Source organism: Panicum virgatum, chromosome 8K (assembly GCF_016808335.1).
Source record: "Panicum virgatum strain AP13 chromosome 8K, P.virgatum_v5, whole genome shotgun sequence".
In the NCBI taxonomy this organism is placed as follows: domain Eukaryota; kingdom Viridiplantae; phylum Streptophyta; class Magnoliopsida; order Poales; family Poaceae; genus Panicum; species Panicum virgatum.
In genome coordinates this window covers 2,709,172-2,761,013 of record NC_053143.1, presented here as the reverse complement: position 1 = coordinate 2,761,013, position 51,842 = coordinate 2,709,172, and the positions used below count along the sequence as shown (strand labels likewise).

At 48.0% G+C, this 51,842-nt stretch overlaps 3 protein-coding genes, 2 long non-coding RNA genes and 2 pseudogenes across 8 annotated transcripts; 2 read left to right on the top strand and 5 right to left on the bottom strand.

Annotated features, from left to right (window-relative positions):
* Positions 1-7,449: 7,449 nt before the first annotated feature.
* Positions 7,450-7,800, bottom strand: LOC120646494 (E3 ubiquitin-protein ligase RDUF1-like). The gene has a single exon (XM_039923051.1). The coding sequence runs from the start codon at positions 7,798-7,800 to the stop codon at positions 7,450-7,452; it is 351 nt and encodes a 116-aa protein (XP_039778985.1).
* Positions 7,801-11,136: 3,336 nt separating this feature from the next.
* On the top strand, positions 11,137-13,991 carry LOC120646492 (annotated as a pseudogene).
* Positions 13,992-20,491: 6,500 nt separating this feature from the next.
* On the bottom strand, positions 20,492-23,433 carry LOC120643524. Of its 3 annotated transcripts, none has more exons than XR_005663029.1 (3): positions 22,874-23,433; positions 22,221-22,502; positions 20,492-21,484 (listed from the first exon to the last, which is right to left on the bottom strand). It is a non-coding gene; the product is annotated as an uncharacterized LOC120643524 (long non-coding RNA). The 3 variants fall into 3 exon arrangements; XR_005663030.1 differs by lacking the exon at positions 22,874-23,433 and adding an exon at positions 22,731-22,863; XR_005663031.1 differs by lacking the exon at positions 22,874-23,433 and adding an exon at positions 22,590-22,716.
* Positions 23,434-26,657: 3,224 nt separating this feature from the next.
* On the bottom strand, positions 26,658-27,041 carry LOC120646491 (E3 ubiquitin-protein ligase RDUF1-like). Its single transcript, XM_039923050.1, has one exon. The coding sequence runs from the start codon at positions 27,039-27,041 to the stop codon at positions 26,658-26,660; it is 384 nt and encodes a 127-aa protein (XP_039778984.1).
* Positions 27,042-27,294: 253 nt separating this feature from the next.
* Positions 27,295-33,770, bottom strand: LOC120643520 (annotated as a pseudogene). Its single transcript, XR_005663027.1, has 12 exons — positions 32,951-33,770; positions 32,227-32,440; positions 32,054-32,134; positions 31,825-31,922; positions 31,639-31,725; positions 31,221-31,321; positions 29,418-29,451; positions 29,246-29,320; positions 28,375-28,458; positions 28,155-28,289; positions 27,827-27,972; positions 27,295-27,744 (listed from the first exon to the last, which is right to left on the bottom strand). The product of XR_005663027.1 is annotated as a 2-isopropylmalate synthase A-like (transcript).
* Positions 33,771-35,366: 1,596 nt separating this feature from the next.
* LOC120643523 lies at positions 35,367-36,278 on the top strand. Its single transcript, XR_005663028.1, has 2 exons — positions 35,367-35,854; positions 35,939-36,278. It is a non-coding gene; the product is annotated as an uncharacterized LOC120643523 (long non-coding RNA).
* Positions 36,279-39,315: 3,037 nt separating this feature from the next.
* Positions 39,316-43,430, bottom strand: LOC120643521 (protein STRICTOSIDINE SYNTHASE-LIKE 10-like). Its single transcript, XM_039919903.1, has 3 exons — positions 42,691-43,430; positions 40,157-40,429; positions 39,316-40,019 (listed from the first exon to the last, which is right to left on the bottom strand). The coding sequence occupies exons 1-3, from the start codon at positions 42,960-42,962 to the stop codon at positions 39,443-39,445; spliced, it is 1,122 nt and encodes a 373-aa protein (XP_039775837.1). The 5' UTR covers positions 42,963-43,430; the 3' UTR covers positions 39,316-39,442.
* Between the last annotated feature and the right edge of the window lie 8,412 nt (positions 43,431-51,842).

Genomic DNA, 51,842 nt, shown 5'->3' with positions numbered 1-51,842 from the left:
CCAAATCTCTTGTCGAATACACCATTTGTCGCCTTCCATTGCAGCAACTCCAAGGTGGTGCCAAGTTTCTTAAATCCATTTTGACAATCTGGGTACAACAACTTATGGTGGTCCTCTAACAACTTCTGGAACTTCAACCTCTCCGTTTCACTCTCACAGTCTGCCTGCACATTGTGCAATGCCTGCCCCAGATTGTCGCTGGGATCATTTTCTGCTACATCTACTTCGGGCTCTTCCATGGGAATATCGTAATTGAATGCACCGATTCCAGCATTCCCGGGAAAGTGGTCGTCAAAATCTTCTTCTTCATTGTCTTCCATAGTAACCCCCTGTTCTCCGTGCTTCGTCCAACAAACATACTTCTTCATGAAACCATTTGCGAAAATGTGGCTGTGTAGGATTCTTGAAGATGAGTAATCCTTGTTATTGTTGCAATGAACACACGGGCAGCACATAAAACCATTCTGCTTGTTTGCCTCAGCCACAGACAAAAAATAATGCAGGCCATCAATGAATTTTTTCGAACGTCGGTCAGCATTGTACATCCATTGCCGGTCCATCTGCATTTTAAATAAATCGATTTGAATTCTTTACACGTATCGAATAAATAAAATATATCAAACCTAAATTAAACTAAATGTAACATAACATGAATAATTAAAAGATATGCAATATCCATCATACATCTTGATTAATTAAAAGGAGTACTTAATCCATTACAGAACTTAACAAAGGAGTACTATACATGAAATTTAAAAATTCGGTCAACAACACATAGGTTTTCAACCGTCCTTGCGTTGGAACGCAGAATGCTCTAACGTATTTCTTGCTGGCGCAGAAGAAGATGGCGGAGCTGAAACATCCGAGTTTGGTGGTGACGAACCGTAACGCCGCAATAAATCCTCAAGATCAAACGGAGGTTCCTCGCCCCTTGCCATGCATTCTCTATATTCTTTTTCCAAATAACGGAGCGCTGCCCTATGAAAAGCATTCTCTATATTCTTTTTCCAAATTATTTACTATTACAATTACAATGATCAGATTAATAACTCTTGTAAATAACAATGAAATCATATAAAAAAGACGAAATGTATCATTAATCCTCAAGAAATCTCTAATTAATTGAAAGAATTCTCTATAACTTCTAATTACTTTGACACCCTTCAGTTCCAGGAGTACACTCTTTTCAATATCCAGAAACCCTTTAGAAGAAAAATAAACCTTTATTTCTGAAAATGTATATGTTAGTAACCTCAACCCTGCGGTGATGACACAGCCTTTCGGGGGGACACGGTGCGGTACAAGGATGTCACCAATCGGCCAGTCGCAGCACCAACATTTACGATTAATAGGCACAACACTTGGCACAGGCAGCATGCTTGTTGATATGCTCTCAGTACAACAACGGCAATGCTGACTGCGTCAAATGCTGTCTTCTTATCAATCGGAAGTGCTGGTGATGCGACCAACCGATTTGCGACGTCCTTATAGCGCATCGTGTATCCCTGAAAGGTAGTGCCATCACCGTTGGATGGAGATTAACGACGTATACTTGTTTCGAAATAAAGATTTTTTTAGTTTCTAGATGGTTTCAATGTGAGCCTGATTAAATACATCACTAGAGTGTCAAAATAATCCATTCATAATACAAAAAATTCTATAATATACTCATTTCATTAATTCATTCATGAATAAAAAAATCAACTATCCACAATATGGTCATATATACAAGTACATCACATGAAGTGTCTACACTCATTCAAAAAATTTCTACTATCCACATACTCATCTAAATCTAAAAGAAAATCACACCTACATATGCAATCTAGCTAGCTAAATGTCCAAGAAATGAGCTAGCTACACATTTTCTCCATTTCTAAAGCATGAAATGAGCTATACAAGCCAAGGAAGAAGAGAAAAACAAGCCCCAAACCTTTAGCGCCGATGAATGGACGGGGAATCAAAGATCTTCACAAATGTGGTGAAGAAATGAGCAAGAACTCCTCTATCCCGAGCCAAGAACAGCAAGAAAACAAGTGAGCTGAATGGCTCGGGCGGGGGGCAGAGGGAAGGGGATAAGGGGCCCAAGGCCTTTTGTCCCGGTTGGAGACACCAATCGGGACAAAATGGGGGCCTTTTGTCCCGGTTGGTGGTTCCAACCGGGACAAAAGGCCCCCATTTTGTCCCGGTTGGTGTCTCCAACCGGGACAAAAGGCCCATGTCCCCCCTGCTGGCCCGGCTAGCCGTTGGACCCGGGACAAAAGCCACCTATTGTCCAGGGCCCAAAGGCTGCCGGGACAAATGGTCTGGAACAAAGCCCTGTTCTGTAGTAGTGACTCAAATTTTGATATCCCTTAGTGCCATTCCATTACTTCCGTCTACGGGCAGTTAACTCAGATGGGAGATGATGACTGTACTTCCAAGGTAGCCAACTCTTAGTTACGTTCCTTTCTCTCCCCCCACCGCAATGCCCCGCGCCGCCTGCGCTATGGCCGGTGCTGAAACATATCAAGCAAGACACTCATTTGAGGAATAATGTACTCATTAAACCCAACACTCCTAGAAATAGAGGAATCTATTATCTTATTGGAAAAATTTAAGGCGTGTACGGTCGCGCCCTCGTGCGACCGCACGATCACGGTGGTCTGTTAGACTGACTCCAATAAGACTGAGAGGCAAAGAGATGGATGCCTCTCGTGAACAGTGTAGAAGAGGTAAGGCATTTGGTGCTGTCTCCAACATATATTGCATTTCTATTGCCGCCGCCCGGAGCTGTCGCCGCCCCGTGCCGCCCGAAGCTGCCACCGACCCCATGCCGCTACTGGAGAGGAGCCCGGACCTGCCGCCGCCCCTGTGCCGCCTGGAGCTGCCGCCGCCCCCGTGCCGCCCGGAGCGTGTGCAGCTCGCACGGGTCGGCCACGACAGTCCATGGCGCCGGCGCCGGCCGAATCCCGGCAGCCCTCCTCCCTCCCCTTCCCGCACCGTGCCGACCCTCCTCCTTGCAGCTCCGACGCTCGCTGCCGCCTCCATGCTCCGCCGCTTGCCCGCTTGGCTCCGCCTCTGCCCAGCCACGCGCCGCTGCAGCTCCTCTGCGCTGCCGCGAGGGCCGCCGTACGGATTTGCCTAGCAGGAGAGAGGGAATCCATTTTTACCTCACCACTCTCCTCGCGATGGAAAATGCTTGCTTGTTTGTCTCATCCGTTGGAGACGGATTATATTTCGTCATGCACAGTATAAATAGAGATGCAAAAATAGCTTTGCATCTCATTGTTGGAGTCAGTCTTACGGCCTGCAAGTGGGTGGTGAGCTGCTGCTACGGCATGCAAAAAAGTACGCTGCACATTTTTCTTTCGATCACATCTGTCAGCTTGCTATACACACGTTTTAGAGCATCTTCAAGAGCTCTTATATCTATGAATAGCTAAATTCCTGATATAGCTATTATGTAAAATAAAATAGCTAGCGAAAAAGGGATGAAATTCAACAGTTTCTCCAAAATCCAAAAAAGGAATGGCTAGCGCTCAACGCTAAGAAAAGATGTATAGTGGCACCTCTAGATAGAAAACGAGGATAGAAGACGAGATAGATAGAGTTTCTGTTGGATAGGAGCGTTTTGTTTTTCTATTTTTTTTTAGAAAACTCACCCAAGATACAAGAGCTCCTGAAGATGCTCTTACATCTCCTTGCTATCTCCGCCGTGTCTCTCTCTCTCCCCCTTTTTGCCTGTCTTTCCTTTTGAATCAAGTTTGTCCATAAAAGCTCCGTTTTAAATACCGATCGCACCATTGTGTTTTACGTAATAAGACGAATAAAACTAGATCTCACTTGCATATATTTTGAAGATATTTTACACGGTAGCAACTTATGTGTAAATTTGAGCTTCAATATTATTGAAGAAGTTGCTACGATATACATATATATAAGTTGTTACCCGTATAATAGATTATATTTTTGGGGCAACTTTTATTTTACATGCTATGCACGTAAATTGATACTTACGTACTGACAACTTATCTGTGTATATTGTAGCAACTACTTCAATAATATTAAACCTAATTTACACATAAGGTGCTACTAGTGTAAGTTAATATACAAATTATCCTAAAAATAAAGTTTTCAAAGTTGCCACAAAAATAAAATCTATTAAACACATGAGTTGCCACACATATAAGATATAAGTTAATGCAAACAAAATCAATCATACACTCATACGCATAAGTTGAACAAAAATAAAAGTTGTTGTACATATAAGTTGCCACCACAGTAAGTTGATATACACATAAATTGCTGCTGAAAAAGAGCATACCCTCATGTAGGTTACTAGTTCAAAAATATAAATAATATGCAACACAGTTGACCATAAGTTACTATTATACTTTAACATAAATTGACAGTCGTAAAATACATCTTCAAAACATACTCAATGTGGGTCTTGTTTTATAGATGTCTTTCCAAAGAATACAACGGTGAAAACGGATTTAAAAATAGATGCTCAATGAGAGAATAATGTTTATTTGAAGAAAATGCACTGATTTCCACTATACAGGTAAGTGATGATGTCATTTGTAAAGCGAGCCGCACACCATAGTATCTTTTGCTTCTTCAGTTTGGTTACAGACCATGTTGCCCCGGAGGAAGGGGGCTGCGCGTTCTGCATGCGTGCGATTAGTCGCGCGATAACACGATCCTATCTTATTATTTGATCAACAAACGGAGCCTCCATGTTCACTCTCAAGGTCTAGAAATTTCCACATTAATCGGAGAAAAATAAAAATTACCCACTACTGCTATTACAATAAAAATTAGCCTAAAATACCCTTATGCCTAATTAAAAATCACCCACCAATGCCATTATGAAAAATTAAACATAAAATACCATTTAGCTATGTATCAGTTACAAATATATACTATTAATAAAAACTAAATCTAACAATAATCAATCAAAATAAAATAATTTATTATTTGGCCAACAAACGGAGCCTCCACGTTCGCTCTCAAGGTCTAGAAATTTCCATATTAATCGGAGAAAAATAGAAAAATAAAAATTACCCACCACTGCCATTACGATAAAAATTAGCCTAAAATACCCATATGCCTAATTAAAAATCACCCACCAATGTCATTATGAAAAATTAAATATAAAATATCATTTAGCTATGTATCAGTTACAAATATATACTATTAATAAAAACTAAAGCTAACAACAATCAATCAAAATAAAATGATTTATTATTTGGCCAACAAACGGAGCCTCCACGTTCTCAAGGCCTAGAAATTTCCACATTAATCGGAGAAAAATAGAAACATAAAAATTACCCACCACTGCCATTACGATAAAAATTAGACTAAAATACCTCTATGCCTAATTAAAAATCACCCACCAATGCCATTATAAAAAATTAAATATAAAATACCATTTAGCTATGTATCAGTTACAAATATATACTATTAATAAAAACTAAAGCTAACAACAATCAATCAAAATAAAATGATTTATTATTTGGCCAACAAACGGAGCCTCCACGTTCGCTCTCAAGGCCTAGAAATTTCCACATTAATCGGAGAAAAATAGAAAAATAAAAATTACCCACCACTGACATTACAATAAAAATTAGCCTAAAATACCCCTATGCCTAATTAAAAATCACCCACCAATGCCATTATGAAAAATTAAATATAAAATACCATTTAGCTATGTATCAGTTAAAAATATATACTATTAATAAAAACTAAAGCTAACAACAATCAATCAAAATAAAATGAAAATAAGAATAATTATCTGCATGATATTATTAAAGCTCAACAAATCAAATTGTTATTATAGGTAGGTCATAGTTGAATTGTTTTAATCAACAATAAGACATAATTTACGATAATGAACAAGATGATATATGGTAAAAAAATAGTATAACCTTTAAGTAAGAATATAACGACATGCAATTTTTTAAATTTTCAATACTAGCCGCGCAAATGCGCGGGCTATACGCCTAGTTAGGCTAGAAACTAAAAAGGCTATCTGCTTTTGGCCGAACACGCTGGAAAGCTGCGTATCAAAAGGCTAATTGTTTTACTAATTGATGCAGCTGCAGTATTACTACTAGCTCACATTTTCTCTATACATGATTATATAAATCAAAATATAATGCACCGTGCCCTGATGCACGTGACTATGATTGCACCATCAAAATAGACCAGAGCAAACAAAAGTCAAAAGTGCTATCTGGAATCCAGTTCAGCGTACCAAGGGAGTAATAAGGATAGCTGAATAATATAGAGCAGCAATATTGCTCCAATAATTTCCCATAGAAATAATTGCCGAGGGAGTAATAAGGAACCCGTATCCTTTGAGCAAGCATCTTGGATTGGATTCTTGGCAGCGAGAAGTGATCCAGTCCAGAGCTCATGTTTCTCCTCAACGATTCGCAGTAGCCGCCGTTCAGTCGGCGTCTGACAGCAGATTCTTCATTTTGCCAGGCCATGCATTCCGGCCAGTTCCTTCTTCAGTCTCCACCGCTCACATCCATGCTTGGCTGAATTTATCCTGATTCCTGAGGTACCGTACAACAAGCTAACCACACAAGCATTATTAGATGAATGAAGGAACCACGCAAGCATGGACTAAGCCCTGCATGACATGACTGACAGAGTTATACGCTAAAGACCCGGAAGAGCATGTCGCAGCGCCGCAACGGCATGCCGTTGAACCAAGTAAAACTACTCTGAGAATGAATGTTGTGAGCTCCGTATAGTGCTTCAGATTGATCTGCTCATTGTCTACCAATTCCTACCTGCTACTAGTTACTTCTGCTCGTTGCATTGCATGATGCAGATAGAGGTAGATGTTATATGCCAATGATTGTCCTCTTCCCTTTTACCCCAAGTGACAAACCAGAACTTAATTCTGCCCTACCCATCCATGTTCTCCTTGATCACCACCAACTCCCTGCTAGCTCCAGGGGTAAGGATACTCATTGCAGTTGCTTGGTCAACAATATGACAGTTTAATCACGTCGTCAGAAGTGCAAGACAATATCTGAACATCTATCTCAAAAAAAAAAGACTATCTGAACTTGGCTGGCAATCGAAGCCTGAATGATCAAAATAATAGGTACGCAAACAGCACAAAGCCGGCCGCACACAGCATCTCATGATAAAACCACTTCACCCACTTTCACTCAACGAGAAAAATAGTACTCAACAAATGGGCGACAAAAGGAGGGATGCAGCTTGATACAATATGAAATCTGTAGTACCACTCAACAAGAAATTTGAAGCTGTTCTGCTTCCAAGATAAGCTACAACTTTCAACTGGAAGCATCAGCACCGCCGTAAGCGCGCGGTCGAATGAACAAGCAAGGAATCAAATCAACGCACTTTTGCATCAACTAAGCCATCTAGTAGTAGTCTTGCAAAAAATCACGCGTGCACGTCACAGATACTAGTCATCATCTATCCCAGCTGGCTTGCCGGCTGTTGGTGTTGGGCGGCGACGGCGTCCTCCTCCGCCTGGGTGGGCAGCTTGAAGCGGCAGAGCGGGCAGAAGCTGCTGACCGAGAGCCACTGCACGATGCACTCCCCGTGGAACGCGTGCGCGCACGGCATCGTCCTCAGCGCGTCGCCGGCCGCGTACCCCTCCAGGCACACCGCGCTGCAGGTCTCCTCGCCGTCGCCGCCCGTGGACACCGTCGTCTCCGGCAGGCCCGCCACGGCGCTGGCCGCGGCCGGCATGCCGCCGAACCGGCTGCTTGCCAACCACGCGGTGAAAGAAGCGGGCGCCGAGCCGTCGTCGTCGACGTCCATGTCGTGCCGCCGTAGAACTCGTGGGGCGCGGTGCGCATGATGCGGGTGCGGCGGGGTCCAGATCCTCCTCCTGTCGCCGCCGCAGGCCGCCTCTCGTGGTACATGTTATGCGGCATCAGGAAACCTCCCGGCGCACGCGCCACCTCCATCTGCACTGGCAGCGCGTACGTGCACGGTGCGCGCCCCTGCTCGTGCTCCGACGGGTGGACAAGGATTCGAGCCGCGAGGTGGAGGAGGAGTGCGCACGCTGCGGCGGCGAGCTCAGGCACGGAAGGCCGGAGGCGCCGCTCTCCTGCGTTTCAGATGCATCGTTGTTCAGCTGAACTGTGTGCGCCGCGCTCTCTCCTCCATGAACAGAGACGGCGACGGCGACGGCGGTGCCCTCGGACACAGCAAGGACGGCCCGACGCAGCCATGAGCAGGCGCTGCCGTGCAGAGGACTCGCGGCTGCTCCGTCGAGCAGCCCGTTCTGTGGATGCGCGCCATCTCGAGCCTCGCACCGGCGGCGCACCGGGCTCGCCGTCGCCGGCGCGACGCGTGGCCGTCTCGTCGCGGGGAGCCGGGGATGGCGAGGGAAGGGGAAAGGAGGTAAAATAGAGAGCGATTTTCGAATTATCTCAGCCGCACAATCCTGATCAAACGGACAGCAGGAACCAGGGGTGGACGGTATTTGAAATACCGTCCACCCGGCGGACGGTATTTGAGGTATCGTCCGCGGCGTCCGCCCCCTGGGTCGCCTTCTGCAGCTTGCCGGAGCGCCGCCGCGTCTCGGTCGTCCACTTGGGCCTCCTTGGGAGCTCCCCGCCGCTGCTACAGCATGCGTCCGCCATGGTCTCCGTTCCCTTGGCTCTGCTGGTCCGCCACCGTACCCCTGGCCGCGGCGCGCCTGCCGACGGGCGTTCGCGTGTCGCGCTCAGTGCCGTCGCGGGGTCGGCGTCGTTCTCCGTCCAGGCGGCGCGTGAGGAGGCCTTGGCCTCTGCCGCTTAATTCGCACTGTGGCTCGCCGCCGATCTCCTTGCCGTAGACGATCTCGTGCTCCAAGCATGACCTTGGAATTGTACTGCTATCTTCCATCACTTGTATTATCTTTGGTTCTTGGTGACTTGCTAGTACTAGTAAGTAGATACAAGGCGTTGCTCCAACTCGTTCTTCGTCGTCACAAATGTATGGTAATATGTGTGCAGTGATGCAGTTTATTTGTCTGGAAAGTGAAAACCCGGATCATTGCCGGCACCCATTGATGGCTCACTGCCAGTCATCCATAGCACGGCTTCGACGCTTCGTCATGTAGTTCGCCCATCAGCCGTTGGGCCGGACTCCCTCTGACTGATCCCTGAAGACTCTATTTTTTTCACGCTAAACAATTCGGACTGCTTGGATTGTTAGGAATTGGTATCCTTTGCTGTTGGAATTGACTTGCTCCGTCAGAGATAGGAACCAGGCCTGAAGAAAGAATTCATTGAGCCATCATCCTCTTCTTCGATGCGGATGTTTCTTTTACAGGTTTGTTCTGCTGCGTGCCTTTTATTGACAAATGTTACACTCAGCTTAAAGAAATTGACAAGTTTTTCTTGAAGAAACACAAAGACCCGGTTGTCAAGAGCCATGATTTACGCAAAAAAAAAAGAAAGCACAAAGGAAAGAGAGACTACGCTCTTGGCGGAATTCTAAAGAGAATGGGATGGCGACCAAAGTTTTGACCAGTTTTTAATTTTGCTTTCAACGTTCTTGTATTTCAGTTTTGCAATAGCTCGAGGCAACACACGTAGGAAGAAAATATACAGCAAGTGACTTGCAATTACTTGTTTGTTGTTTTAACTCTGGGTTCAGGAGACATGAATTAGTCTAAGATGCTGGTTCAAACATTGCGATATTCAGAGTTTTCAGTAAATAGGAATATTCAGAAATTTGTACCTGAAATTGTTTACTACTGAACTTCAAGTAATCGAAACAAGACAGGTAAAAAAATGGAACGCCAAAGATATTCAGAGTGCAATCAGGAAAAAGTTAGAACCTCCATTGTTCTAAAATATTCAGTCTGTTCACATGAACTGAACTCTGAAACCTCTCTTTAAAGTACATGGTTCATCAGATTTCAATGCCTTTATCTCCAGTGAGACATTACATTTCACATAGCGTAGATCTGAATATGTAATGATGGAAAGGTTAACTCCACCAAATCTTCAGTTCAGAGTAGACTGCATGTTGTCGCACTTTTCTGATGCTGATGTTGTCGCATTGGTAGTCCAAAGAGAACTCTAACTGTCATTGGTTTAGATCTGATGAGGAGGAGGATAGCAACACAAATTCAGAAATTCTTCAGTTCAGACTACTTGCTGTCGTATTTGTAGTCCAAAGACAACTTTAACGAGCATTGGTGCTACAGGTATACAACTCAAAATGTAGTGTTTGCACCGTTTCATTTTGTCCTGTATGAAGAACAAAACAACTAGTACAAGCAAACCTGAAAAATTGCTGTGTATTAGTAGCTTTAATTCACAGTCGTATTATTGTTTGTTGCGCACATATTTCTTGCCTGATTTATTTTTGGTCTGGATCCAACAAAAAAGACAAACAAGCAATGGGAAGGTCAGTTGCTGTGTCCTGAACTCCAGCTATTGCAAAACTGAAATCTCAGAACGATCAAAACGCGAAGAACTGAATCAGTTCGTGTCTCTGCTGAGGCCTAGATGCTCGAACTTGGCGTCCATCCTGAGCGCCGCCTCCAGCGGCCATCAAGCGGCACCGTTCTTCGGCGGCGTCAACTGGGCGCCGCGCCGGCGCCGCAGTACATGCCACATCAATGGCGGCGAACGCTCGCACAACCCCTGACCCCAGCAGAACCAGTTCCCTCTCGCTGCTCCTGCGCGCCAGAACAGCGGCGCCAAACGACGGCCGGCCGGTTGGCCCGCCGCTCCGCCCGGATCATCAGCAAACAAATCATCATCTTTCAAAAGAAATCAGCAAAGAAGAAAACAACACAAATCCTGAAACAATCCCACCCATCCGAGTGTTATTTAGAATTTAGAAATCTTTATCTTTCATCAAACAAATACTCCTACAAAACAAAGGGCAGAAGGCAGAGACAGCAACCGTGGGCCCGCCATCACACACGCCCCTGGGCCCATGGCCTCTCTCAAACTCCCATCTGTTTCCGTCGCCCCTGTTCGTCACGTCGCGTCGGACGGCCGCCGCCAGTCGCATTCCAATTCCAACCCTCGCCCACTCCACGCCGCAGCACGCGCTGCTCCGCCGCCCCCACCGACCCGGAGGCGGATGCAGGGCCGCCCGTCTGTCTCCTCGCCGGGCCACTAACCGTGCCCCGTCGCCGTCGGCATGTCGCTCCGCGTGAGCGCCGCGCGCGACCGATGCTTAGAGCTGGAGCGCGCCATCTCTGCCCGCGTCCGCTCGGGAAGCCTCGGCCTCGATGACGCCGTCAAGCTGTTCGACGAATTGCTCCTGGTCGCCAGGCCCGCCTCGGTTCACGCCATCAACAAGATCCTCACCGTCGTCTCTCGCGCCCAGAGAAGGGGCTCCTCAACCTCCGCACTCGTCGTCTCCCTCTTCAACCAGATGGCCCGTGCCTCCACAAACAAGGTGGCTCTCGATGGGTTCTCCTACAACATCCTCATTGGTTGCTTCTGCCGCATGGGACGTCTGGAGCTTGGTTTCGCCTCCATCGGCCTCGTCCTCAAGACGGGCTGGAGGGTGGGCACAGTCATCAGTCCGCTTCTCAAAGGTCTCTGTGACGCAAAGAGGGTGGGTGAGGCCATGGAGATATTGAGCCGACCAATGCTTGAGTTTGGCTGCACGCCAAATGTAGTTTCATACAACACAGTTCTAAAGGGTTTATGCGACGAAAAGAGAGCTGAGGAGGCACTCGAGCTGCTCCACATGATGGCAGATGATGGCGGTGGTAGCTGCCCACCAGATGTTGTGTCGTACAACACCGCCATCAATGGCTTGTTTAGAGATGGGCAGGTGGACAAAGCTTATAACCTATTTCGTGAAATGGATGACCGGGGGATTTTTCTAACTGTTGTGATCTTGTTGTGATCTATAACACAGTCATTGATGGCCTGTGCAAAGCTCAAGCGGTTGACAGGGCCAAAGGTGTCCTTCAGCAGATGATTCATAAAGGCGTTAAGCCAGACAAGTGAACATATACTTGTCTTATCCATGGATATTGCTCTTCAGGGCAGGGGAAAGAGGTGGTTCAAATGCTCAGAGAAATGTCCGCACATGGTCATCAGCCAGATGTCGTCACTTGTAGTTTGCTGCTTGACTATTATTGCAAGAATGGAAGATGCAGAGGCTAGAAAGATTTTTGATTCTATGATTGAAAAGGGCCCAAAACCTAATGCAATTACATATAACACTCTGCTCAATGGGTATGCTACCAAAGGAGCTCTTTCTGATATCCATGATCTCTTGGATTTGATGGCAGGAAATGGTATTTCACCTGATCATCACACCTTCAATTTAATTCTTTGTGTGTATGCTAAAGGTGGTATGATAAATGAGGCAATGCATATCTTTGACCGAATGAGGCAGCATGGGTTAAGTCCTGATGCAGTCAACTATGCAGCAATAATCGATGCACTTTGCAAGTTGGGAAGAGTGGATGAGGCTATGCTTAAATTCAGTCAGATGATCAATGAAAGGGTGACTCCTAATATCGTTGTTTTTAGCTCACTAGTTTATGGATTGTGCACTGTTGACAGATGGGAGAAGGTTGGGGAATTATTTTCTGAAATGCTGAATCAAGGGATCCATCCCAATGCCACTTTCTTCAACACTATAATGTGTAACCTTTGCAGAGAAGGACGGGTAAAGGAAGCCCAGAGTCTCCTTGACTTAATGGTACGTGTAGGTGTGAGGCCTAATGTTATCTCATATGCTGTTGACAAATGGGAGAAGGTCGGGGAATTATTTTCTGAAATGCTGAATCAAGGGATCCATCCCAATGCCACGTTCTTCAACACTATAATGTGTAACCTTTGCAGAGAAGGACGGGTAAAGGAAGCCCAGAGTCTCCTTGACTTAATGGTACGTGTAGGTGTGAGGCCTAATGTTATCTCATATACTGTATTAATGGATGGCCACTGCTTAGCTGGTAGAATGAAGGAAGCTATGAAGTTACTTGATGATATGGTTCGAGTTGGCTTGAAACCAAATGCCATTTCTTATAATACTTTGCTTCATGGCTACTGTAGAGCTGGCATGATAGATGATGCAATTAGACTATTCAGAGAAATGTTAAGCAATGAAGTTAGGCCTGGAATTGTCACTTATAACACGATACTTCAGGGTTTATTTCGGTCTGGGAAGTTTTCTGAAGCAAAAGAACACTATCTCAATATGATCAAAAGTGGAATGCAGCTGGACATTTACACGTACAACATAATTCTGAATGGTTTTTTGCAAAAATAATTGTGTTGATGAGGCATTTAAATTATTTCAGAGTCTATGTTCTAAGGATTTTCAACTTAACATCATTACCTTCACCATTATGATTGATGCTTTGCTTAAAAGTGGCAGAAAGGAAGATGCTATGGATATGTTTGCTGCTATCTCTGCCCATGGTTTAGTCCCAAATGTTGTGACCTATCGCTTAATGATACAAAATCTCATTAAAGAAGGGTTACTAGAAGAGTCTGACAATCTATTTTTAGCAATGAAAAAGAGTGGATGCACTCCAGACTCATGTATGATAAATTATTTTGTTAGGAGGCTGATGCGTATAGGTGAGATAGAGAGGGCTGGGGCTTACCTCTCCAAAATTGATGAGATGAACTTCTCACTTGAGGCATCCACTACTTCCTTGCTAATATCAGTTTTCTCGAGGGAGGAATATCGGCACCATGCAAAATCCCTACCTGAAAAGTATCATTTTCATGTGGATGTCAATAAATGAGTGTTGTGTTCAATGAATCAAATTCTCAACAGTGCTGATACATCTAAATGGTACATCTTAATTTGTTGAACTGATTATTCATGTCCCGTACTCTAATTTACTTATGATGTTCTGTTGTCCCATTTGTTTTTCTCTAGAGAAATGCTGCTGTGTTGGTGCAGTTAAGTGTTTATCTCTAGGTAAAATTATCTTTAAGCATTACAGCAGAATCAATTTACAAATTAACTGGCAGCAGTTAAGTCTCTACATTTTGTTGCTTGTTTGTGAAGATACCCTGCACTCACGGTGATAAAATATATGATCTGGACCTCTTGATCCTTGAGGCGATTAGATAGCAGTAGAGTGCGCTCCCAGCGCGGCTGTAGGAAGGTAGGATGCGTATAATGCGGTCGATCGTATTGCAATGAGCCCCTTGGACGGTATATATAGGAGTACAAGGCTTGGAGGGCAAGGCACCTCACCTAGAAATAAGGAAGGCTATCACGGGATTACATCAATTCTAAACTACCATATCTGGAGTTGCCTAATATACTCTAACATCCCCCCGCAGTTGTAGCGGTAGCGACACGAACGGTCAGACTGGAGAACAATGGAGACGTATCCCCCCTGCAGTCGGAATGCCGGTGCAAAAGCTTTGACTGGAGACTCATGCAGATGATAGCCCTTTAGTGCCGTAGTAGCCGAAGTCGAGGTGGATGTGGTCGAAGCCGTGGAGGGGGCGTGGGTCGAAGCGTCGTCGAGGTGCTCGAGTACACAAACTCAGCAGCTTCTTGCCGAAGATAGTAGCAGGACGGTGCGGCAGATGACGATGGTAGACAGCGCGGTTTGCAACTTAGGTCACGCTCAGGACAGGGGTGGCGACGGCGCAGGTTGCAGCAAGTGTCGCGCTCAGATCAGGGGTGGCGACGACATCTTCCTTCAGGAACATCGGCGGCGATGTCCGCGTGAGAAAGGCTGGAGGCACGGAGGCGGATCGAGCGCCTGCTTGACAAAGACCGGCGGCGAGTGGCGCCACCGCCTGAAAAGGCGAAGACACCGGTAGGGTGGTTTGATCACGAACGTCGTTGCTGCAGCCTGGAGGGCGCAACAATAACCTCGTCCTTCGGGAGTGTCGACGATGAACGGCGACGAACGGCAGGGCGACGCAAACCCGATAACGAATCGGGAAAAAACCTAAGAAAAACACACAGCAGCAACAGGGTGACCTCCGGGTACAATCTCGGGTGCCGTAGCGAATTCCTCTCTCCTCCTTGTCTCTTCCCCGCGTGGTCAACACGGGACAGAGAAAACAGAGGAGATTGGAAAACCCGAGCGGCTCTCCTCCGATCGTCAGGCCAAGATCCGCCCCCGCAGCCACGTCTTCTCGAGAAGCAGAGGCGGCGCTGGGGGAGGAAGGGCGGCGGCCGATGGCGCAGGGGAGGTAGCCGGCGAGGAAAGGGCGGTGGGGCGGAGCCCACGACGCGGCGGCCCGACAGCGACGTCGACCGGCGATGCTGCGGCCCGTCCGCCCGACGGCGCGGTCTTGGCTCCTCCCCTCCAGCCGCGCACGCGTGCGGTGCGCAGGCCGTGCGGCGGCACTGGGAGGGGCTCCTCCCCCTCGGCAGCCGCGCACGCGCGCTGTCGTGCGGCGGCGGCGGCGCTGGGAGGGGGACTGGCCTGAGGCGCGGAAGGGGTGGGGAAGCCGTGAGCGGGGCCGGGGACGACAACACAGAGGCGGCGGCGGCCCAAGGCGGGGCCATGACGATGCCGACGAGCGACGCGGCCACGGCCACGGTAGAGGTCAACCCTCCTGCTGCTTGTGGACAACGACGGCGGCGCGGATCAGAGGGATCCGCGGCGCATCCTAGGAGGGCGCTGCCCCCGGCGGAGATCAATCTCGATCTCCCCGGGGGCGCGCGGGTGCAGCGGAAGCGGTAGCGCGGCTAGGGTTAGTATCTCGTAACCTAGGCGTCTGATGCCATGTAGGAGAATAGGATGCGTATAATGCGGTCGATCGTATTGCAATGAGCCTCTTGGGCGGTATATATAGGAGTACAAGGCTTGGAGGGCAAGGCACCTCACCTAGAGATAAGGAATGCTATCACGGGATTACATCAATCATAAACTACCATATCTGGAGTTGCCTAATGTACTCTAACAGCGGCCAACCAGGCATAGAAGACCATGCCTAAGGGAAATGATGTGGATTGTTTTTCTGTATGGCAAATTAATTGTGTCCAATATAGAATTCACAACATGCTAATAGTTTTTCTGTATAATCCTGATGAAATAGCTGCAGAAACAAAAGGACTTCAATTATTCAGCGAATGTTGTTTTTCTTTTGCCTTCTTCTATCTATGCTACTGTCTTGGAGTGCCAACTGATATGACACTGTTACTATTTCATTGACAGGATGTACGCCAACTGCCAATTCCCTTCATGCAATTGCTGTTTACGCTGATTACTCTGTTGTTAGAATGATTAGCGTCTTCACTCTTCAGCACATTTTAAATCTATTTAATTTGATCCAGTCCCTATATATCTGCATAGTCTCAAGATAAGTATGGATCACATTCATAGACTTGGAACAATGGATATAGACCTCTACTTTAAGTAACTCTTACGTTATTATTTGTTGATGCCATCATCCTTGAAGGCCTAAACATAAACATAAACCTTTTTATTAGTGTCTGTGTTCTTCCGGTTAGATATCAAAGAAGAGGATGTCATAGAAGAACAAGTAATTCAGAGGATGAAGATGTAAGATAGGAATGTCCTATGCTATGATAATGAGCACAATTCAGCCACTGAATTAATTCCAGAGATTTATTAGCATATTTTCAAACGTAAGATTTAAAGAATCAAGTTTGCTCAATTTGAATTACCGCGAGAGGATACTCCCCCCTGCGTCGTCTCCCAGGGGGGCGACTCGGGCGGTGCCCCACCGCCCACCGCCGCCAATCCCCCTCCCGGCCTCCTTCTCGCCTCGCCGCCGCCGGAGCAAGGCACCGGAAGTCCGTGTGCTTGCCGGGAAGGCGGCGGCGGGGCTTCTCCCATCGGCCCCGTGGGGCTCCCGCCCCTGGTTACCGCCGGCAGCGTTAGGATTGGTGCCGGCAGTCCGGGGCTGTTGTTCCGGCGACCTGGGGGCCGGATCCGGCGCCCTCGGGGCTGGTTCTAGGCCGCCGTCGGGGCGTGACGGCCCTGTGGCTGGCTGTGTTGGCTCCGGCGCCTTGGCTCTGGCGCCCAGATCCGCCCTCTTCGCGACTCCGTGAGCGGTGCGCCTTCCCCCGTGCTGTCCTCTTGGCCGGATCCGGCCTCCTGGGGACCTGCCTTGCCATCAACGGGGAGGCTCACAGTGGTCCCCGCCCTCCACACCACTGCCACTCCTCCACCTCCTTGCCGTGCTTGGCAGTGGCTATCCAGAGACCTTGGCCGAGTCCGGCTCTCCCTCTGGCTGGCCACATGGTGCTGCGGCGACAGGCGGTGGCGCAGGTGTCGGCGGCGCCTGGCGCGGTGACGGCGGCTGCTCCAGGCGTGACCCGGCTGGCATGCTCGTAGGGCCTCTCCTCGTCTCTACAGAGGACTGTGTCGCGCCATTTGTGCCGAACCTGGTTCGCTGGTGCCTTCATGTTGAGGTACACGACTGTCTTGGAGTTTCCTAGGTGAAAACCATGCTCAGCTCAATGCCGGTGCCGACAGCAATGGCGCCCTCATGCTTCATCTTCCTCCTTGGAGGTGTTGTTCAGGAACTCCTTGCGACCATGCTGTGTTCCGATCTCCGGGTGAAAACCCAACCTGTCTCTGGGTGGGCGATGGCGGCATCTATGATGTCGTTACCTTGTTGAAGGCGTCGCTTTTGGAGATCCTCTCACAGCTTGGAATTCATCTACCTCCAAATCAATGCTGACCAACTGTGTTCGACCTCTTTCCCATGATATTTGCACAAGCTGCTAGGTGATTTGTGGTTGCTGCCAAGATCTTTCCTTCGTCACCGTACAGGATCCTTGATTCCATCGTCTCCCCAAATGCCGGGTTGCGAGACCATGGTCCCCTCTCTTGGATCTCCTCGTGCTCCTATCGCCGGCCCTCCCTCCTTTGAGGATTCCTCCCCTTAAAGGGCATCGGAGGGCGTCGATTGGATCCTGGATGTGCTTCAACGACGACGCAATCACAACTGTCGTCTGTCAATTTTGACTCGGTGCTTTACAGTTGCTTGTCAAACAGGCATTGTCGAAGTGAAGTCTCCTGGGAGTATCATTGGTCGGCGAACAACAACATGCTTTGTCATAGGAGTTAGGAGCAATAATTTGTAGTTTTAAATGTGACTCTTGTAATCTCTTTCTCTTCTCTTTGTACTCTTTTGACCTTGCAAGGTCACGCATGTACTTGGTGCCATGCACCTTCCATCACCGGCTTGCCGGCATCAGTGGAAGTTTATTAAGGTGGGGACCTATCCCCCCCCCCCCCCCACACCCGTGTTTCCCTTGTTTCCCTCAAAAAAAATTTTGAATTACCAATTAAGATTTCAACAATTTCAGGAACCCTGCGTTTGCCATTTGAGTTTTAGCATGAAAAATGATTGTTTCTTCAATCCAAAGTGTATTCCGCAGATATTATGCAACGCGCCACTTTTAACAAACAATGGTTTGGCCTCATCAGAATTCATCTTAACATTTACCTGACCCTGTAACAGCACGCACTGCTAATAAAAACTTTTTTAACCAATATTTTTCGTGGTCTACACAGATCAAATGTTAGTTCACTGCACCTCAATGCATGCCACCTTCAATGAGAATGTACATGTATATAGGTTTAGGTTAGTGATTATCATTTGCTTAAAGACATTTAAGTATGTTCTTCCTACTTTTCACAGGTTCTACAGAAGCACCTCATAAGGTAGTTGTACCCTCCTTTAGATGTTGCTCAGGACATTGGCAGGTACCAGGAGCTACATTTCTTCAGTCTTTACCACATAAATGGTAGTTAATAACCAGCCTTTTGCTGATACACTAGAAACTGTTTGCGGGTAGAGAATCAATTTATATCTAGGTTCAAACTGTGCTATGAAACTATTACTATTGAAACTTCCATTTGTTTAGTTAAATTCTGCAACAATTTGATTTGACAAATGAATATCCACAGCATGTCATGTTGGTGTTTACAAAATACTGTATTAAACATTAGTTTGTAAAATGTTATGTTATTACAAATTTCCTTCCCATTTAGAGAGCATGTATTTATCTATTGTATTTCAGATTTTGGTCTACATGCTAAAATTGAAAAGAATTTTCACGCTCTTCATAAAAATTAAAGTTCTTTTATGAGTTTCGTTATTTTTGCATGTTGCCTGGCCAAACGGTCCTGACACCCTCCTCGGCCCCTCACACCTATAACAAAGTAAAGCCTGGAGTTCCGAATGGCAAAACTCTTGATTCCTGCTTTTTATCTTCCCTCCTTTGTATATGTCTTGGGACCGTTACCCACCGGCCGAGCTCAGGCTGACTACACAGCCCAAGTCCTCAAAAGCAAAGTGAGAGGGTTTTTTTTTCCACAGGCGGGGAAAATCCGCCCCGGTGGGGGTTCGAACCCCCCACCTGCGGGTGCCGCTGGCTGCGCCCAGACCAACTGAGCTAACAACCTTTGGCCTATGCCTGCAACCTATTCCAGTTATTTTTGTAAGTTACTGCAAATAGTGTCATCCTGCTAGATCCTAGCACTGAAAGTTACTGCCTAAGTGTCTGCTTGTTGAATTTTGTCTGTCGATGCTTCTAGCGCTGGGGCATATAACTATATAAACCTCGATCTCCTATTTCCAATTGATTAATTCCCCTTCTATCCTGTCTCAGGTTGGTTTCCTTGTTACGTTAACAGAGATCGATGGCATGCCAGCAGCTCCGCCAGCAGCTCCAGTCGACTAGCTTGCCCATGAGGCCACACGCGTTGATCCCCCAAGCCAGCTGAATGCCCTTGGGCCTTGGGTGGTTGGCGTGGATGGCGAGTAGTTTTGTTTCCACCAAGTATGCTTCCGCAGCCTCATGTCGGGTAAGTACCGCATGGTTCTGAAAATGCTGATAGGTTCACTAATACAACATGAGGTTGAGAACAGAGAACAAAGCCAGTTAAAGAACTATTTTGCAGGTAAATAAACTTCCATTGTACAGCAGCTCCACATTGGTGTCTCCTAAAATCTCTCCAGTTTGTATGTATTGGAGCTTATTTGTATGTAAAATAAACCAATATTCTGTTTTTATGTCTACTTTGTAACACACACACACACACACACATATATATAGGGCACCACTATTTGGACCCCGGGTTCCAAATGGTTATTTGGTACCCAGACCTATCCGACAGCAGCCCAGCCCAGCCTACACGACGGAGCTAGGCACGCGCATGAGACGGTCTTCCCCGAGCAGGTTTTTTCTTTTTTTTTCTTTTTCCATTCCAATTCACGTGGTCAGTTCCTTTTTCTTGCCTTTTTTAGGTGTGTTTTTTGTCACGTTCTTTTAGTTTGTTTTAGCCTAGTGTTTTTTGACGAGACGACGTCCCAGGAATCATGGTTTGAACATGTAGTTTTTTTATGCTTCGAAACCCAAATTTTATATTGTGACTAGTGAGGGGAAAAATTCTCAGACTGAACCTTAAAGATGTGACTTGTATTTGTGACGGATTTTCATTTAAAATGAATCAGTCAAAGCACATATTTCTAATCATCAACCTTTTTTTCACCAAAGACATTTTTTTATGCTTCGAAACCCAGAATGCATCCATACACGTGAAACATGGACGCATGTATGAACACAGGAAAATAAGTTGGCAATAGGATATCAAGTTCCTTCTCGGTACACAATTCCAAATTAGTTCAAGGCATAGCCTCATAAAACTCAGCTTGAACTTCCTCAACCGTTTACAAGATGCTCCTTCTTTGCAACAGAAGTAAACAAATGATAAAAATAATATTACTGACTGAAGCCTCCTGGTATTCATAGATGGGTTCCGTCATCTTGAGCACAATGAAGTACAGCAGCGGGCACCTGCACGAGCACCCGCTTGTACATCGCTGATGTGGCACTGCTCTCATCCTGGTTTTCCTTAGCCTATGCAAGTGTCTCATGGAATCCAAGCCATCGGATTTGGCTCAAAGGAGAATACAAAAAACCATAAAAATCGATCTATTGCTTAACCAAACCAATGCAATATCAAAATATCAAACTAAATGTGAATCTGACATTTCTCAAATATCTAGTAAAATATATGGATCAAGGAGAAGTATCAAATAATCACTTGCTTGGATGAAAAACAATAAACACACGTAACAGATTGTATCAGGAATACTCAACCATAAGAACAAAACAAAGGAATGGCCCACCATTTCTTGGCCGTTTGATCAAAATTTTCTGGAATCACTTTAAACAGCTTATTCAGATTACACAAAGATAAAACAATAAATATAATGAAATGGGCACTTATCAATGTGCAAATAGTTCAATCGACCAGGAAAAATTATGAGTAATTACCTCACCACCAACAACAATAGTTAAGTTAGTGCCTGTTGGAAGAGTCCATTCGGATCTCCTCAGTCCAAGTATCTGCAGAAAAAATATCTTACAATTAATATCCTTCCTGCTAGCAGCATCACATACAGTTCAAGATTTGTTAGATAATCCTGATTGAGCATTCACATCCACATGGTCCAGGTTGCTTCTCAAAGTCCTCACTTGCTAGGCGTAAAATAGAGCCATCTGCATTACGAGCCCTGACAACCTCCAAACGCTGAGTACCATCATCCTAATAAAAGTAGGATGTCAAAGACCATTTAATCTAAAAGTTATAGCCAGTCATCAACACGCAGAAAAAAGATGTGGTGATGCTTAGATGCTCAAAAGGATATAGTAGGCATGTTTTTTTTTAAAAAAAAGGACACACATATGAATAGAATGGTCAAGAGAAATTCTATAGGATTTTGCAACGGTGAAAGCTATCATATCTGGACATCCATCGATGTAATAGGTTTTTCATCGAGTATGCACAGAGAATCTGAAGCGTGCTAAGGAGGCAATGCAATCTGTAGAGGCTGCTTCAGCAGCACCATCTTCCACATCTAAGAATTGTACGAAACATGATGGAATGCATCATGCATCTGATTCAGAAAAGCCTTGGAGTAAAGTCAGAATGTCAGATGCTAAAGCCTGGCAGTTTTCAAAAACCTGAATGCAATGGTATTGTCTGAAACCTACAGCTCTTTTTGTGCAAATGTTTGTTTTCAGTGATCTACAAAATCAGTACCTTATACCAAACAGATCTACAAAACAAACAATGGTATGTTAATTTGGCCAGGTTATAGAAAAAGGAAAAGATAGTATTGCCTCAGCCTCACTGTGATACTGAACCTTAATTTGGCCAGGTTAGAGAAAAAGGAAAAGATAGCATTGCCTCAGCCTCACTGTGATACTGATCATTTCAGTACCAAATTTGCTCCATCCAGTTACTATGGTTATGCAAATGGCAGGGAATCGACACTGACCTGTCCATCAAGGGCAGCAATAGCATCATCCAATTCATCCTGCGTTGCCATAGTTACAAAATCAAATCCCCGCTAACGCCCAGATTCTCGGTCATAGACAACTCTGGCATCAACCACTTTGCCATGCTCGCTGAACAACTGCACCAATCTAGAGTCATCCACTTGCCATGGCAGATTGCCCACATAAATCCTGAAAGGACCACCAAATTGTCTGGGAGGTCTTTCCACACGAGAGCCTCTAGGAGCTGTTTTATTTACAGTAAGGAGCCTTCCATTGATATCCTGTCCACATGAACAGGTAATCAGCTACACATGTACTGTAGGATAGAATCATGAAATTTCGATATATAGCTAGCTGTTCGTACTGACATAGAACTGGGTAATCAGCTACACATGTACTGTGGGGTGTATTACTGAACAAGCGTCGATAAAGTAGGTTGGAGAGGGGCGGGATTGTCGGTGGGGGGAGGTTGGCAAGTCCAGCAATGACGGCGGCTCGGCCATACATACCGCGAGAGAGGAGCGGAGCGAGGAAGAAGTAGCATTCGCGCGGTGGCTTGGCCTGCGCAGCTTGGTCGTACAGACCGGAGGAAGTGCGGGTTGGTCTGCGCGGCGGCCTGGTCACACGAAGGAAAAGGTGAGGACAAACTCACGTTTGAGAGTGGCCGACCGGAGGAGAAGGTGTCGGCGGGACAGGATTCCCCGGCGGGGAGGAGGGCGCCCAGCGGGAGGGGATCGTCCGCCGCACGCGGATGAGGATCAGGTGACGGCAGGACGGGATTCCCAGGCGAGGAGGAATCCAGTGGGGGAAGGACCCTTCCGGCGCCGAGGATATCCGCCAGTGAAGGTTAGCTCGGGATAACGGGCTTTCTCGGCAGTGAAGGAGAGCTCGGAGAGGAGGTCGCTAGGCGGGAGGGGAGCTTCCGCCGCAGAGGTGACGGCCACCGCGCCGACGGGTGAGAGCGCGGCCCGCTCACAGAGGTTGAAGAAACTGGGCGACGCCGGCGGTGAACTCGGGAGGGAGACGCCGGCGGTGAACTCGGGATGGCGACGCCGGCGTTGAACTCGGGATGGCAACGCGACGAAATGCTCCCGGCCTCGCGAAGCAATTGGAGCAGCGGGGTCGATGGAGGAGCTGCGGAGCGGCATGTCAGGAGGAGGAGCTGGTAACCGCCGGGAGGTGGGGGAGGTGGCGGTGGGATGGGTGGGGGGGGTGGCGGGCGGCGGTGTGGGGATTGGAGAACGGCGACCGCGAAACCGTCGGGCGGAGGTGGGAGGCTGGGTGCACGGACGAACCAAACGGGCTCCCGAGCCGGTGCTCCTGTACGCGGGCGGCCTCGAGCCGATGGGTCGGCTTCTCCTTTCCCCTGTCTGCGTTCGGCTCGTTGGGGACTGAATCGTATTTGAACCCCGGGGTCCATATATCAATACTATATATATATATATATATATATATGAACCTCATTTTTACTTTTCTATGATATAATGCCATCTTTACCTATGCTCGAGAAACTACCAAATGATTTAAAAAAACATTCTTCGCCGCAGGGGCATGCGCCAAGTACTAGTTCCTATAATTTGAACTGCGAACTGAACTTTTTCCTTGTGGTTACAATATGAGAGGAAGAATGCTGCTGGTGATCTGAGTACAATTGAGCACAAATGTTTATAGCTCTCTAATGCAAGTAATTTATGAATTGAGTGAAAAAACGTTTGCACATCTGATTGGCCAAAGAATGTTCGTAAAAAGGATGAGCACAGATCAATCAAGTTGCAAAAGGGGAAACGGAAATGCAAACTTCAGCAAAAATAGCACACTGCCAATATATTTTGAATTGGAAACCGTTTCTCCAGCACGAATTAAGATCTTTGCTTTGTGAATCCCTTGAAAATGCTTGCTGGATTATTCATATGCTATAAGACTATCAAGCAACTTTGCTTGTCCATACCGGTGTGGAACTAAATTTCTGAGCAGGAACTAGCATGACTTGACCAGTGAAAGAGATGGCATACTGATGGAATTACTTCATCAAATGCCAAAATTTAGCAATGTTTAAAGTGCCAATATATGCATGTTTGTTGAGAGGTAAACCAAACGCGAGCACATATAATTTCCACCTCAGTTATCTATATATGTCACCAACTACAACTGCTACAAACACAACTTTACATACTGCTACGCTACTACCAACATGCAGTTCGCTTGCCCATGCTGGTGTGGAGCTAAATTTCTGAGCAGGAACTCAAGATTACTTGACCAATGGCTTACTACAAGTTCTCATTTGACTTTGGATGTATGTACGCAGAAAGTGTTGTACTAACACTATGGTAAAGTTGGCAGCAATTTTTTTTTTTTCAGTTTCATGGGCTCATGGTTTGGGATGATGATGAGCCAGTAGCGGTGCTTGTACTGCTTCTTCATCAGAAACAAGTTTTCTGCATTTGTCGTCCTTGCTTTCAGGATCAAGTGTCCAAGCAAGGCAAAAGGAGATTGCCTGTTAAAATATTTAGCATTCGAGGACATCTCTCGGTATTAGTTTCTAGTCACAAAAGGTATCCATTATTAACATTTTCTATCACCCTCAGAGGAATAGAAGGACTGACCAAGAAAAACCCGGCCACAATAAAACTGAAACCTGGGCAATCGAAGGGAGCTTTCCTCTGAAATGAAGTAAGCTGGGAAAAAAAGGAGGTGGAGAAAATGATGAGAGAAAAATACAAATGAAATGTGCTTGTTGCAAAAAAGATATGTTTTTTAAACTAATACACGAAAAGCAAGTGCTTACAGGTTAGTAGAATCATGAATAGAGGTGTCAACAGTATAGCTACAGATTGCACGGTTGCAATAAATGGGCGACAAATAAAGCAATAAATGGGCGACAAATAAAGCAGGGATGAAGCTTGATTACAAATTTCAAATCTCCAGTACCACTCAACCAGAAATTTGAAGCTGTTCTGCTTCCAATCCAAGACAGATCTCACAAAACGCAAGATTCTACAAATAAGTAAGCAAACTTTCATTCATAGCAATGTCATGTCGCAGCAGTGGTGTTCGTCCTCAACCTGTTCCGGCTTGAGCTTACAGCTTGAAGCGGCAGAGCGGGCAGAGACGGCTGATCCCGAGCCACTTGATGATGCAGCCCTCGTGGAAGCCGTGCGCGCAGGGCATCGTCCTGAGCGTGTCGCCGGCCTCGTAAGCTTCCAGGCACACCGCGCAGCACTCTTCCCCCTCGCCTCGCCCTCGCCATGGCCCGCCGCCGTCTCCGCCGGCAGAGCGGCGATGGCCTCGTCCGAGGCGGGGACGCCGCCGAACCCGCCGTTCCTGTAGCCACCGCCGCCCGCCACGGGCTCGCCGTCGACGTACCACTTCGCGACACCGTCCCGCACGATCCTCTCCATCACGTGGGCGTACGGGGAGGCGGCGGTGTCCCGGCGCAGACGGCGCACCAGGAACGCCGGGAAGCGAAGCGAGTGCGTCAGGACGTGGTAGAAGTCCGGCACGCCGCCGCCGTGCGGGGACGGCTCGGCCCACGATGGTTCTGCCTCGGCCAGCACGAGCTCCGGCTGCGGCTGCTCGTCGGCCATCAGAGAAACAAGCTAGTGCGCGGAGGCGGTGAACGGGGCTGGAGCACATTAGATGAGGAGGCGTGCGAGCTTTCAAGTCGACGAACCCAGTTCAGAGTCCGACTCGGCCAGAGGAATCGTTTCTGACAATCGGAGCAGCCAAACAGAGGATTCACAGTCCGAATCCAATTCGTCGTGCATACCGTGCACTGCCACTACGCTTTTGGTTCGGGAAACCCAGAAGGCAGCATGCAACCGACGCCGTTGAAAAAGACAGATTCAGCACGCAGCTTAATTTAAACTGAACAACGGCATCTTATTCACACATACTTATTAGCATTCAGTAAAGCCCAGATCATGATGACCAACCATTTTATGATCGTAACCAATACGGTAGATCCAATAATTAAGTGACTTGTTGTTATTGCCTTAATTGATACAAGGGTTTGTGAAAAAAAAGTTATGCATGTGCCCAAAATTCCTGTCTGTTCTAGACTAAATCCAAAGGAAAAAGTTACTACTCGCCTATGTGGACAGCTCGAGCTGCCAAGTTCGCGATCCAGATCCGCTGATCATACCTTCAGAATTCAGAAGACTGCCCTGCAAAGGAATTAGCTTTGGGAAACGAAAAATGGTGCACAGATTCAAATCTCCGACGAACTATTAGGAGGAACCTGATCCATTCGTATTAGCTCATCAAGGTGAAGACCGATTACAGGGTGCTGCAATAAGCAGCTGAATTACAAGGGGGAACATCCGAGAGAAGCTGCGATGCCATTGCCAATTTGCCATGGTGGTCAGATACACAGCAGGTCATGGTCATGGTGGGGCACCATTAAAATTAAAACTATCCATCAACACACAAAAAAATCGCTAGGTAGCGGCTCGAGCGTCGTCGTCCGCCTCCGGCTCCACCTCGGCCGGCATGGCGAAGCGGCAGAGCGGGCAGAGGCGGCTGGCGGCGAGCCAGCGGAGGATGCAGTGCCCGTGGAAGCCGTGCGAGCACGGCAGCGTCCTGACCGTGTCGCCCGCCGCGTAGCCCTCCAGGCACACCGCGCACTCCTCCGGCAGGGCAGCCATGGCGTCGCCCGACGCCGGGACGCCGACGAGCCCGCCTGCCCCCGGGAACACGTGCCCCGACCGCACGCTCAGCTCGAAGGCGTTTGGGCCTGCCGGCGTGAGATGCATGGACGGCGCCAGGAGAGCGAAACGTGCAAAGATGTTGGCGAACTCCTCCTCCGTGTTCCTGGCCTCCATCGGCAACGCCGGCTCAGGGTCCGCGTGAGGCTCTCCGGCGAGCGCAGGTATTAGTAGATGGGGCATGCACGCGGCAAGTCCGGATCCGAGTCCGGCTCGGCAGGGGGCGTCGCGGTTCTACTTCGGACGATCATCACAGTGCATTCCTAGAGACATGCATGGAAGATGAACAAAAACGGAAAAATGAAGGGGGGAAAAAAGGTAATCCGGTTCATTGTATTCCCAATCACCAGAAAAAACGACATATTTGAGGTTGTGAAATCATTCAATGGGTGGACACAGTAGACCCTACTATTATTTCCTTATTGAAAGTATGGTCTATAACATACAAATTGTACACCGCACAGGCCAAAAACTTCATCCATGTTCTAAGCGGACATCCTCTAGAAAGAACGCACAATCTTCACACTGACGAAGGGGAAACCCCAACATTAACCAGCCTATTACTGAAACGAAAAGTCGCTATGAACAGTATTACTGAAACGAAAAGTCGCTATGAACAGTTACTGTTCAAGAGCTCTTACATCGCTCAGCCCATATGAGAATCGGATGACGACGGTCTCACTCTTTGCTTTTAACACGTGTGTTCTCAGATACCTCGCTGCTGGCTTTTACAGCGCCAGCAAAACTGCACATCTTGTTCAGGGCACTCAGGTAAGCTCTGACGCTGGACACAACAACATCCATTGATGCGCCACTCCCACTGCAGTCAACAAGCAGAGAGATGAGGTAACGAATAGCAGAGGGTGTAAAACTAAGGATAACGGATATGAAAGGGCTGTAACCTGAAGGAGCGATTGAAAGAGTGACCAGTCAAGGCATGCTTGGAGTTGTTGGTCACGTCTCCAGTGACAACCACCCGAGTTGTAGCAATTGCGTCAATGCCTTCTGTGACTGAGGTCATACCATATTCTCGGAGAACTGTTGGAATCTGCAGATTGCAAGTCCTGTTAGATTTCTCTTCATCTTGATAAAACAATAGCCAGCGAGAAAATTATTGAGTCGATTCATTAGGTACAATCCTGGGGCACCAGTTAGTCCATTTGTGTTTCTCTAGTTCCAGACTAATAGGAGACAAAGGCAAGCAAGTTAAAAAATGTGGCAGTAACGAACCTGGATAATTTGGTCAACAGCCTTATAAGCTGCATCGACCGGACCTGTCCCAACAGAACATGCTATTTTCTCCTCGCCATCTGGTCCTATCAGTTTCACAGTTGCTGTAGACAAACCAAGTGTTCCACATGTTGCCTGCAAAGGGGTGTGAACAGCATTTCAAGCTTAGCATACCATGTTCCTATTAACCAAAGTTTAGCCAACTGCAGCTCAATTATACCTGTACATCAGCAAGGGACCAGATTACTTTAGGCTGGAATATCTCATCTGACAATAATGCTTCTATGTCCTCATCAGTTACACGCTGCAAAGGGTGAACTAACTGGTGAGTTCCCATGCATAGAGCATGTATGAAGTGAAAGCAACATATTATAGTAACAATTTGATAAACATAGAGCAGGCCCTCCATATAGAACTGTAACGATTCAATAATAAATGTAGGATAAAATGGTGAGATGGCAAAAACAGAAGGTGGAAGTTATTAATCAATGCATGCAGTGTTTAGAAAGATAATAAAAGGAAAAAGTCTAAATTACTCCCCTCAACTATAGCCAAAGTCTGGATAACCCCCTAAACTATCGTTTGGTTCATTTTACCCACCAAACTATGCCCTTTGGTTCAAATTAGCCCCTAATAAAATTTGTCTTCTTCATTTCGCCATGCATTGGTGGAGTTTTAAGTTGAAATTCTACAAGATAATAGTACACACCACACATGTTAGAAAAAATACATCATAATTTTTTATCATTATTTTAATAGGTTAGGATATTTAATAATAAATTAATTATTGCAGTTCAAAATTATATCAAAACTAATGGGGAAAAATTATAACATTTTTCTAAATATGCATTGTGATGTCCACTACTACCCTGCAAAATTTGAAATTAAAATTCAACTTGTTTATGGAGTAACAAAAAAGACAAATTGTATTATGGGGTGAAATGAACTAAATGGCATAGTTTAGGGGATAAATTGAACCAAGTTATAGTTTAGGGGGTTTTCCAGACTTTGGCTATAGTTGAGGGGAGTAAATTGAACTTAGATGGCAAGTACACATTAGCAATAGAGCAAGTACTTCAGAAAAGGCTCACCTTTTTCTTCTCTGCAACCTCTTTGTAGCGTTTAAAGAAGTCCTCGAATTCCTTGTCACTGATTTCATATCCAAGCTACAAGATGAACAACGATGATGTCATCGGTAATGATGATAACTGAAATAGAACTCTAGTTGTGACTAGAAAAAGAAAGAAAATATCTAAGCTTTACCTCCACTAGCTTAGATCTCACAGCATGCCTTCCACTGAAAAACAAGTAAATAAATATTACTATGGATGAGATTATCAACTTTTAAACTAATTTACCGATGTATGCCTGAGTAATTGCATTTGAGCACAAAATATCGAATTCAGCTAACCTAGAAGTCTATGAAAATATATAGACCCAACAATCCTAGAAGCACAAACATGATTAATAAAATAACGAAGACAAAATATCCGATTAAAAATTTCTTCCATGTCAAGCAATCAAGGTCCAGTTCAAGAATATAGCATGGCATATCATAATGATAAAATTACAGAATCTAGGTTGCGACCGTAGTGTACACATGCCACCAATAGGCTGTTAACACTTATTTAGCAATGTTTTCAAATCGGCTGGTCGGTCCTGGTCGCCTAGGGACCGACCAGGCGATTAGTCGACGACCAGGTCGACCTGGTCGAGCCTGGTCGTTCCCTAATCGTCCATATGTCTACATGTTCAGTATATACTATATAGTGTATATATAATTATATATATACAATATAGTATACAGCTGGTCCAAGCAAATGCAAGAAACAAACAAGTAGAGCTGCAGAGGAGCCGGAGCAGCAGCTATGCACACTGCAGAGCAACACCAAGCTACAAGCAGGAAGCGGGATTGCAGCCTTGCAGGAAGGGAGCAAAAGGGGAATAGGGAGCTTACCGTCAGATGAAGATGAGCTCATCTTCAACTTCAAAAGGGTGACGGCGCAAGGATGAAGGGGCTGCAGCAGCTGCCTGCTGCTTCCGCGGTTCCTTGCCAGGGTGCAGGTAGATGCCTCTGCAACTGGACAGCGCCGGGAGAGATGCACAGGAGCCTGGTGGAGTGAGGAACTGAGGACAGGAGAGGATCTAGAGGTGGTGGTGGCGCTGGGAGGGAAAGAGGACGCTGGCCGCCGTTGGAGAGGACGGAGCCCGGGAGCCGCGGTCGCAGTCGACGCGAGAATGGCGATACTCGTTTCTGGCGGCTGGAATTGGGGGTTCCTGGCTGGATTCGCCCGCCCCTTTCTCCCGCTCGCTATTTTAGCCTCAGGCGGGTGTCTCTTGCAACCCTAACGGGCCGAATTGGTAGCCCAATAAGTATCCTAAAGCCCAAGTCCTGCCCTGGTCGACCGACTAATCGCGATTAGTGGACGACTAATCGGAGGACCAGGTTTCTGGTCGCTCTGGTCGGGTCGGTGGTGCTGGTCGGACTTAGAGAACCGACCTGGGCGATTAATCGCAATTAATCGCGATTAATCGGACGACTTGAAAACATGGTTATTTAGTAGCCATAATATATAAGCATTCAAAATGTAATGTTAGCGTGCCCCACCTAGCCAACCCGACCATAAAACCCAGGTGTTATAGTGGGAGGGGTGGGGGCTTTTATCCATAGTACATCATTCCCCCTACGGCGTGCGAGCCCAGCGTAGCCCGCAGCAGGTTCTAGTGCCCGGCGTAGCCCGCAGCAGGTCTCAGCACACGAGAGGCGCAGGGGAAATCGCCCAGCGGAAATGCGTGGCCGGGTGGGTTCGAACCCGGGACCTCGGCTCTGATACCATGTTAGCGCGCCCCACCTAGCCAACCCGACCATAAAATCCAGGTGTTATAGTGGGAGGGGTGGGGGCTTTTATCCATAGTACATCATGTAAGCATTTGGGGCTCTTAGTAGGAGCATGACCACCAGATCAGTAAAAACTACAAGTTGATGAGAGAAATCTCCAGGACAAACATTACAACAGAATATTTCTAGAAGGTGAGCTAAAGAGGGGAAGGCATGTTGCATGATACCTGAGTTTCCCAAGAACAATACCAAATTCATTTGCACGTGTTAAACCAATGTCATCAGGCGATATTATTTCATAAGTTCCTTTATATTTAAGCATTCCATCCTACAAAAAACAAAGGAAACAGAAGAAAATTGACATTAAGAACCATTACAGTCTATAACCAACAGAATTTATGAAAATAGTTAAATCATACATCAATGAGATCATCAGTAATAAAAACCGTATATATCAGAGATTCAGAGTAATGACCACAAGGTTAAGCCAAGACTGATCCCTCACAATGGCCAAAACAATGATTTATTGTGAACAGCTACTGATGAAGTGTAACGGAGCAACCCTATGGATTCATAAACAATCAAGCCACCACTAATACAAATCCAATAAGTTGATGTAGTGAAGGAGACTGCAAATATGTTTACCTGATGAATTCCACTTTCATGAGCAAAGGCATTGGCACCAACAATAGCTTTGTGTGGTTGTACATGAAGTCCACTGTGCTCTTGTACCTAAAATAATTTGTCCATTTGTGCCAGAAATTTCAGCCATCTAAAAAATGTAAAAGAGACCAAAAGGAAAATAAACAAGACAAGAAACAATTTTTGTACCATTTTGCTCGTCAAAGTAATATGTTGGGAATTGATTCCAGTATATAAAGTTATAAACCATCTAAGAGTTCCCCACGACATTTAATTGCCATGACAACCTGAAAATGAGGCCAGAATATATTAAGCATGCACAAACACCCTATCAGACAAATTCATATTCCTTTTCAAAACCTATCAGACCATTTTGCAAGGTACACCAGCACATAATATGACTAGCACATGAGCTCACCTCCTCCAAAGAAGCATTTCCGGCTCTTTCACCAATACCATTAATAGTCACCTCTAACTGACGTGCTCCTGCACGAGCACCCTAAAGTTAAGTCAAATTAGTAACCTGGACTAAGATTTATGCCAATGATAATAAATCATATAAAACATAAATAAATAAGGAAAAGGTAGTACCGCTAATGTGTTGGCAGTTGCAAGACCAAGGTCATTCTGGCAATGGGTGGAAATGATAGCATTTTCAATTCCAGGAGTGTTTGCCTTTATGTCAGCAATTAAGTTCCCAAATTCATATGGAAGGGTGTATCCAACAGTGTCCGGGATATTCAGAGTTGTAGCTCCAGCTTTTATGACTTCCTCTAATATATGATACAGAAACTCTCTATTTGACCTGGATGGCAAAGCAAAATATATCATGCCATAGCCTTATGCACACCAGGGAAAGGTGTCCTTTGTTTGTAACTACTATAAATAAAAAAATATGTGGGTATCCCAGAATGAGCTTACTGTTGTGTTCCTTTTGCACCAGAAAATTGGTAGGCACCAAGTATTACCCTGTTTTGGTTTGCTATAAAGTTGCTTCCCAAATGTAGATAGCACCCACCATCATTTTTCCCACCAACTACTTTGCAAGCTAGAAGAAGCTCGGAATTTAAAAATTATCGATCATTTTGCCTCAAAATCAACTCTGTTCCATTAAATTTGGATTCCTTTGCTGTATAACTGCACACCAGACTACTGGTTGATTTGAGAACTTAAATCAGATTCAGTCCAGATTAAAGTTTCAGGTACCAAATATTTGGGCCTTATTTCTTAGAGCTACGACTCAAATAAATGAAATGAGGAAGATGATGAACAAAATTTACAAGCATTAGTGTTTTTCTAGTGTCAGTAGTGATACCTTCCAGCGTCCTCAGGGCTGAATTCGACATCAGGGCATCCCAGGCTGCGGGCGTAGGCCACCATCTCCCTGGCAATAGCCACTACCTGCTCGGGCGTCTTCCTGAGCTTGTGCTGCATGTGGATCTCGCTGGTGGCGATGAAGGTGTGAATCCTCGGGCGGCGCACGTGCCTGACGGCCTCCCACGCGGCGTCGATGTCCTTCCTGTTGCACCGCGAGAGGCCGCAGATGACGGGCACGTGGCCGTCCTCCCCGAGGGGCGCGTTCCCGACCTCGATGGCGAGCACGGCGTCGAGGTCGTCGGGGGAGGATGCCGCGAAGCCGGCCTCGATGATGTCGACGCCGAGGCGGGCGAGCTGGCGCGCCACGACGAGCTTCTCGGCGCTGGTCATGGTGGCGCCCGGGGACTGCTCCCCGTCGCGGAGCGTGGTGTCGAAGATGCGGACGTAGTTGGGGTCGTCGATGCGGTTGGGGACGTACTCGGGCCGCCGCCGCGGCGGCGGCGGCTGCTGCTGAGATGCCCGGACGGGGCGGGCCAGCGCGAGGAGGCGGCGGGCGCTGGGGCTCGCTCGGACGGCGGCGGCGGAGAGGCCATGGGCGAAGCGGGGGGCGGCGGCGCGGGAGGGGAGGGTTGTGGTTGCGGGATTTTGGGGTGGTAAGCGGTTGGCGATGGGGGCGGGGGTTTTGGTGGCGGAGTAGCTGGGTTTAGCGGAGGAGGAGAGGATGGAGGAGGCCATGGTGGTCGGAGTGAGCTCAGGGTGTCGCTCGTCGGCGGACTCGACACCGGGGGTTTAGGGGACGGTGGCGGCGGCGGCGACTTTGGCTTAATTAAGAGCATCTCCAATAGAGGGACATATCTGGTGCCAACCCTAATTTCGTGAAAACCTGTGCAAAATATGACAAAAAGATTATCTAAATTCATCAAAAAAAATCACACATGTAGATGATATGATGATATACAATCTTGTAAAATATCTTGTTCAAACTCGACTTCGTTTATGACATATAAAAATAACAAATTTCTATCAAATCATTTGGACAACTTTCTGGCTTGAAATTTGTTCTTTTTATATCTCACAGGCGAAGTCGAGTTTGGAAAAGATATTTTACAAAGTTGTGTATCATCATATCATCTAGATGTGTAATTTTTTTGATGAATTTAGATGACATTTTTGCCATGATTTGTATGGGTTTTCACGAAGTTATGGTTTGCACTAGATATGTTCCCCTCCAAAATAGGCCCAAACACATCCCTCGAGCTAAAATTTGGGAGTAAAAGAGAAAAAATTCCCTCCAACAAATGCCCAAAAAAGTTCCCAATTATTCGCACTTCCCTAAGCTGGAGGCAAATTGAGCCAGAAAAAGGGCGCTTCTCCGCGCTCCCAATCCGAGCTTCCCGCGTGCATTTCCCTAGTGGCGTCATTTTTCCCCCTGCACCCTGCACTGCGTTGAAATCGCCCCTGTTGTGGCTCCACAACAGTTAGTGCCTGTGTCGTCTTCAGTCGCCAGGGGTACCTTCCAGGCCATCCAATCACCTCCGGCGGCCGCTTTGGGCGGCCTCGTCATCAACTGTGCAGTCCAGCCCCATCTGCAAGCAGCACTGCCCAGTCGCCGTGGGCAATCTTTGTGGGCAAGCGTGCTGCCATCATTGACCCTGCAACCAAGCAATGAGATAGGTCACCTACGTCAGACATGGCCTTTTAATTTTCAGAGAAAAATTGTATCAGTATCCTGCTAATTGAGGGTGTACTTTAATCTGCAAATTGAGGTTGTACATTAATCTGATGAAGCAATCTCTGCTAGTTGTTTGACACAATCTATTGGTCAAGTAATAAAATATATTGCAAATTGTGTAGGATAGAGAGAGTTAGACTATCCAGTATCAAATTAGTTTGTCAGTGTTCAGGGACAGCAGTGGCTAGTAAACACCTACATGTGTACATGTTTTGTAACTTTCGACATTAGACTTCTTTTGACTCATGTGGCTCTTGTACACTAAGAATATTAAATGTTTGCTAGATTTATTTATAGGGAACGTATCTGGTGCAAACCAAGGATCTTGTGCAAACCCGTGCAAACCTACTAAAAAAATTTTCAAAAAATTCTGAAAAAAATCATGAATGTGCTTCTCAGCTTACCTCATCTATATACAAAATTTTATGGTCAAATTCATCTTACTCTAAAAGTTAAAAAAAAGACAAATTTTCTGACAACAATAATGGTTCAAATGCATCTCAAATTTGTCTTTTTTTAACTTCTAGAGTAAGACGAATTTGACCATGAAATTTTATATATAGATGATGTAATCTGAGAAGCACATTCATGATTTTTTTCAAAATTTTTTGAAACTTTGTTTAGTAGGTTTGCACAGGTTTGCACAAGTTCCTTGGTTTGCACTAGATACGTTGCCTTATTTATAATCTGTCATGATGTTATTCTCTCTCTTGTCATTTGAACAAAAATCATTAGTTGCAGTTCATACTAAGAATGGAAGGAGATGGGTATTACACAAACTTGATGAATGAAACTGAGGAGAACAATGCTGTGCCTTTCGCTTCTAGAAGCCCCCCTGCAGTGCAGCAAGCACCCTGTGTGGGCAATACTGGCAGCACGAGGCCAAACCAGAAGAGATCAAAAAACTTTAGTGAGGAAGAAGATAAACTACTAGTAGCAGCATGGTTAAATGTCAGTATTGATCTAGTGCGTGGTGTGAATCAAACTCGCGGCGCATTTTGGAAGAGAATTTATGATTTCTTTCATTCAAATAAGGAGTTTCCATCAGATCGTAGCCAAAGTTCACTTATCCACCGTTGGTCAACTATTCAAGAGTGTGTCAACAAGTTCTGTGCATCGCTTATCCAAATTGAGGGTAGAAGGCAAAGCGGTGTGACTGTATATGACAAGGTACTATGACATCATATGGCCTTCATTTGTATCTAACATATTATGTTCTTTCAATGTTGTAGCTAACCTCAAAATTTATTCTAGCTTACGGAGGCTTGTGCTTTCTACATGGCAGAAGATAAAGACAATAAGTCATTTCAGTTCATGCATTGCTGGAACCTGTTATGAACACAGCCAAAGTGGCATGACAGGATGAAGGAGTTGGCAACTCAGAAGAATTCACACAAAAAACAGAAGACTGCAGCAGATTCAGTTCTTGGGATGGATTCTGTGGAAAATGGAAATGATGTCAATCGTGATGCAGACCAGAATGAGATTCCTGAGAGTGATGTAGGCAAGAAAAGACCAATGGGCAACAAGAAGGCAAAAGTTCTTTGCGTCGAGGTGGAGGTGATGCATGCACAGAGGCTTTGGACCATTTGTGAGATTAAAGCTCTAGAGATTAAAGAAGCCGAAATGTATGACAAAAGAATGTTAGAAGAAGAACGAATTATGATGGTGAACACTAGTGGTATGCCTGGAGATCTATAGCAGTACTATAAGAGTCTTCGATCTGAGATAATGGCTCGCTGTGGGATCAGCAACTGAGCTTGACTTTGTTAAACATGCATCAACTCTTTTGTTGAAGTTATCATTCCTAGTTTGAACCTATGCACTCATGTTTCTTTATTGTATGAATCATTTTCTTTATGGACCTGTTGCAGTCCTAAATGTTTGAGAAAGAATCATATGCGATTACTGCTACATCAAAATAAGTGTTCTGTTGTCAAATAAATGCATGAGCAATGTAGCATATATAGATAAATAATAAATTGGAGATCTGGAACTTTAGGAAATCTGAAAATTATATTTGACCTCTTGGCACAGTAGCAAATAAAGAAATAAAGTAGTCATCTCAATAATGTAGAAAATCATAAACACAACTCTAACAACAACTTAATATTTATCTGGATGATGTATCCACAAGTGCTCCACAAGGTCTTCTTGCAGTTGATTGTGAGTTTCATTGTCCCTTATCTTTTTGTGCGCCTTAAAAAATTCCTCAAGATCAGGTGTAGGTTCATGGGAAGGTGTAACATTATCACCACCGGATTCAAAACGTTCTTCAGTATCCACTTCTCCCTCATCTTCAATAATCATGTTATGCATAATGACACATGCTTTCATAATGTATCATAGTGTAATATCATCCCAAAAATGAGCAGGACCTCTAACAATGGCAAAACGAGATTGTAGCACTCCGAAGGCCCGTTCCACATCCTTCCTTACTGCTTCTTGTGCTCTTGCAAAATATTTTCTCTTATTGCCTTGGGGGTGTGGTATGGTCTTGACAAATGTGGCCCAAGACGGGTATATGCCATCGGCAAGATAATATCCCTGCCATCGGCAAGATAATATCCCATTGTATAATCATGACCATTTATGATATAATCCACTTTAGGAGCTTGGCCCTCAGCTAGTTTGGCAAATAGTGGAGATCGATGAAGAACGTTGATATCATTGTGAGACCCAGGTAAACAAAAAAAAAGCATGCCAAATCCAGAGATTGTGGGAAGCAACAGCTTCTAAAATAATTGTAGGTTCATGCACATGCCCGCAATACATACCTTGTCAAGCTGAAGGGTAATTCTTTCACTTCCAATGCATACAATCTATGGAACCAAGCATACCGGGAAAACCTCTTTCTTCTCCAAGTGCAAGCAATCGAGTTGTATCGTTATCATTTGGTGATCTGAGGTACTCGTCTTCAAAACCTTCAACAACAGCTTCGACAAATCTGTTTAAACTCTCTATGATACTACTTTCCGCAATACGAATTTTTTCATCCATAGCATCTGTAGGTATTCCATAAGCAAGCATACGGAATGCTGCAGTAACCTTTTGCAAGCAGCTTAATCCTAATTTGGCAGCTGCATTTCTCTTCTGCACAAAGTAGTCATCATGAGCTTCTACAGCATGCATTATGCGTAAGTATAGTTGTCGATGCATTCTAAACCTTCATGTCAATAAAAATATGAAAGCTATATTAGGATTTACTAAAGACAAATATGTACAAATATGAAATTCATATGCATAAGTAAATGGATTTGACAAATATGAACCTCCTTCTGAAGAAAATCGGACTGTATGTAGGTTCTTCCCTGAAGTAATCCTGGTGCAATCTCCAGTGACCCTCTTCTCTCTCACGATCAATTGCTTGATGCCCGACCACAAAACCTCCATGTTTGGGTGCATTGGCACTTTGATAATGATTATGAACAACATGTGCAACATCACAAAAGAATTTGTCTTCCTCGTCCGAAGAAGAAGAGTTCAGAACCTGTTCCAACAGGGATTGATGATGATTCATCACTAATCACGTAACGATGCTGTGCCGGCTGCCGCGAGCTCTATCGATCCCCGATGATGGCCCTCCACTGGTACCTTGCCCGTGTCGTCGGCAGCTCGCTGGACTTGAACGTGCAGTGGCACTGGGCATGCACTCGCCGGCCTTGCCCTACTCCTTGAACGAGAAGCTGTGTACGGCGTGAAAATAGGATCGTATATGGACTAGGCAGGCAAAGCTCGTCAAAGCCCCTGACCCAAGCGGAAGTCAGTTCAACCAAAAGCCATTTGGATGACGTGGGTCAATTCAAATGTACTGGGAGCCAGCTTTTTAGGAAACTCTTGGAAAACGAGGTGAAAATTGGGTCCAATAGATTTGGAATGGCACCCAATATAGACATATTAGGACTTGCTTTTTGGGCCTCTCTTGGAGATGCTCTAAGGAAAGAGAACCGGCGAAACGTGAGCTGGAAAGGGAGATGAGTTAGGTATTCTCATCTGGACGGGTGACGTTTCGGACCTGGTGGTGACCGTGCCGTGGCATCGTGCGTCTTGCTAGTCTGGTGCAACAAAAACTTAGCGCAGTCAGCGTGGCCCGCAAAGATACGAGGCCAACTCATGTATTGCGTGGCGTCTGTGGCGCTCGGATATGCTCGTTTGTGACGTCACATCTACGCCAAGCCATTTTATTAAGTAAAGTTCAAAGGATAGCAGTAATTTTCAAGTAGTTTTAACTTTTCGCCGTATTGTGCCTGCTGGACATGGTTTTCACCGTGACAGTTTGGTTAAGTTTGTCAGAAAAGGAACACATTCAACTTATCCCAATAGATTGTTAACTCTCCCAGTGTTGTTTTACATGTTTGCCTTAATTTTCACCTCATCGAACTCTCAAATTCACTGGCTTCGATATATGGCTCGTTGTGGTCATTAGGCTGAACTTGAGCTTCGATATTTGACTCAAAACCTAGGAACACTGGGCAATAAACTCGGCACTTAACTATTGGCCCAACAACAATCATGAATTGGGCCCATTGCTTCAGAAGTTTGCTTTCAGTTTTTTCGAGCCCAAACCCGACAATTGACAAGTACTCCAGCCATAATCATATGATTATGGCTACTGGCATGAAAACCATCCATTGTGAATAATCTTCACTATATTGTAGGGCAAATGGTACCATATACACGCGTATAATATTATTTTCCTCTATTAAACAACTACCATATATATGCAAATGTATATTCAATCATACCATTTAAATACTTCTACAACCTGTAAACTCCAAGAAATGGCGCCATAACAGAGCCTATCCACAGGCTCCCACCCCTTTCTTCCACCTCGCTGACCGACTTGAAAACCTTTTGAATAGCACCGTGAACACTAATTGCCTCCATTGTTTTCCCATCCTCATTCAACCTCAACGCTATAACCTGACGGCCAAGCCGATTCAAGAGCCAGGAGGCACGTTGGACATGCCGCATCGGCAGCTTCAATATCAATCTCCTTAGCCAAGGGTACGAGATCGACCACTCGGCGATCTTCCCTCTCTTGGCATGGAGACCAACCCAGAACCCTCCTCTAGGGCTCATCTTGATGTTATCCGGAAACCAAGGCAGCCGGGCAACTTCTTCTAGGGTTGAAGCTTTTGGCGTCTTGATCCAGTACCTTAGAATTCTGCCGGTTGTGGTTTCTGCAAGGAGAAGGTAACTGCCATCCGTGCTCATAGCCAAGCCATTGGCGAAAGCTAGACCATCAACCAAGACTTCCACTTCATTGCTCTTGGGGTCATATTTCAACAACCTACCGGTGTTGTCACCGGATATAACAATGTTCAGAAACTCCCTGCAAATGAATTTTAAGTAACCATACAGCCAGCGGACATCTTAGTAATAAAATTTGACGCAAAATCATCAAAATTGATGAGAAAAGAAAACAGTGAACACATGAACTCAAGTTCGATGGTGATCATCTACTCATACCTTCTCCGAAACCTTGTGCTGGTCTCGGTGAAGTAGACGGCTCCGGTTTCGTAGTCGATCTCGATGCCGTTGGCGAAGCTGAAGGGGCGGCTGCCTTGCCACTCCGGCGGCAGCAGCGGCCTGGACACGTTCTCCTCCGGCCCAACCACTCTGAGCCCGTGGTAGGCGTCCGCGACGTAAAGCTCCCCCGTCTCGTCGTGGAACTTGAGGCCCAGTGGACGCCCGCACTCGTCCTCCCGGCCCGGGTCCTGCGAGCCTCTGCAGCCGTCCAACCTGCATTCGGACATCAATGAGCTGCAGTGCTTTGCCTGTTTGCCTTGAATGATCGAGTGGTGGGACCTGTAACTTAATTAATTAATTAGCTCTCTGTTTACATCATTGATATGCCCACAGTCTCACAGATGCTCATCATCACTTATCAGCGCTTCCCTTTCGGTTTTTTCTTTTTGGAATAGACCATTTTACTTGTTTGTAGGCTTTCAGCAAAAGAGTAATACTGAAAACAAATAGCATCAGTGGCTATATGGTTTCTCAGATTTGGTTGACAATTTTCGGCTTAGGATTCTCACCCTCCGAGTCTGCAAAACCCTGAACCTGGTCAACTGAATTGCAAGATTCCATCGCAGTGCCAGGGGCAAAAAGAAAAGAAAACGAGAAGCAAGGAGGTATGTTGTTAAGTCCCTGGAATGGTATCAAGTACCTTTCAATCGGTTTCCACGGAAGAGATGGCACGATCAATGTCAGTTTCACCACCCCAACCGTTAACTTTGAACCGCATCTACAGCGCAAAAGCTACTACACAGTACAATAAGTACCAGAATACCAAATGAACACACACACACACAGAGAGAGAGAGAGAGAGCAAGTTTGCATGATGTTTTCTGTCAAGGACATGGTGTCAATGGAGATTGTGGAGTTAAACTTACGGGAAAAGTCCAAGTTACACCATCGAATTATCGCAAAAGTCCGATTTTCAACTTTCAACTATCAAACCGAATTAGCTATTTGTTTACATCATTGATCTGTCAGTCACAGTCTCAAAGATGCTCATCATCAGCGCAGGGGCCTGAACCTTCCCAAGTGAATTGCAAGATTTTATCGCAGTGCCAGGGGCAAAAAGAAAAGAAAATAAAATAAAAAGAGAAGTAAGGAGGTATGGTATGTTGTTGTCATGCTCCCTGGAATGGTGTCAAGTCGAGTCATTTATACCCAGAACTTTATACCCAGAACCTTTCAATCGGTTTCCACGGAGGGGATGGCACGATCAATGTCAGTTTCAGCCCCCAACCGTTAACTTTGAACCGCACCTACAGCGCAGAAGCTACTACACAGTACAAACAAGTACCAGAATACCAGATGAACACACGCAGAGAGAGAGAGAGAGCAAGTTTGCATGATGTTTTCTGTCAAGGACATGGTGTCAACGGAGATTGGGGAGTTAAACTTAAGGAAAAAGTCCGAGTTACACCCTCGAACTATCGCAGAAGTCCGATTTTCAACCTTCAATTATCAAACCGGATAATATAGGCCATGCAACAGGCAAAACCGAGCAGATTTGGCCCTTGGGTTGTTTTCAAGGTGGGTTTGTACGTTTTAGAAAAATTAAAAAATTCTAATTAGATCTAAAAAAATCAAAACTAATTCATTTTAAATCAAAAAATATGAAGCTAGTATCAAATTTTTTCTAAAAATTGTAACCTATCTATTATTGCTTTATTTGAATCTTAGTTATTCAAAAATAATATACATAACTAAAAGTAACCAAATATTATGAAAATAAAAAATTTGGATCTGAATAACCGGAAAGTATCATGCCAATAGATATTTAAAAAACTTCTGATACCCACTTCATATTTTTTGATTTAAAATAAATAATTTATGAATTTTTGAGTTTAAATTTGAATACTTTTATTTTTCAAAAAAATGGAAAACCACTTTCGAAACCACTTAAGGGGCCAAATTTATCTAGTTTTTACAGTTAGATGACTTTTGTTATCCGGTTTTGTAGTTGAAGGTTGAAAATCGGATTTTTGGGATAGTTCGAGGATGTAAACCGAACTTTTATCTAAACTTAAACCGTGAGTTTTTCAGTCGTTTTCAGCGGGGAATATGGCACAATAGGTGTTATTATACGAAACCATGAATTTGATAGCCCAACCAAAACCGTAGGTTTGAACATTTAAAGGGCGGAGCGCAACGGAGAGCTACCATAATGGATGGAGATGGGCAAACTTACAGTTCCGGCGACTGGAGAGAGAGAGAGAGAGAGAGAGAGAGAGAGAGAGAGAGAGAGAGAGAGAGAGAGAGAGAGAGAGAGAGAGAGAGAGAGTTGGCACGGTGCGTTCTGTCCAAGACATGGTGAGATTATGGAGTTTCAGTCATTTTCAGCAGTGAAGATGGCACGATCAGTGCTATCAGCACCATTAATTTGACGGCCCAACCAAAACTTTGCATATTCGCATCATTGCAGGCAAGGTGCAACAGAGAGAGCTAGCATGATGGATTGATGGATGCAGACGGGCAAAGGAACTTACAGCTCCGGCGCCGAGCAGGAGTGCTCCTCCCACCGCCGCTCCTCCGGCCGCCACCTGAGGACCCTCCCGTCCGACACGCCCGCGTACGGCCCCTCGCCGCCCCTGTCGAAGACGACGCTCTCCGGCCCCGCGGCGCCGTCGAGCGGGACCAGCTCGAGGTCGCTGTCCCCTACCTCCAGCAGCCGCACGTCGCTGCGCGAGTCGAGCGACGACAGGAGGGCCGCGGCCGCCACGAGCACAGCCAGCAGCAGCACCTCCGCCCGCATCGCCATCGCCAGGGATCGGACGGAGAAGGAACGGAAGAAGATGAGGAGGAGGAAGGGGAGACTGCTGCACCGCTGCAGGCGGCAGAGTAAATTTTGCACAGCGCAACGGCGCCGGCTGCTGCAGCAGATTTGTTGTAGGTGAGCTACCGCCTACCGCTACCAGTGCGGCACTGCTTGGCCTGCGAGCATTCCGGCCTCGCTCGAAGGCCGCTATATAAATGAGCTGCAGATGGGGCATGGGGGCGTGGCTTGTGTGTTGTGGAGCAGCCACTGACACGATGCCGGGCGGGGCGTCAATGCGCTGGGGTCCCTGGCTGGCATCCTATCCACGATCACCGGAAGGGAGACAGCCGGCCGTCTGTGTGTCCCGGCCAATTACGGCGGTCGTACTGAGCTCGTACTCACTCATACATGCTCTGTTGCTGTCTCGCCGTTGCAACTGCATAATGCTACTCGTAACTTGAATGCTGCCTAGCTACCATCTGTGATGTTTGTCCCGGTTCACGAGCCTTCCACACGTTTTAGCTGCGGGCCGACGGCTGCATCGTCAGGGCGGCTGCCGGCACAGGCACAGGTTTCACGAGCAGAGCTTGCGTGGCCACCGTAGGGTGCGTAGAAACTTGGCGAATAGTACGTGCGCTGCGCATCTAGAACTCTGAATGTTCAGACAAGCATGCTGCTGCTGCTGATTGCAGAAGCAGGAGGATCACTGCCACTGGTTTGGATTGTGTGTGGTCTGTATTCTTCTTTTGCATAGGCGTACTGTGAGTCTGTGACCGTGCGTGGAGACAGAGAAGATAGGATTGCTGTGTTAGTTTGGTTGCATGCGAGTGGATCAGCCATCGATCGCAATACTGTGCCCAACCCTGATCGTTGCGACGACAGCCACCGCATATCTTTGCGAGGACCTTGGAGTACGAGTGCAACTGTGCAGTGCAAGGGCACGACATGTGAACCAGAACCGGAGCAAAAAACTTTTTACGGCAGCTTGACGATCTAAAGGCACGGCAGAGCACAACGGGTGCTGCACCAACCGTCCTGCCCTGACATTCCAATCAATTCAAAGGCGAACTAGAGCACTGTTGTTCTTGGATCTTCCTAGTCGCGTCACCAGAGTTTAAGGGCCTGTTTGCTTCGTGTCCTGCCAGGCAACACCGTCGCCAGGCATGCATCGCAGCCCCAGGCGTCTTTTCCAGGGCATGAAGCAAACACCCTAGCGCCGGACAGGGGAGAGCAGATTGCAAGAAAAAGGGTTCCCGGACACGACAAATTCAGGCAATGGAGAGAAAAAAATTGCACTTACAGCTCCGGCGCGCAGGAGGGACGAGCGCTGGACCCAGCGGCGCTCGGTGGCCAGCCACCGGAGGACCCGCCCGTCCGACACGCCCGCGTACGGGCCGGCGCCGGCGCCGTCGAACGCCACGCTCTCGGGCCCCGCGGCGCCGCCCTCCACGGGGATCAGCTGCAGCCTGCCGCCCTCGCCGCCGCCGCGTATCTCCAGCGCGGCCGCGTCGTCGTCGCCGCCGTCGCGCCCGCGGTGCGAGTCGACGGACAGGAACGCCGCCGCCGCCACCGCGACGGCGGCCGCGAGCACCGTGATCCCGATGATCTTCATGGGTCCGTCGACGATGCCGCGTGCTGCTATGTGTGGTATGGCGGCCTCCTGGCGTCCGCAGAAACTCGATCGAGGCCAAGGTTTTGGAGAGCAAAACAATGGCTTTTGGTAAGTTGGGCGAGCGACGACGACGTCGTGCTCGGCTCGGTGCTCCCTTTTTCTTTTCGTATGGATTTGGTAACGTTGGGCGAGCGGTGGCACCGAGCCCGCCCCGGACAATTGCTGCAGTTGGGTGGCGGCGCAGGTGGAAAGGGATCCGCTGCAGTTTGGCAGTCTGCAGTTGGGCCACTGACAGGTGGGCCTGCATGTGTGGGGCCCACATGTCAGGGACGCCACTGCACGGCACTCAACTGCAGCGGATCTCGTTCCGGCGCAGGTGATGCTTCTCCCGGAAATCGAGGGCACAAAGCACCAGGCTTGGTGCTATCTGTTTTTTCGTGCAAAAAAAATCTAGCAGAAAAAAATCCTGCTCCTCGCATCGGCGGCCCACCCGCGGCCATCACAAGCTGATATGGGCGGAAGGGCAGGTACGCGTCGTGGGCTCGTGGCCCAAGTTTTTTTTTAAAAAAAATCAATCGTTGCCCAAGTTCATTCAGTGCAAACTCCGACCACATTGTGAGTTGGGACAGCCCGCACGTGCATGAGCATGACTCGACTAGGTGGGCCGCCGGCCTGTTGGCGAGCGCTTCTTTTTCTCTTGGGCCCAAACGAAAGGCAGCACAAGCACAGCAGTAGTCCCAGCTCTATGCTTTGCTTAGGCCCCGTTTGGGAGGGCTTCACCGGCGGCTTCACGAGCGGCTTCAGGTGAAGCCCTCCCAAACGTTTGTTTCAGAACCGGCTTCACGTGTGAAGCCGGTTCTGAAGCCGTCGGCGGCTTACACAGGCAAGGTGAAGCCATGAAATCGTGGCTTCACGTGGCTTACACATCAATCTAACAAGTGAAGCTGTTTTATCAAATATTTTCTAAAACGGTTCCAACTCCACCAGAAAAGCCGCTCCATCTGAGGAGCCAGAGCCGGAGCTGTTTTTGAAAGAGCCGAAGCCCTGCCAAACGGGGCCTTAATTGCTTCCTCCCCCCACCAAAGGGTCCATCTATGCTGTAGGTTTTCCTCCCAAAAAAGACTACGCTGTATTGTATTTTCCCTTTCACAGGTTCATCGGAAAAATGCTTTTTTTTGTTTTCCTTGTTTCAAGTTAGCTAGATTATCCAAGCATGGAGCTTTACTGATCTGCAAGCAGCCTAAACATCAAAAGGGTTGCGTTGCGTAGCGTGTGTACTGTCCCCTCGTGCAGACGCTGCCGAGGTGAGGTGACTGAGCGGCGGCGCAGATGGAGCGGTGAGTGCTGACACACAAAGGAAGGAAAAGCCGTCATGGCTTGTCTTGATGTGACACCTCCTCGCCTGCTTACAGGTACCAGCAGCTACTGCATGCCTGCTGCCTGCCTACCTGCAGCTGCAACGTCTGCTCCGAATTATTGGTTCGTTAATCGGGCAGACGGCAGTGCTCCGAATTATTGGTTTTGTACTTCTTTGACTTGACATTTCTTTTCTTCAAAAAGCCATGGCGGACGTGCATGTATACCTGAGAACAGGATACTCCTGCCTGCTGCCAATGCAAATTGAAGTAGTAATATATTATCTCCATTGACGCTCCAAGTGAGAGTACTCGCAGTTGCAGCAGAAGCATGATGCATGTGTACACTCCCATGCCCATCAGCTTCGTTCGTTCATGGCCGGGTCATGTCCCATGCATGCATGGAATTGAAGATAGGTCAAAGCAGAATCAGCTAGCAGTAAGCTTCAAAATATATGCCAATCGAATCAAGACTCAAGAGAGCTGGGTGACTACTGTTCCAGCATGGAACACGCACGCAAGCGTACGTGCTACTTTTATTTACTCCCCTCTTCTTCCTTTGCCATGCTTGAACAAAAGAGGCATCCGTGCCATGCGCTCCTGTTTTCTAAAGTCCACACACACACGCATAGTAATAACTAGGTGATACCCCGCGCGTTGCTGCGGTATTTCTTAAATAAAATTTTAAGGTGAAATTTAAAATTAGAAGCACTAAGGTGATTGCCTGGCAACATTCACATAAAATCGGTGGAAGATATTGCCTTGGCCTTAGAGAGTGTTTTTAGAGTCCCCCGTGTGCAGCGAGCGCCTCCCTTTTATATCTAAAGGGAGGCGCGTACATGGCTGTTGAGTCCCCGACAAGTGGGTCCAACGATTTTGTATTTAATACAAATGGCCTGGCGCTATTATGGTGCTACGCCTGCGAAAGATCTTATTCCGGGATTTCCTTGCCTTGCCCGTGGGAATCTTCCGTCCGGCATAGACATGCCATGTTTTGTCGAAACGGCGCCAGGGCATAGCTTGCCGTAGCCTGCCGCGTAGCTGGACGGGCCGTGTAGCTTGCGGCGTAGTCGGTATGATGAAAGGGTGTCGTGCCGTCGTATCCATTTAATGCGGCAGACGGGCTCTGCGCGGATGCGGTGCATGCGGCTGCACTGTGTACCTCGGTAATATGCGGTCTACAGTGAGGCCTGACAAAAGCTGCCCCGCGTGCCGCGGCGGCAAAGCACGCCTCAACTACCCGCATTGAATGCGGTGGGTGGGCGAGTCTTCCAGCGGAAGACTCGCGCCTGCACCTGCGGGACACGTGGCGCCCCCGGACCCCCGCTAGGCAGTATATTGGTTCTACGCGCATGGGAGGTCCGGACGGACGCAGGGAGGTCCCGGACCCATATGGGGGGGTCCGAGCCCTCGGCTATTGGCGCGGAGCTTCCCTTCCTCAAGGACACGTGGCGGCACCAGACCCGTTTCTAGAGCGGGGAACGGGTCCGGGGCCGTTGGCCTGGTGAGGTAAGAGCCGTACCCCTGGGGCCCGACTGCTCCGCCCCTTAGGGCGTAGTTATGCATCACCTCGCTGCACGTGCTCGGGGACTTCCTGAAGCGCCGGTTCGCCCCTCTGAAGCAGCGGCCGCGTCCTGCCTGGAGCTTCACCGGACTCCAAGACTACAGCAGGACCCACCTTGGGGAGGGCAGCGATCTGACCCAGGAAGGCCTGGAGGTCGTGATGCGGGCAGTGACGGGGGAGATCTTCGTCCCAGAGCACCTGATCCTCCCTCAGGGCGTCGTTCCCCTCTGCGAGGACTCGAGCATGAGGGCTGCGGTGCTGGCCACTCTGCCGACCCTTGACGACGGTGGGCTAGCAGCGCGCCAAACTGGGGGCGACCCGGATAGTGGGATCCGGATCCCCTGTGCGTCCGAGGAACAGGCCGTGCTGAGCGCCGCAAGGTCTGGCCCTTCTACCGAGGGCAAGCAGACCATGGCTGGTAGCTCCGCCGCGAGCAGTCCCAGCCAGGCCCGAAGCAGCTCCGGCGCATCGCCGGAGGAGGCAAGCCGGCGCAGGTTGCACCGTAGCAACAGGGCCGCTGAGGAGCCCGCCGCAAAGCGTTAGAGGGCTGCTGAGGACGTGGGCCAGGGTAGCTCCCGGGCCCCCGGCTCACGCGGGACCCCTGGAGTAGCCGCGCCGCCACCACCACCGCCGGGAGGTGCCTCTCCCCGGCAACAGCAGCCACGAGGTGCGCCTCCGCCACCGCCACAGCAGCAGCGGTCGCCCAGCCTCTGTGGACGCTGGAGACCCGGCGCTTCGGGGTAAGTGTTCTTCGGTTCACTCCTCTTATTCTCGGTGCTTCGCTTTTTGCTGAAGGTCTTCTTCTCTTCATTTGCCAGGGCCTCTCGCCCAGGCAGCTCTTCCGCCGCCGCTGGTTCGTCAGCGGGGGTCCAGGCGACCGGTGCCACGTCGGCAACGGCGGAAGCGACGGCGGATGTGGGAACCTCGGGTGCGGCAACGTCCGCTAACCCGATGGCGCCCAACGTGGCGGCGGCAGATGCGCCAGTGCCAGGCGCAGCAACGCCCGACGCGGTGGCCCCCGAGCCCCCGGCTACGGCGGCAGATGCGCCGACACCGGGTTTGGCGACGGCGAGCACAGCGGCAGCGGACGCAGCAACGACGAGCACCTCAGTACCCGAGGGCCCGACGTCTGTGCCAGATGTCCCCACCACCAGCTCCCAACCTGCAATAGAGGAAGAGCTGGAGGTGGTGTCTGGTAGGCAGCTCTTGCAGGGCCCCCCAGAGGAGGATGCGGTTCCCCTCCCCCGGGTGCTGGTCCGGCTCCGGCGGACGATAGAAGAGGCGACTTCTACCGTCAAGGCAGCATTCCGGCGGGAGTGGGTAGCTCTAGAGAGCGAGCGTCAGTGCCATGGTGACTGGCACATCCGCCTGGAGGAGCGCATGAAGGCCGAGGCCTCCCGTGCCGCCGCCGCCCGGTCCGAGCTTGAGGCCGACCTTGAGTCCTACAGGAAAGGGTTCCGGAAGGTGTTCGACCGGGAGCTCGTGGCTGTGGGATGGGAGAAAGCCCTGGCGCTGCGGGAGGAGGCTATTGCCAAGGAGGAGGCCAGCCTTGTAGCCCAGCGATCCGAGCTCGAGTCTCACAGCCAGGGACTCGAGGTCCGCAAGCAGGAGCTTGACAAACTCTCCGAGTCCCTGCATCAATGGTGCCAGGAGCTGCAGGGGACCGCCAGCCAGCAGGCTGTTGCCGAGATGGAGCTCGAGGAGGAGAGGAAGTCCCTTGCACGGCGGGAATCCCTCACCACCAATATGGAGCTGGCCCTTGCGCGCCAGCGCGAGTGTCTTAAGACCCTGAAGGAGTCAGCGGCGTGGAAGGAGGCCTCGCTCCAGGAGAAGACCCGCCAGCTGGAGGCGGCTCAGGCGGCACTAGATGCCCAGGTGCAGGAGGCGGTCCAGGAGGCAGCTCGGAAGCTGCATGAGGACCAGCACATAGGGGCCCAGCGAATCATCGACTGGGCGAGCAAAGCAAGCTCAGCTCTGGTGCCACTTGGAATGAGTCCAATCCAAGTGGCAGAGCCACCAGCTTCAATTGCTGACGCCCTCCTAGTGCTGAACTTTGCTTCAGATAGACTCCGGTGCCTGGAGCCAATCCTCGCTGGCCACCTTGAAGCCGAGGGCCGTGAGCTGTGCCGGATGGTGGCGGAGTACATTTTGACTGCCTCCGGAGCCACGACCCTGCCATCTCGCTAGCCCCGTTGTCGATGGTCCAGTGGCGGAGACGGAGGCCTCCGCTCGGGAAAGCGTACGGGGGGTCGTCGACTTTGTAGCTGCTTATTTCAAGCGGGAGCCTGCAGATTCCTGAGCTGGACCATCACAGCAGTAGAACTTTTGTTTTTTGTGTTATGTAAAAACATTGTACTTGTTGAAATTTTAATAGAAGAAATTTCAACTTAGCTGTTTGTCAGTTGCTCTGGTTTGCGGTATGCAGCACCCCGGCGCCCTGGGCCCCTGGTAGATAGGTTCAGTTGTTAGAACCTATCTGCCATCCGAGCTGAGAAGACGCTCTGGACCCCCCTATGAAGTTGAACAAGTGTTCTTGGGCATAGGTGTAGCACAGATTGTAAGTCAAACGAGCGACTTATTCCCTGAATAGCAGAAAAAACTACAGAGAGGAAAATCAAACTCATTGGGATGGTAGTAATGATACTGCAACTTAGCTGTTTGACGCATGCAGAATCGATCCTTGGTATCTGGCTCAAAGAGAACGCTCCGGGCCCCCTGGGAGACAGGCTCAGTTGTTTGAGTCTGTCTACCACCGAGACTGGACCTCGATCTGCATGAAGCCTTAAAGCGGATGCCGGGGCCCCCTGGTAGGTAGGCTCAATGATTTGAGACTAGCTACCAACAGTCAAGGCTTAACCTGTATACCACTCAGAGTCAAAGCTTAGTAGCAGGCCCGCGAGACCTATTCTGAACCGGCCCCCAAGCTAGTATGAGGTCCGGATCTCCGGATGCACAGGTCCAGGCAGCACGATGCTTGTTACAGAGTGGTGGAGTGTGTAGGCTTAGGGTACAGAACCAGGCTAAGCCGCTACACAGGGCTCTGGACCACTCCATGAAACAAGCTCGACTTTACCGGACCTGGCCCCGACGTTCCGGACCCCTTCCTAGCAGTGGGTGAGGCCATTCTGTCGTACTCGATCCTTTGAGATTTGGAGCTGGACCTGCCGTGTAGGACTTAGGAAGCCAACCCTTGAGCTAGAACGAGGTCCGGGCCCCTAATTACCCAGCTCCGGGTACTAGAGCACTCGTTACAGGGTGGTGGAGTGTGTAGGCTTTGGGTACGGAACCGGCTAAGCGGCTACACGAGACTCCGGACCACCCCAGGAAACAAGCACCCCCTCTCCAGAGCAGGTCCCTAGGGGTCCAGACCCCTCTCCCAGCAACAAGGGGGTTCGTACCTGTACGGCAGTCTGGCAACTCAATATAGATCTTAGCTGTGGCGACTAGAGTGGAAGTCCGTGCGGGGGTTAGAAAGGTATAAGCTCGAGAATCGAAATGCGAAATAAAATTTCGACACAAAGACAGAACTGGGGGCAAATCTTTCCTTTGCAACTTGATATACATGGCTTGCGCGATAGATGCCAGAGGCCGGGTTTATGAGGGCGGACCTCTACCGCTCTGGGCCGCGCGTTAATGCTAGCCGATGGTGCGATGGATGCCAGAGGCCGGGTTTACGAGGACGGACCCCCACCGCTCTGGACCGCACGCTGATCCTATCTTATTACAAAGGAAAAATTCATTTCCTGTTCTGTCTAAGCGTAAAACTTACGCGGATGCTCTATGTTTCATGGGTTGGGTAGCGGCACCCCTTCTTCTGTGGCAAGGCGAACGCATCCGGGCCGGCATACTTCTGTAACCTTGAAGGGACACTCCCAGCTGGGGGAGAGTTTGTGGAGCCCTGCTCGGTTTAGGATCCGTCTTAGGACGAGGTCCCCAGCCCGGAGCTCCCTACTGTGCACGAACCGTTGATGATAACGCCTGAGCGCCTGGTTATAGCGTGCATTTCGGATTGCTGCTCGCCACCTTCGTTCGTCAATGAAGTCCTCATCTTAGCTGTTCGTCAATGAAGATCTTATTCCGGGATTTCCTTGTCTTGCTCGTGGGAATCTTCCGTCCGGCATAGCCATGCCCTGTTTTGTCGAAACGGCGCCAGGGCATAGCTTGCCGTAGCCTGCCGCATAGCTGGACGGGCCGTGTAGCTTGCGGCGTAGGCGGTATGATGAAAGGGTGCCGTGACGTCGTATCCATTTAATGCGGCAGACGGGCTCTGCGCGGATGCGGCGCATGCGGCTGCACTGTGTACCTCGGTAATATGCGGTCTACAGTGAGGCCTGACAAAAGCTGCCCCACGC

What these genes read in the sequence shown, in the direction of transcription:
- LOC120646494 (XM_039923051.1), bottom strand. Translation starts at nt 7,800, where the DNA reads ATGGACGTCGACGACGACGGCTCGGCGCCCGCTTCTTTCACCGCGTGG.
- LOC120646491 (XM_039923050.1), bottom strand. Translation starts at nt 27,041, where the DNA reads ATGGAGGCCAGGAACACGGAGGAGGAGTTCGCCAACATCTTTGCACGT.
- LOC120643521 (XM_039919903.1), bottom strand. Translation starts at nt 42,962, where the DNA reads ATGGCGATGCGGGCGGAGGTGCTGCTGCTGGCTGTGCTCGTGGCGGCC. An exon ending in TCCTGCTCGGCGCCGGAGCT is followed by an intron (nt 40,430 to 42,690) that starts GTAAGTTCCTTT and finishes GTCCGAATGCAG; the next exon opens with GTTGGACGGCTGCAGAGGCT. An exon ending in AGCACAAGGTTTCGGAGAAG is followed by an intron (nt 40,020 to 40,156) that starts GTATGAGTAGAT and finishes ATTCATTTGCAG; the next exon opens with GGAGTTTCTGAACATTGTTA.